At 41.8% G+C, this 71,888-nt stretch overlaps 2 protein-coding genes across 4 annotated transcripts in view; one reads left to right on the top strand and one right to left on the bottom strand.

Moving 5' to 3' along the window:
* The window catches only part of TBPL1 (TATA-box binding protein like 1), a 13,271-nt gene extending 2,954 nt beyond the window's left edge, over window positions 1-10,317 (top strand). For 2 of the 3 annotated variants that reach the window (XM_030489867.1, XM_030489869.1), the window contains exons 2-7: window positions 4,386-4,572; window positions 5,213-5,295; window positions 5,964-6,027; window positions 7,505-7,608; window positions 7,709-7,803; window positions 9,066-10,317. In XM_030489867.1, the coding sequence (XP_030345727.1) occupies window positions 4,438-4,572; window positions 5,213-5,295; window positions 5,964-6,027; window positions 7,505-7,608; window positions 7,709-7,803; window positions 9,066-9,136 (552 nt within the window). In that variant the 5' untranslated portion in view covers window positions 4,386-4,437 and the 3' untranslated portion in view covers window positions 9,137-10,317. Of the gene's footprint in view, window positions 1-3,153; window positions 4,573-5,212; window positions 5,296-5,963; window positions 6,028-7,504; window positions 7,609-7,708; window positions 7,804-9,065 lie in introns of those variants that run through there. The other variant, XM_030489868.1, reaches the window with a different exon arrangement.
* A 5,573-nt stretch (window positions 10,318-15,890) lies between these two features.
* On the bottom strand, window positions 15,891-45,648 carry SLC2A12 (solute carrier family 2 member 12). Its single transcript, XM_030490646.1, has 5 exons — window positions 45,359-45,648; window positions 36,293-37,615; window positions 19,012-19,134; window positions 17,339-17,471; window positions 15,891-16,171 (listed from the first exon to the last, which is right to left on the bottom strand). The coding sequence occupies exons 1-5, from the start codon at window positions 45,489-45,491 to the stop codon at window positions 16,075-16,077; spliced, it is 1,809 nt and encodes a 602-aa protein (XP_030346506.1). The 5' UTR covers window positions 45,492-45,648; the 3' UTR covers window positions 15,891-16,074.
* Between the last annotated feature and the right edge of the window lie 26,240 nt (window positions 45,649-71,888).

Here is a 71,888-nt window from a genome sequence, read left to right as displayed (position 1 = left end):
TTGCAAATCCAGAACCGGGAAGAACCACATGTTTGGTTTCTACTCAGACACCCTGTTCTGCAAGTGTAACTGCATGAATATGGAACAGAAACAGGCTCATGTGTAACACTGTTGCTTGATCTCAAAATGTATTTCTAAAAGCATGGAAGCATTACTTTCCCCATTTTGCAGATAGGAGACAGAAATGCAGGTTTTGGGAAATAACGTAAGGGGTCAGGGCTACACAGCAGGGGAACTGTAGTGTGTATCAGTAGCAGAGAAGATGAGAAAACTGGGAAAGAGGAGGATCAGAATATTGTTTAGGACTCCCGTGTTCCAGTCATGTTCTAGTCATGCTGCTGCACATGTGTATAAATAATAACTTTTTTTTTTTTAAGGTAACATTTTTACACCTTTTTTATAAACACTTTCTTCAGAAGTTATTTTTATATAGTGCATGTATTATTATTTTTAGAAAATGTTTAGCTTGTTTCAGTTCACATGGCTCCTGTGAATTCGGATTGCTTTGAGACTTCAGGCAGCAGGCTGCCTCTTCTTTAGAATCTTTTCTTTGTTGTCAGTACAGTGTGAGACATTAAAATGAATGTTTAAGGCAGAGGTTGTAATAGGTTATGCTCATTCACTGCTTGGACAGAGGTATCCAAGTCTCGAAGCATTTTGGTTTACCTGATATTTCTCAACCGTGCCTTGGAAGAGGTTAACACTGTGTTTGTGTACTAAATGGGAATGGGCGTATTCAAAATTGTTGACACAGATTCAGATTCTGAAAGAACAGGGGCAAGAGCAAATAAGAGTTTTCTCAATACAAATGAGGAAAACCTGGTAATTAATATTTGAATAGTTCAATATTTGAGGGAAAAGTTTAACAAATGAATACTTCTGTTAGATCAAGTACCCTTAAAGTAGAATAAATGCAGTTTTCAGTATTTTTACACTTTGTTCAGATACTGCTTCTGTAACAAATTATATCCCTTTTTAACTGAATGTCACAAAACGTGTCTAGAATATTAGCTACAGCTCAAATTAAATTCCAGATTAAAGAGCTTCTCCATAAAATACCTGTTGTCCTAAACTTTCAGAACATGGCTAATGAAAATGTGAGCACATTACTGTAATGTGTAATTTTTCTCCCATTAAAATCTATGCAAGTAGATTGTATGTCTAACCAAGCTACACCATAATGCTGAAAACATCCTTACTGACAGCTCCACAGCATCTTAATGTTCCTTTCTCCTGTAGATCCCCCTTTAATGATAGGTCTTTTCCTTTTAAATTGTAATTTCCCTCTCTTTCAACCATTTTTTTCCTTTGTTCTGATCGAACATGTGACTTTTCTCCCCCGATCTGTTTAAGACAAGCCATCAGATTTTTATGGGGGCATTATCATACAGTATTATGGTTTGCTTAGAGGTTATCAGCCTTTCAAGGATGTTATGCATGATGATGGTATTCTTTCAGAATGTAGAGGTTGAGGGTGCCGGTAGAAACTTGCTGATAACTGGGAGACGCTGCTGACTGGAGTTATCTTGTTCCTGGGTTCCAGTAAGTGAACTTGGCAAGAGCTAGGATTAGAGCCAGTGTGAATCCAAATGCCTCTCTGAAGATGCCACGGGTTCCAGCTCCTTGCTCTGTGCTGGCCCTGCCTGCGTGCCATTCAAAATCTGCACATGTGCTATCTTTGGATCTGGTGCCATAAATTACTAACCCAATCTGTAGTAGTCCGTCAAAACCAGATGGGATAAGTAATTTCTAACTTTGAGGATTCACATAATTTTTTATTTTCTTTTTTTTTTTTAAAAGAGGGATCTGGGAATACTAATTAGTTACTGTTTGTTCTCTTCTTTGGCTGCCTCCCCCCTCTACCTCACCCCCACACATAGCCTTTGGTTTTTCTGGTTTTCTCTTGCAGTTTCTTCATTTCTTTTCTGTTGTCACCCATCTTGCCTTTTCTTATGTTGGACAAGCTGGCAAGAACAGCATAATTCTTTCAGCTGGGAGCAAGCTGCCCAGTAGAAGCAGCCACCAACACAGCAGTTGACTCAGTATGTTATGCACATCTACCTTGTAGTTTATGACTTCTGTATTGTCAGTGAGTTGTAGTCGAAGATGTACCTTGAGTGAGTTCTTGATTAGAGACTATGGCATGATGTTTAGGAAGTCATAGTCAGATGAAAGTACTGTTAATAATGCTAGTTTTGTATCTTGAATATTTCTAATTTAGAACATAAGGCCAAAACATCTGAAGTGATATAAATGCATTATTACAGTCTGACATTGTTGTGGTTTAAACCCAGGCAGCAACTAAGTACCACGCAGCTGCTCGCTTACAGTTACATATATTGTTCTTGATGCATAGTCTCCTGCTTCATCCACGGCAATAACCATGTAGAGCATTTCATATATCTGACTATTTTTCTTTGATTTTCCTCTTTGCTTTCTGTTGTGTTTCTTTTGGATTGGGGTGAACCGGCCCAGGTTAGAGATGGAGCGGGTCAAAGCTCCTGTGCTGGTCATTAGCAGGATTGTGCCTGTGAATAGCCACTGCACTGTAGCCTGGGCAACACAGAGACGTGGGTTCCTTATACTGTCCTGGGTTCAGCTGTAACAGTTATTTTTCCCTTCCTAGTAGCTGGTGCAGTGCTGTTTTCCAGCTTTAGTCTGAGAACAATGCTGATAACACACCGATGTTTTAGTTGTTGCTAAGTAGCGCTTACCCTGATCAAGGACTTTTCAGTCTCATGCTCTGCCAGTGAGGAGGGGCACAAGAAACTGGGAGGAAGCAGAGACAGGACACCTGACCCAAACTAGCCAAAGGGCTACTCCGTACCACAGCACGTCACGCCCAGTATATAAACTGGGGGAGTCACCTGGAAGGCCCAGATTGCTGCTCAGGTCGGGCTGGGTATCGGTCGGCAGGTGGTGAGCAATTGTATTGTGCATCACTTGTGTTTGTTGTTGCTTTTTTTTCCCCTTCCCTTTTTAGTTTTATATTCTCTCCTCTTGTTATTTCCCTGATTATTATTGTTATAACTAGCATTATTTTTGTGTTGTGCTTTAGTTATTGGATTGTTCTTATCTCAGCCTGTGGGGTTTACATTCTTTTGATTCTCCTCCCCATCGTGCCCAGAGAGAGGGGGGAACAAGGAAGGGAGTGAGTGATTGCATGGTTGAGTTACCGGCTGGGCTTAAACCATGACAACTAAAATTTTAGATTAATAGATCAAGATAATATTGTCTCTGTCTCTTAGACTATGCTTTATTTCAGCTACTTCTCCTGGAGTAAAACTAAAATTTTTACATTTTACAAAGAAAAAATCCTTAATGAGCTACGGTATTTTGATATAAGCCCTTTTCACTATATACGAATGTTCTTGTTCTTTTCCTCTCTCCTTTCCCCAAATACTTCACCTGAGATTTGTTTGAGCTGTCTGCTGTCTTGGCTTTGGTATACGTACAGAAGAGATGTTGGGCAGCCTCAAGGTGGGCTGAGCTGTAGCCCAACTCCCTGTTTTATGATGATTCTCCCTCAGTTGAAGTGCGTGTTAAAAGTGTCACTTTCAACGTGCACTGGCAGACGGGATGCTTCCTGGCTGCCTTAGGGTTGCTGTGTGTGCACTGGGTGGCCATCCTGTGCCTTCACAGTTACTCCTGCTTTTCCTTGGAAACACTCGATTTTACTCAGCACATACAGTACTTTCATTCTGCACAGTTCCTGTGGGCAGTGCAGGAGGGGCTGAGAGGCCACTGTGACTCAACGCATGCTGTTGCTGCTACCAGGATGTTTTGTACAGTTGCCCTTATGCTATTATATTGGGAGAGCTAGGCCAAGAGTGCTGGATGAACATGGGAAAGCTGTGGTAGCAGACTGCCTACAGGCTGCAGTTTGTGTAAGCTGTACTAGCTCAGAGTTACTAAGCAGGCTCATCCGTTCCAGCACAAACGTCAAGCTGTTCAGAATTATCAACTTCAGCAGTCAGAGAAGTGCATTTTCCTGAGGTGTCTATTGACATCCTCAAGTGAGCTGAGGAAACATTATCCACTGGGGCTACGGAAAAAGTTTCAGTAATCTTTACTGCGTCTTAATATAGTTGGTAAAAGTTGTAACATAATTAAGTGGCAAGCTTAAATATATTTTTTATATATATATGTATACGCACTTTATTTCTGTTAAGTCTGGCAACATGGCTTCAACCTCCAAAGTAACCTTCTATTTTCTAGCATACAGCATGCAGACACTCCCCCTCCCCACACACAGTTAATTTAAATGAATCAGTGGAGTCACTTTAGTCACTTCTGCTTGTCTCTTTTAAGGGACAGGTGTATACAATGGCGTTAATAGGCAGTTTTCTATTGGTATGTTTAATTTTATCATTTTCGTTTCTCAGGATGTGATCTTCGTGGTGAGCTGCTGGGAAAACTGAGTTATAAATCACCCCAATGGATGCGGACAGTGATGTTGCACTGGACATTTTAATCACAAATGTAGTGTGTGTTTTTAGAACAAGATGTCATTTAAACTTGAGGAAGATCGCATTAGAGGGAGCAAATGTGATATACAAGCGTGATGTTGGGGTAAGAGATTCAACATAGCTCACTTATCTTTTTTTATGAATGTTCCTTAAGCTAAACATTCTTGTGTCTGATATCTGTGTGGTGGATAGAGAAAAAGCGTAGTTTTATTTCTGTATTTCTGTCCTGATAGGCATTTAGTCTGTCAAACACTAAAAGGAAAGTGGGTAAATATTGTCTCAGAAGGCTGAAACTAGTGAAGTGAATACTTGGTGCAAGGAGTGTGATGAGACCTCTTGCACTTCAGGGTCCCAAAATTGCCTCCCAAAATTTGGTGGCTTTGTCAAGAAGATATATCCTGGTAAGGAGTCAGCAATGTGGGAGTCACTGTAATAAGGAAAAAAAAAAAAGCACAGTGCTCGTGGGTTTTGACTTTTCATTCAGAGGAAAATACTTTCGTTTAATCTGTTTTGTGAATACTGAGTCACTGGCTGAGATATTCCACACTTATTTTGCTCTTCTTGGGGTCAGAGTTGTTTTTAATTACTGAAAGAGGTGAAGGAACAGTTCAAGGCTGTCAAAAATAGAGGAAGTTATTATTAGTGTAACAGTTGATTTGTCTAACAGTTGGTGTGATTTTTTTCCCAGTAGGAATTGAACTACCACTAATTCCAAATTCTTCCACTTTTATTTTTCTTTTTAGAAGGTATTAATGAAGCTTAGAAAACCTAGGATTACGGCCACAATTTGGTCCTCAGGAAAAGTTATTTGCACAGGAGCCACAAGGTGAGTTGATGAAGATTCTTTCTCTAGCTTAAATTCTTGTGTATTTTAAAATATAATGTTGTAAATGAAGATGGCAGCAAGAGGCAGTACTTGCCACTGTTAGGATTCACTCATGCTGGATCTCATCTTGATCCTTGCCAAGTTGCATATCTGGAAGGAAGTTTTCTATGCGAAGTGTCTGCCTCAGACTGAGTTGAAATTTTAAGCAACATCATTTCAGCCTTCTGGGGGAGCAGCAGGCAAAATACGTTGTGAAGAAGATCCTAGAGATTTCATTTGAGAACTCTTCAAGCTATATTTTTAGCCAGGACTTGAAACTTGGGAAAGGATGAGCTTCTTTGAGGGATATCTCTTATTCTTTTATGAAACCCCACCAGAATTTAATCAAATTACACAGTGTTGAGGGAGTGGAAAGAAGCAAAATCAGACTCTCGGTTCAGATAGATCTGAGACTCGCTAAACTCATAACAGCTGAATTACTTTTAAGATATGTCTGCATTGTGGAGTAAGGGTAAGATGCAATAGTAAATTTGTACATGTGATCATGGTTCATGTGCTGCATGATACAGCAGTTCATTTTGTAGTCTGAGTAGTTGTTGTGGTATGTGTGCACACAAATATGTACTCTATTTCTGTTAATGCTAGGTTCTTTTCTTTCTCCTTTATAGTGAAGAAGAAGCTAAATTTGGTGCCAGACGATTAGCTCGTAGTCTACAGAAACTAGGTTTTCAGGTAAATCTAATGAAAAAGGACTTGTATGACTCACGCAATGCTGGAAGTTCATTTTTTAGAAAGAAACAAAAATGAGGGAGCATAATGATTTAGCAGTGAGCATGTTTTCACTCAGATGCCCCTTTTGTGTCGGCATACATTTTCCAGATGCTGGTTAAAGAGAAGCTGGTTTATTTTGTGGATTTGAGTTTTGTTTGGCAGCTCACAGTAGTGCTTCTTCACTGGCTAATGAACAGCAAAATTTGTTTAATAAACGAACCACCCACAGATTTTTCTTGGATAGAATTACAATATCTTGAAAGATTTATTTGGAAGGAGTGACAAAGAGTATAAACCTAACTGTCATTTGAACAAAGTTTTACCTGTTTCTGGTGGAATAGCAGATACATGTCCATCTTGTTAAGGGGAAGTTTGAGCCTCTTTAATTAAAGAGGAGGGAAAAAATAGCGCTTCTGTGCCATGAGGTTTCACAGCAGGGAATAAGCCAAATAAAACATTTAGGACATGAAACCCCCCCTTTTTTTTTTAAGCTGGGTTTGGGTTAACATTACCAGTCAAAACCACCACTTATATTTCGTAGTAAAGGTTGAAAAACAGCAACGAGTGACTAAAAATGACATGTTTTAGTACTCTCAAACTTCCTGGTAGTCAATTGTGGTGTTTACCTACAGTTTCAGTTTGCAGACAGACAAATGGACACAGTGGCTGTCCTTTGGCAGGGAGAGGCTCCCTTTGATTGTAGTGCATGAAGGCGGTGGTGACAGGCTATCCAGGTAACACTGCATCAGACCCAAGCAGAGTTTAGACACACTTACTGTTACGAATGCATGTGTTAGACCCGACCTCTAAAAGTTGGACTGAAACATTAAACCAGTGAGGTGAAGCATGCTTCAAGGATGGATGCACCAAGTTTTATTAAAAAATGAGTTTAAGTGGAATTTATTTTGAATATTAAATTAATAGTTCACCTTTTGTATTGGTAGTATCCTTCTAAAAGGTTTGACTGAGGAACAGTCATTTTAAGTTTAGGCAATCTCAGGACATGAACAAAAGTTTCTTCAGTGATACTGCCAACAGTGACTTCTCAGCAATGCATTTGTTTGTTTGTCTTGTCTGCTGGCTATTTTATTGTCATCTAAAATGGCTGTGGTGAAGAATAACTGAAAGCCAGTAGTTTCAGCAGGGCTTCAGAAAGTAACAGTAGAAAAACAGCTTGCCAAACTGGCTACTGGAGATTTGAAACAGAACAATTTTCACCTTTTACTTATGCTTAGCTGAAGCATAAAGTAAGTGATTTGAGTCCATTAAGTACTGTTTATATTCCTATTAGAAATGCATCAATCACAAGGTTTTAATTTTGAAATCTCATCAAAATATTCTAATTACTAGTCTTGTAACTTTTTATTTTGCAACCCATTCGTCTGCCTCACTTAAAACTGAATTTCTTACGTGTTTTTTTTTCTTCTCTTTCGAAAAGGTAATTTTCACAGATTTTAAAGTTGTGAATGTTTTAGCAGTGTGCAACATGCCCTTTGAGATCAGATTGCCAGAATTTACGAAGAATAACAGACCTCATGCGAGGTACAGTAGGATTTTTAAGAACTGTAGTCTTGGTATACTGCTTAAGCTTTTATTTTTCAGTTCTAGATCTCTCTTTTTTACCTTTTATTTTGTTTTCTAGTTATGAACCAGAACTTCATCCTGCCGTGTGTTACAGAATAAAAACTCTCAGAGCTACTTTACAGATTTTTTCCACAGGCAGTATCACAGTTACAGGTATTTTGATGTCAAAAATAAATATTTACCTTGTTGGGAATATTTAACTTTAGGCCCAGTAGGTTTAGGAGAGGAAGACATTTAAAAGAGTCAAAAAATACATTGAAGGGATTTTGTTTCCCAGCACTAGCATCTGGTTTGGTTTTGAGTGGAGGTGCCAGAGGAGTTGTGGAGAAAGTGTTATTGTTGGTAGGCTGAAAGATTACTTTGAATGTACATAGTGTGGTCTTTGTAAAACCAAAGTGACATAGGATCTGAGAATGCAGGTATTTATTTAAATATTTGATTTTCTTCCTTGTTTTCATAGTGCTGTAAACTCCATTGCATGTAGCATTAACATCCCTTTCATAAATACATGTTTCCAAACTGGAGATTTATGAAAACGTGTAGGATAGCATAGTATAGTCTGAAGTTAGGTAAAAAACCCCTGAGTTCACAGTCAGAAAATATGTGAGAAATTGCTGGTTTTATTTGTCTGCATCACCAAGCTTCTATCCAGGATGAATTTCTTCTGGCATGTTACTGCTCGCTTATTTGCAGTCTTAGTTGTTCATTGCTTAAAATGGTCTAGTACCTTTAGAAAGCATCGCTTCTTCATTCTTCCTTTTCTTTCCCCAAATGCTCATAGATGGTGTTAGCTAACCTTCATATGCTTCATCCTGAGACAGTAACTATTCCCTGGCTTGCAGGTTTTGTCCGAGGTCAGTGGTGGAGCTATTAGCAAAATCCAGGCTAGAAAGCAATAGTCTACAATTTTCAAACATAAAACATTCTTGCTTGAAAAATCCTTGGGTTCAATCCAGTATTATTTAGCAGTAGGTTTTGTTGGTAGGTTTTTAAAAGAAGAGATAAAAGTGGCTAGGCTTTGAGTAATACAGATTCCTAGAGGATTAGCCTAAGTAAAAGTATTTTTTACCTCTGCTACTCAGCTTCTGCCTTCTTCTCTGGGCTGACTGTAAATTGAAAAGCACCCAAGTTGTTATGAAATTAAATGGTAGTATTATTTATTTGTAGCCTAGCCGTTGACCAGTGTAGAACATCTTGCAGATTTCAATTTTCTTGTAAGTAAAAGTGATCAGAGGAACACCTTCTTAAGTTGGGAGAAATGGGGGAGAAATTATTTCTGTCTACAGTATAAAGTTGTGATAGCTAAAAATATTGTTATTTTCAAGATACTGTTGTTGTTTTAACTTCCAATTCCCTGCTTTTTCTCTTCCTACTGCATTTTTTTTATTTATTTATTTTTTTTAAATGTGTCTCAGGGCCAAATGTAAAGGCTGTTGCCAGTGCCGTGGAACAGATTTACCCATTCGTGTTTGAAAGCAGGAAATAAGTTTTATAGTTCACCACTTGATGGTTAGGTTCCCTATCCAAGCACCTTTAAAGACTGCTGCACATTGGACTAAAAGCAAAAAGGAAAACTGGACCAACCATAGCAGAAGAATACAGACTCTTTTACTTGCTCATGGCCACAGTATAAACTCCAGTTCTTTTGGATTTTACTCTTAACAGTGCTGTATTGTAAAAACAGAAGTTTACAAGATATGAAATTGCTGCTTTTAAAAAGACATTCTATTTATTTTTGCAGTAATTTCTGTGTATTCATAAGCAAAGCTGTCACGATGTGCACTACCTTAAAAACATTTTTTTTTTAGTTTGAGCTTGTGTTTTATTTGTGAATAGTCTTTTACATTTTTGTATGCTGAATATTGGGCACCAAAGAAGCTGTAAAAGTTATCTTTTTCACCTGATGAATGTGCACAAATAAAAGTTTGGAAAATATTTCTCTTCATAGCTGTTCTGTTATATTCCTTTCCCTTTTTCTATTACAGTTAAAATTGTATAGTTGCAAATTAATTTGAAACAATGTAAGAATAGTCTTTTGCTGATACCTTCTGTTTCTATTTGTAGTATGTGTAAAACTTTGTGCGTGGGTTAGACTAAAATCTATAGTAGTTACGTATGTTTATCCGAGGATGAAATTTGGTTTGTTCCCAGTTCTCTTAACTACATGCCAGACTTCAAGTATTTTTCTTGCTGTTCCATGAAGAGAAGACATTTCTAAATATAAAGGTCTACAGCAAGTGTTTTCCTATAGATGATGAGGAAATCTTATCAACTAAAGAAGCTACTGTAGAAAAAACAACTGCCCTGTCTACCTACTGGATGTGAAAGGAAGAAAGTTACTATGCGAGCTTCAGTTTTCGGGAAAGTGGTGGAGTGCTTCAGCATGAGAAGATGGTGTGGTCACGCTAATCCAGCCCCAGCCTGTTGCTGAATGATTAACACAGACCTTTTCTACGCTCTTCTTACTGTATAATATTTTCATGACAGAAGCTGCCAACAAGCAATGAAGCTTGATTCTGGCATGTGTTATTCTTGGTATTAATCTTGGACTTGGAAGCCAGTAGATGTTTTTCTCAGTAAGTGCACATTTGAAGCAGAAGAGGTGAATGCTTAAAAGTAACTGCAAGTGCTACTTTTAAAAAGATACAATAAATATGTATAAATGTATGTATGTCTTTTTTCCCTATCTCACTGAAGAGAAATGTAACGCTACTATTGTGTGCTGGAGGTAATGCACAGTCTTAGTGGGTCCTAAAAACAGTAAACCATGAGCTGTTACTGTACCAGAAGTTACAACTGCAAAAGAAAGATGGAAGAACATCATTGAGAAGCAAAGGCCTAGCATAATGCATTTCATCTGTTTGAGGGGATGGTATAGAAGTTGGGGCTGTCCGTAGTGACTTCATGCAGAAATTATGGAAAGGAAAGAAGGGTATGGAAAATGCTCAGGCAAAACCCTCAGAACAAAAAGAAGCACCAATCTGCTGTAAGCCTTAAGTGGTATATTCATAAAAGCCCTTTTAAGCTCAGTGTAAGTAGGAAAGAGAGAACTTATAACCATAAAATGTCTAAGTTGAGTTTGACGGTCACAGAATTCATGGTAAAGAGTGGGGAAAAGGATGCTTGCTGTATGCAAGCTTTCCAGTCTGTATAGAAGATAATGTGGACTTCAGCACTCCTGACACTAATGAGGATTTTGTGGAAAGTCAGAGCAACAGACAAACCACCATTAGGGAACACTAGTGTATTATTATTACAGTTTAAAAAGGAAAAAGCAGAAGGTATTTGAACAATGAACAAAATTGTAATGGGTTTTCCAGGAACAAAATGTAGTCCTAAATGGACAAATGAGGAATTGGCCATTATAACAACAATAGCTGGCTTAGATTAGGCTTGCCTCTTTTGGGTCAAATTACAAAGCACTTGAGTGCTAACCAGTGACATTCTGGAGCTTTTATGTAGCGTATGTGTCTCCTAAATTTATCTGTGGAGAAAGTGCTTTTTTGTTAGCACCATCATGTAGCATGAAATCTGCCTGTTAGAACAAAAATGAAAGGTAATAATAAGCTGCCATGTATTAAAATGGGAACTGTTTCTTTTGAAGTGCTGCTCAGATCCATGCTAGCAGTTTGAGGCCTTTGTAGCAATCCATAAGGGAGTCAAAAAGCACACTACTAAACTGGCAGAGTAGTACTGAGAAAAAGAATAATAGCAAATAAAGGATTCCTTGAAATGTGTGCTTTACCTATCCTAGCTCCAAGGGAGCCTCAAACCATTTGTGGCAAGTTGGCAGCATATGCTTACACTCGGGGATATTGCTTTATTTCCTATTGCTGCTCTAAATCAATAGGTCCCTGCCTCAGTCTGGAATAACTGTTGCTGCTACATGTTTCTACATGCATGTGCATACACACGCACCCCTTCCCCATCTTCATGAGTTACTCTTTGTTTCCTTCAGTGTGTTGTGGTGCCTCCATCTAGGCTGTTGCTGTCGGCTCCTGCAGCCATGGTGTGGACCCCAGACCGGACAGCATGCCCCAGCACGCTGGGCTCTCGCCTCCAGTGTTTGGAGCTGTGCTTTGGATTAGACTTACCTGTCAGTCAATCAGCTCTTCCTCAATGCCCAGGTTTTCTAGTGCACTGCCCATCTCTCCTTGCAATCTCCAGGTGGATTCCATGCAAAGCTCTTCGTGGTGCTGAGCTGTAGCACTAGCAGCACCATAAAAACTTTGTTTCGTATTCCTTAGAGAGAAGGGTTGGTTCTATTTATACAGCCAATTGAGGGCTCCTTTTTGCAGCGGAATGATAACTCTGACTCATTGCTAGCGTGCGAGTTGTCATAGCCACTAGATCTTTTCCTGCGCTTTCTAGCACCGTTTTATCATTCTCTGACTTGCAATTAGCATTACCAGAGAAATTTGCACTTAGGCTGTCAGCTTTATTCAGACTCTTCTCACAGATTTGCAAAGCTCTAACTTCCAACCCAGTCTCTCCCAGTTTAGCATTGCCTGCAAATTTAATAAGCGTATTCTGTTCTGTAATCCAGTCTGCTAATGAAGATACTGAGTAATTTTAGATCTGAGACAAATTTTTTTGTAGAGTGCTTCAGAGACCCAGGGATGTGATTTGCAAGACATGTCCCTTTTTTCCCTTGTATTTTCATAGTTGGTGAGGTTGTGACTGCCATGTCCTCAGATGTGCAGGCTTTGTTATAAAGGACAAGTGTAACTAGGGCTGCATTTATAGGGCTATATAGGACTACAATGAAGACTAGAGCTATAATGATTTTAAAAACCCTTGGCTACAGAATCATCATCTGTTGGAGGTATCTGAAGCTGTTAGGGTCACTGCAGTTAAACCAGTGTTGGAACTACCATAGAATCATAGAATGCCGCCTTCAGAAAGAGAATGTGTTTACTTATTTATTTCTGCACTAAGTCAGTGTGCATGTGGGAAGCTTAGAAGAGCTCGCAATGAACCCCAAACCTGTGAGGTAGGGAGACAATTTCTATGATATTTTCTGAGTTAAATTGATTTCTGTAAGAACACTCACAAAATTTGTTACAGCAGAGGTTGGTTTGGGAAGCTGTAATGCTGAGAAAGATTTTGTAGAGGCCCCTTTCACTAAATGTGGTGTACTAGAAACTGTAAACTGGTATGGGCTTAGATCACATGTGCAGGTCTGCTGTCTAGAGGCAGTTATCAGAAAACGGTACCAACCAGAGCAAATGGGGATGCTGCTGGAAACACAGGTAATCTACTATCTGGTAAAGTCACAGATCAGGAAATTGATTCATTTCCTGCAATACAGTCTTACTAAAAATGCATTATATTATTTGATTTAATCTTAGGCACTTGTCGGTATAAAAATGATGTACATGATCGTTTTACGTGTGTTCAGAACTGAGAGTGGAATTTGTAGGTTTTATAAAAAGAAAATATCACTGTTGATCTAAGGAAAAAGCTTTACAGAACTAGCAGGTCCCACCTGCAGCCCTCTGCTGGTGCTTGAGAAGTTCTTCTACATCTTTTGCTTTTCTTCAACAAGAGCTTGCCAGGCTTCCAGGCTTGACACATACTCATTAGGCACATGGTACCCACCATGTATCCCATAGTTTATTATTCTTTCAATATCAGTAATAGAATGTGTTGTTTTCTCTAGCAGGAAGGCATTAGTGTCTTTCAAAAACTATTCTTTTAGTATGTGCGAGCATACTATGGTTAAAAAAAAAGATAAATTCAGGCTGTGTATGACAATGTGAGCTGCTACCGTAAGTGTGAAGATCAGGATGCTGAACTAAGCATTAACTAACAAACAAACCTCCTACCAAATCTTGTAGGCTTTGGCCACGTTCTGGTTCTTGAATTCCTCACATGTCCAAGTGCAAAAGTTTAAGGTAAATCCAACCTCATGAAACATCTATGCTTAAAGCTTTCAGCTGCCCCTTTCCCTCACACCATCAGAGTCAATCTCTGGCTTCACCTCCCCTTACCATTTCATGTACCCTCCTCATCCACAGCAGACTCCCAGTGCTCCAACTCCAGCTCTCCATCTCTCCCCATTTCACACTGCTATGAAACTTTTATGTGGCTGAGCTCTAATGCATTTTGCATCCTTTTCGTGACTATTTGTAGAAGCTACAGGTACACTCTTATCTTTGCCAATTCCTACTGCTGCAGTGCAGAGTAAACTCTTATTGCTGGCGTCAGGGAAGCACAAGGAGACTCTGCTGTGGGCTCTGTCCCGTGCAGGGGCAGAGGGACCTCTTCTCCTAGCCTCGTGTGGTCACTATCGGAACTGTAGTCCTCAAACAAAATTCTAAGCAGGTCTTCAACTTTCATTGGGAAATTCAAAGTAATAGGAACCAAAGTTTCCCATGTCTGTGGAGAAGGGGGAAGCACCTGAGATCCAGGGTGGAATTTTAGGTTAGGATGGGAATCTGCTGATTCCAAGTAGGGAATGAGAGCAAAGGACCTTCAAGCTTACTGCTTCTGATGAGGCCCTTGGTCTGAGTAACCTACATCTGAGGTACACAGCATCACTGTCTGTGCACATGCCCTGGGTGTACTCAGTCTCTTGTTGCTTATAGACTATGTCAAAAGCGTTCACATGGACCCTTATGAGAAGATTGGACCCTTACGAGAAGATTTTACTTAATCTTTGGTAGGTTGTGTATGCCAAAACCTGCATCTTGCTGAGCATTATACTACCATAAGCACCCCTGAAATCAGCTTGGTCTCATGGCACCTGCGATGATGTTGTGAATATAAGGGAGCCATAAGCTGACCAGCTAGCCAGTGGCCTACCAATTCAGAATTTCACTTGGTTTAGATGACATGGGATCTGCACAGTTGAAAATCCTGTGTTGTGGTAACTACTTACCTGACCTTTGTACTGAAAGTCCAAGAGCGTACAACCCCATCAAGGGGTTTTGATATTAGTTCCTTTAAAGTCTGAATAGACACGTGCCTGTACATTTACAGTGTCATTATCTAAAATTATGACCATGTGAGAATCTGGTCAGAACTGATCTGCCCTTCTCAGAAGTAAAACTTTACCTAGATCAGTAAGCCACTGTTCCTTCAGCGCAAGACACAGTCAGATGGTTTCAGTGCTATGAGACAGCAAATAAAGTGGGATCATGTGCTTAGTTCGGAGCAGTGTCTGCACTTCAGCTGACAGTGTCAGTCTTGCTTCCTCAATTAAATGCTGGAAGAAATGCCGCTGTGTGGCTGTTTAGGCAGGCAGCATACTTTTAAAGCATGGGTTCTTTTCTTCAAAGAACCGTTTATTTATCTGATAATGAATACTCATCTACTGATCATTCTAACAAAATCTGTTATTCTAAGAAAAAGAATACCTACATTTGTTTATGGGAGCCATGTAGATAGCCCTTTATAGAGGTTTGTTGAGTACTTCAGGATACACTTGCTAAGAAATAACGAAGGATTTGACATAATTTATGATTATGGTTTCAGAACTCCCTTTGTGCTGCCCTGTACCACACAATTCTTGCTTTCAGAATCCAAAAGTCAAAGTCTAGTGTGCCCTGTATTGAGAAATAAAATCATTTTGGCATCAACTCTGGTACCTCCAGCTTCCAACCTCCCTGGGACCAGGAAGTCAAAGAAATCCTATCTCCTGTTCTGTAAGGCCATCCTCAATCTAGAGTAATTTATTATGCAAATGTACCCCCATTAAACAATTTGATTGTTTTCTGAGCAGTATTTCCTAGGTCACTGAATCCTGGCCTTCCCAAGAAACTGTATGTAAAGTTCCTCTTATAAGCTGAGCATGCTCTGTGATAAAAATAAGTTCTGATGAACAAGATCCCTTTTCAAGTCTTCTTAAGGCGAAGCCTAAATTAATTCATAAATAGTTCATACCCAGAAGTTCTGCACTAGCACCATCCTTTACCCTCCATATAGATAGTTGTCTATTTTTGCTCCATAGTGTTGTCTTCCCTAACATACTGACATGGTCGTTAACCCTTTTCAGTCCCGTTTTTGCTAGACTAAACAGACCTGTCTTTGATGGGCTCCTCCTGTGAGACTCTTTCCTCCTCCTTAGTACCACAGTTATTCTTTGCACCTCTTCCAGGCTGAACCCCTGTTGACTATGTATGGCTAGAATTGTGCACATTATTCCAATTTCCATTCATCTCCTGTATGTAAGAGGTGAGTAACCTCAGGGAATGTGAGGGGTGGTAGTTTGAAACAGACAGAGCCTAGATTTCTGGTAAAAGTTACAAACTACAACAATCTTTAATGTTGGCTGTAAACTGCCACTGAAAGCTCTACTAAGAAATGAAAGAGATAATATTGTGTGTATAATAAAGATACCATGTGTCCCATCGGAGTGCGAGCATCGCTGAGGGGTTTTTTATCAGTCTTTTGGTGAAGGCTGCTTTGGTTGCCCTGGGCCTAGTAGAGCTGCTCTTTCTCTCTTGTGGCAAGTTCCACTGGCACCAGTTTCTCTCTGCGCTGGCTCATCCAAGACCAGGGAGTCTTCACGTATTTCCTGGAGAAGGTAAAAAACCCACCAAGGTTTGCCATCAAATATAGCTGGCAGATGCTCTCCCTGCATTGCCCCATCAAGCCTGGGTGTGGGGATGAACTGGGGGGTGCTGCTGCCTGGCCTATACAAGCATGCCACACACCAAAGAGGCCTGACTCTCACCCCAAACCATCAGTCTCACAACAATTCTGCCCACTAAACTTTCCCTATCATTTCTTTATCCTTTTAATCATTATGCTGATAACTTGTGAGTCCAAAAAAGCAAGTGGCTGCTGTAGAGCAGCTCTTTGAACAGATCAGGAGAGTGTCACATTTTAAAAAACAGGGCTGCTTACTTTTTATTATCTTTTCTTTATGGCCAAAACCAACTGAAAAGAGTGAGGGAGGCAGCAAATTGATAGCAAAAATTGCCAGTCAATTTACGGACAATGACATCTGCATTTGGAGATTGTAAGGAAATAGCATGTGTATCAGCAAACCATTTAATTCCAAATTGATGTGCTATTTTTATTGAATGTATATAATTCCAAGGGCCACTCTACTTCTAAGGGACGAGAAAAGACTGGTAGGGTCAGGGTAGGTCATATTAAAGGAGTGGGAACATGGCTACCATATCACCAGCACTCTCTTCTTCTCATTGCTATTCTCGTTTTTTTACATGGTGATGTGGGGACACAAAACTCATACTGGAAGAAGCTTTTTTGGGTACGAGCTCATAGAGTCCACAGAGCCACAGAACTCAGTAAATGCACCTAAAAAAAGCCATCTAGAAGAGCTATCAAGACCCACATGGATCCTCGAAGTATTTGAGGTACAGCCTCTCTCCTCTTTTTCTGCATGAAGCTAAGACACACAACTGTAGATGTGAGATCACAGTTGCCCTTCTCTCTAGGAATGCCAGTAAGCAAAAGTGCTGGGCAGCCAGGCTTGGCTGCAGGAGTTCCTCACAGGAGTGCTAGATAGAAACCACCATCCCTTAAGGGCCAGTCCTTCAGCAGCAACTAAATATTTGCTTGTCTGCCGAGATCACCACGTGCAAGCTCAAGCCTTGAGAAAACCTGCTTTTTCCGGAAAAAAACCCATGCAGTTTCCATTTTTTATTGGCATGTGGCATTGAAAGGCTTTGTCCCTCTGGCACCTGGAGGATGCAGTCACAGGGTTAGTACTTACTGTTCAGCTAGTTCCATGGATATTTGCTCCAAAGAGCATCCTTTCGTCTCTGGTATAAACACAGCAACAAAAGCCAGGGATGCTAGGCTCATAATTGTGTAAATGAAGCACACCCAGGACAAGCCAATGAGCTCTACAAAGAAGGAAAATGTGGGGTTTTTTTAGTTTTCAAATATTGCAATTTGTTTCTGTTGCTGTATTTTATAGGATACAGGCCCTAATGCACAGAAGAATTTAGAAAGAAGCTAGGCTCTTATCCTTAGCTCACTTATTTGTGCCTGGCTGTAATTTGAAAAAGAAGAGCGGTTTTTGCTTTCTCTAATTCTTCTTATGAAAGAAAATTGATGAGGCCATATTAACAGGAACCTATTAATTTGTTTTGCTTGCAGTCACTCTGGAACACTTAATTGCTTGTAGTTACACTTTCATAGATCCAGATTAGAGACAGTTAAGCCAATAGAGTTACTGCAGCTTTACGTTAATTGCAACTGAGGCCAGAATAACAGCCAGGTGGCCATTAACGAGCCATGCTCCATGACAGGAGGGGGCTTTCAGGTGAAACAGTTGATGCCGAGGACCTGAGGTCTGCACTATCTGCCTTGGGGGACATTTCCTCAGGAATAGCTCCAGTCTGGTCCAAGGACTGAGCAAGTGTTGGCAGCTGGAATGTATTCACTGTGCATTTTCCAGTTTGGTTTTGTCCAAAAGCTTGTGTAGTTCAGGAGTACAGTTCTGTGCTGCAAACCATAATGCAGTGAGGGGGGGTAACTGCATTATTTGCTTCTGGAGAGGACACTTGGTCTAACTAAAATGCTAAACGATGAGTTTGACCTGGCATATTTTTTCTATTGTTAATCAAGATAGTACTCAGGGGTTTTTTTTACACATTTTAGTCACGGATCATACTTGTTTTCAAATCCATCTCAAAATACATCTAACAGGATGAAAACCAGCTCGACTTCTTGTGGGTTGATTGCCTGCGAGTAATGTAGAGTTAAAGGAAACCTGGAATTTCTGTTCCCTTATGTATTTTGATTTTCAGCATGTATTTTCTTCAAAATAAGACTGAAACCTAAAATTTACAAAACTTCTTATGAAATAAAATAAAAAAAGTATATTTTCCAATCAATTCATTTCAACATCAACATTTAACCCTTTCGCCTGTTTATCATCACTTTATAAGTTACTATATGGTAGTCTACTTCCTCACATTAAAATATGAAAACTTTTTACCTTATAAAGACACCTTTTTCAAAAGGAAATTTTCTCAAAGCCAGGACATTAGTGTGAAAAGGAATGATTTCAATGGGATTGTCTTTAAACATATTTGATCAGAAAAGCTGTGGTTTGATTTAGATCAGAACTTCCATTGACTTCAGAAGATGCAGGAATAAATCACGTATTTTCAACCTACCAAGGCAATGGTGTTTTTAAGAGCTGGGGTTTGCAGCCTGTGGAGTGAATATGCAAGGTACTCTGACGGCTAGCACCATGAGGCTTAGAAGGGTGTGGTAGAAACAGTGACATTACACTAGCAAACAACACGTAAAATGGAATATGAATTTGCTTCCTGGGGCACCACAACTGCAATTTTAGCAATATCGTTTCTATAGGAAAGATTCATTTTGCCCACTAGGAGAATATCAACTCGGAAGGACACAGAGAAATCTTACCAGTTACAGTCAAAAATGTCAAGGAGATGAGGAGATTTATACCCCAGTTCATGCTAGATGTCAAAGCCATGGCCCGTCCTCTGATGCCACCAGGGAAGATTTCACTCAGGACCAGCCAGGCCACTGAAATAGAAGGAACAAAACATCAAACAAACAAACAAACAAACAAAGATGTTGTCTTCAAAGGGATGGCTTTCCTTGCTGTAAATTTAGGTAGTCCATTCACTATGAGGGTGGTGAGGTGCTGGCACAGGTTGCTCAGAGAAGTTGTGGCTGCCCCATCCCTGACAGTGTTCAAGGCCAAGTTGGATGAAGTTTTGAGCAACCTGGTCTAGTGGAAGGTGTCCCTGCCCATGACAGGGGAGTTGGAACTAGATGATCTTTAAGGTCCCTTCTGACGCATGATTCTATGATTCAGGTGAGGCCACCTGAAAGAACAAGGTGATTTTCAGGGGTGAGCAGCGGGTGGCACCGGGGCAGCACCAGCACACAGAGAACCAGTGAAGTGAACTCTGACTGCACAGCCGTGTAGGAAAGGGAACTGTCACTAAATAATTCTCAAGTGACATAATGCTAATGGAAGTGGGGCAGCAAACCAAAGTAATCTTCAGCCTCAGAACAGCACTGTGTGTTTATGCCACCTTATAAATCAACCTGCCACACTGAAGCAGGTTTGCTATTCCAGCTCTCCGCTCCGTATAAATGACATTCCTGTGATATAAATTGAGAGAGGGCCTGATTTTTGGCTCCTTCATATCACACCACACCATAGCACAGGTGATCTAAATGCTGGTGTTACTAGCCCACAAAACCAAATTCAGACATGAAGAGCTGGCTGTGTAACCACTTAGATAGCAAGAGAAAAAACGACACCACGTTTCCGTACTATTCCTGTTTATTAGGAAAGAAAAGAAAATAAAACAAAATAAAACAAAACAAAAACCAGAAAGAAACCTCCATTGTCCTTTTGTTCATAAGCAAGATGCATTCGCAAGAGGATGCTATGTGGAGAGGTTGTTAGATAACCAGCAAAAGAGCAGAAAGGTACGCATGGATGAGCTGCGTCTTCAGACACTTGGACATCATAAATTGCTCCTCTGTGATATTGTAAATGACAGATGGGATTTTCCTCAGGACACTTGAGCTGGGCAGTCTTAAATCTTCATTTTAAACATAGGCGCCTCATCTGCGTCACACTGCCCTATCCCTTAGGATTCTTGTAGGATTCCTGCGTGACAATACTGGTAAAGGCAGAAAAGAAAAATGTGCTGTGTAAAGAGACTAGAAAGTACCAAATGAGAGGGGAAAAAAGACCCCTGAGCCATGAGTCAACAGAACAGATTGGAGCAATCTCTAGGTTTTTTTGTACCACAGATTTGAATTCAATAATGTTTTCTGGAGCTGACCCAGATTTTACTTTTTTTAAAGAAGAAAAATATAAAGAGCTTCACTCCCACAGTGGGAGTGACCTGGCAGAGTAGCTATTTTATTCCAGGGTATCAAGACCACGTTGTGTAATGGCCTAAAGCCGTTATGCATAGTCAAGTGGCACACAGTCATAACACAGCTGCCATGTCTAACAGCAGCCATAGAGAGTGGTTTTTCTTCTTTTTTTTTAATGAACTGGATCACAGCAAAGTTTAATACCGCTGCTGACAAGACAAACATTGCTCTAAAGTAATGCCCTGGGCATGTTTTGTGCGGTGTCTACACATGATGGGGGAGCAAAGAAGAGAACTCGCTTCTCTAGCCAGTTGTTTTCCCTGCCAGGCTGGTTAGCCCTGTGCCTGAGCAAAACCAGGCCTGGCAATGCATGGGGATCTCAGGATGGTATTTTGTCCCTTCTCAGCATCAGGACTATTGAAACCAGTATCATTAGTCACAAGATGTCACGACACCGAGTGCTAGCTGAAATGCAAAGCAGCAAGAAAGCAAGATGCAAAGGAGCCCTTCTGAGCAGTGTGTGCACAGCCTGTGGAGTTTGTCTCCATGGGATGGCCTGGCAGCCAGCAGCCGAGCTCGGCTGGAAAAATGATTATACACTGAGACTGGCAAAGGTGATATTCACAGTCACGTTAGACAGGATTTAAATAAAGTTTGAAAGAATTCAAACCCACTTTCTGTAGGGCATAAACCATCCTCCAGGAATACACCTTTTCAGTGGGGACTTTGGTCTGCATTTACTTCTTCTAGAATCTTCTTGCATTCAAGCAACTTGCAGTGGCTGCTCAGAGAGGCAGCGAGCGAGGAGGACCAAAGTCCCGTGAGCTGGAATGGCAGCCCCAGCAGGATGGGTGAGACTTGACCTAGATGGGCTCCATCAGCATCACGGGCACTGGGGGACAGCTCGTGCCACAGCTGAAATGTGTGGTGCTGCATCAGCTCCAGTAGCACACACTTTTTTCAAGTACAGATTGGCTCTTTCAGACTAACTACAATTTGTCTGGGGGCTTGAAACATATTGTTTTTCTGTTAAGAAACCAAAATACTTGAGGAACTGCATCAGATGCAATAGTGGTTAGCTGCTCTTCTTTCAATCAGTTATTTAGTTCAGACAGATCCCACTGACACATCAGATCTATTCTTCATTCTGCTAATGGTAGCTACTTCCTCTGGCACGGCCCTGACCTTTGCTTAGCTGGCAAGAAGTGGATAGGCTTATTCCCCGCAGGGAAAGAGCAGTTGTAAAATTCTGGCACTTATTACAGTCTGTTTATCCCTTTCCCCAAGCTTGAAGCAGCAATAATGATCGATTCTTTGCTTTTAGCACCTCTCTGGGATTGTTTCTACTATTTGTACCTTTGCCAAAAAGCAGCAGCTGCTGTAGGTACAGCGGGGTTGTGGCTTTCTCTTGGGGAGCCAGTAACTAGGTTTGGGCTCCAATTCATAATGATTGCTGCTATCTTGTGCACTGTGTGCACGCAGTGCTGCAGAAATTTAACCTGTACACTCCCAAAGTCCCTGCAAAGTCAACTATATGCTCTGCCTTCACCAGCCTAAGCAGTGGCATTTTACAGGGGAAATCATCCTATCTTGAAAAGGGCGTCCCACACACATCTCCATCTGATGTGTAAGTTAATGTGATTGCTGTGATTGATAGCAACCACATTGCACACACTCAGTAGTTTTCATTGTCTGTTCTGGGCACCCATAGCTAGTGTTAGTGGACTGATGGGAAAAGAGCTAGTGCTCTCCAGGTGAGATGTGGATAAGGGATGAGGCTATAGGTGCAGCAACAGTCTCTGTGCTAGATTCAACAACTGCAGGATTTGTTCATGCAGCGGCTGCAGGTAACAACTCACCTTTGCTGACCTGCAGTGCCTTGTATGCTGACAGCAATTAAGAAAAATTGTGCAGTTGAATGGTCTTTTACTATGGTATAATCTAAAGAATACCCACTGCAAATGAAGAGGAAAATACCGCACTGGCTCAGAACTGTTTCATTAAATGTCACAGAAACTCAATGACCCGACATTCCTTGCTCAAGTGGGAAGAGCAGAGGATTCAGGTACACAAACAACCTCTTGACCGGATGGTGACATTCACTTCTAAACAAAGTCACGGGGGCTGTAGGGGCAGAAAACAGAATAATAGTGGAAGACTTCAGCTGCTTCTATTAGGGCTGAATAAATTGCATAATGGAGCACAGTGCTAGGACTACATTTTAGATAGCATAGCTGATGGTTCCTTCTAGGAATTTGCCTGCTATTCAATAAAAGAAAAAAAGGCAAATCTTGCTTCAGTGATGAGCATGGGTAGTTCAAGATGTAACTGTCATAAAGATGCTCTGTTATATTGGTTATAACATTTCAAATTCGATATTCTTGTAATAATGGAAGAGCCAAGAGCCTACCACATTTTGTTTCGAAAAGAGGACAGTATTAGAATAGGCCTGCTTTCTATAAAGAAATTAAAGAGAACATCAGGGTAAATACATCAAGGTGTTACGGAGAATGTTTAGAGGCTTAAAATACATATACAACCAAATAAAAAAAAAATAAATAGCTCAGCATGGGTAAGAAACTGAATGAAGAAAGCTGTTTGTTAGAAATGTGCCTTCTGCAAAGGTGTACGCTGTGTCCAAACAAAGAAAACACAGTAGAATTGCTAAAAAGTTACTTGCAATACCATCCTCAGACAGCCAAGTACTTTGAGAGTCTGCTGGCTACAAGGATGAGAGGCCAGGGACGGAGGAGGTGACACTTGCCAGCACTGAAGAAAACATTCTTTGGGAATACAGGACACGGTCATCCTGGTAGAATTCTGTACCAAGCTGCTGGCTGGAAATGGGATAAGGCTAAGTGATCTCAGGTGGAAGAAGGAAAGGAGGGTATGTACAGTGTCTTGAGGAAGAGTTGTCTAGGGTTTATTGCTGGGGAAAGTGGTGTCTCTCTGAAAGAGTTAAGGAACACGGGGATTCAAACGAATGAACCGCTGTGCTTTTCAGTTTCAAAGAGCTTTGGTAAAGCGCCAGGGTTAGAAGAGAAGGTATTCATATTGATCAGTAGCTTTTTATAATAGGAAACAAAGGACAAGGCCAGTCTTCACAGTGGAAGGAGATTACTAGATCTGCTTAGTACATTTCCAGGTCTTTCAAGTAAGGGAGGTGAATGCACATGAAAAAGTACTGATGGTACAAAAATATTCAAGGTAATAAAAACAAAGAAAGATCACAAAAAGTTGTAAAACAGTCTCAAAATATTGAGTACCTTGGAAAAAAAAAAAAAACCAAAAAAACAAAAAACAGAAAAAACCCCAAAAGACCCATAAAATTCATTATCAATACATCTGAAGTAAGGAGAAAACCAGCCAGCAGTACCCACACCACATGCCAGCACTGCTCAGGGCAGAAGTGCTAGAGCCTCCATGGGCAGTCCAGGGACAGCATCAGCTCCTGTGAGACAGAGGTAATGGATGCAGACAGAGGCTTGGCAGTTATTAGGAAGGGAACACTGAATGTGGCACTGAGCACGCTGTGCCTCTGTATTTGTCACATTCATGCAGATTTGGCCAAATCAGATGAGGTAGATGATGTAATGGGCTCTGAAAAGAGCAATTAAGCAGAAAAGTACTCTTCAGCTTAGATAACATACAGCAGAGGGAAGCAGAGTGGAAGTGGAGATGAAGAGAAGAGAAGTTTTTGTAGCATTTTTAAAGACAGAGACAAAGAGAATTCAAGTGAAGTTACCAGGGACAGCAGTTAGGCGAGGCTTTAGGGAGGACATGCTTTTTCAGACAAAGCATATTTCAACTATGGAACTCGCTTTGACAGGATGCTTCATATTGAAAAATATCAGTGGGTTAAAGTGATTAAATGCTGGGTGTTAAAGCATCATTTCTCTGTATGTGTGGAAAAAGATCCATCAGGAATTATTGCTCACAATAGTAAAAATAAATCCCCAACATTTTTCTTGAAGTTCCCTAAGTTACACATAGGCAGAAGGACACGCTGTGCATGCTGCATGAGCCTTTTCTTATGTATTTTCCCCCAGCATCTGCTGCTGGCTATTGTTGGAGGCAGGGTAAGGGATTGATTGACTGTCCCTTTTGTTTGAGCCAACATGGCCAACTTAATGAGCTTTGTATTTGGGCCATAAACAAAGAGATGCCTCAACCCCTCACACGATTTTTTTCTTACGTCCTTGCTTTACAGCTACGCAGTAAATAAAAAATAATTTCAAGAAATTAATTTACTTACATCAGAGAAACAGAAATATCTGATAATATCTGAGCAATACTGTGAGCTTGAGGGTACTGAAGTTTGAGTGAGGTACATGAATGAAGAACGTCCTTGTTTTGACCTTATTCTTGTCAGGAGGCAGAAGCAAATCAGAAGCTGCTCAGCAGCTCTTGTTAATGAAATATTAGATTCCCTTGGTATTTATTTGCTGCTTAGCATTTTTTCCTTTCCTCTACCTGTATTGTGTGATAGCAAGTTCTTTATGGTGAGATTTATAAAATGGCCGTTGCAATACTTGAAAGAATTCAAGTTTCTGAGGTATAAACTCTGGAAAAAGATTAAGTGGACTTATAGCTTAGGAGGAAAGTAGGCAGAAGTATGTAAGACTTTGAAAGGGAGGATTGGGTTGTTAGGAACATGAGGTCCAAGGGAAGATAAGGAAGGGATTATCCCACCAGTAATGCAGGCAGACCTTCTAGGAACATGTAACAAATGATCAGTGTTGGGGAAGGATGCAAGCAAGCCACTGCGAAGCTGCCATGAGAGGGTGGAAGTCAATGGCTAATGACTGCCTTTGCCAAGACCAGGGTTTTTTCCACGCTTATGAAACCCCACAGGTTTTTCATTTGTTTGGTTTTTGCCTCTGCTGGGTATTAACACAAATAGCCATATGGCCAACTACTTCTCACAGCTTCAGCCCTGGTTCTCCTTGACTTCAAAGGGGCATGGCACAAGCCTTCATGATGTGCATGGTGATGAGGTGTGTATCCATGAGGCCATGCAGAACAGGGGCAGAGCTGGGATTTAAGGCAGCGGGTACCTGCTGCTGTAATGCACCAGCACTGTCCCAGCACTTCTCTCAGCATCCACACAAGGCAACCCCTGCAGAGGTTTTTGCAGCAGAGCCGGTGAAGGAAATCTGGGGGGCTGGCAAAAGCAAGGGATGCTTAGACTGGAAAGAAGAGAGGGTGAGAGGGAGTCTGTGCTTTTCCAAAGCAGGTAAAAGAGATATGACACACAGAAAGCGGATTGAAACTCTGTCCTTACTTTTGTGCAAGAGGCCAAAGCAGACAATCGTGACTGGCATTAAAAATCAGTGACTGCTTAATGAGATCCATTTGTCTCTCTGGCTCTGCCCCATAATGTGAGACTAAAGTGGCAAATACGGAGCAAATGAGTGGTTATATTTTTTTGGAATGCGTATAAACTGCCAGCAGAGTGCCAGCCTTCAAAGGGTCAAGACAAACCCTGTGTGTGCACATTTAAAGGAGTGGAATTGCTCTATTGCTGGGAGATAGGGGAGTCAGGAGAAGATTCACCTAATCTCACACCTCTGGCTGCATCCTAATTTCTGTGGGCGAAGGCAATAGGTACCACAATCTATGGCTTCTCAGCTGCAGGCTTCTCTCTGAGCAGCTTTGTGACTACTAGTTCCAAGATACCTGATACCTCTAATGATCCAAAAGGAACTTGTGTGGCAAATCTGACACTATTTTTCTTTTCTTCTGGCACACTACATTTCTGTTTCTAATGGCTAATCTTTTCGGCTGACTCCTTGAAGTAACATACGTTAGGACAAGTGAGATTTAATCCTTGAGTCTCTGAGGCTGTATCAGAGTGCATAAAAATCACCATACAGTGTTTGCACTATTTGCATCACTATCTAATAGACAGGCTGAACCCTCACGTTTGCCTTTTTAAGGAACCTTGAGGTGGATCACGGAAATCACACTTCCTCCAGTTTACATTAGAGCAGCAGGAGAGCTTGGGGGAAAGAGACTGTGAGAACAATGCATCACCTCCTTCCCTTGTTTTCTGGGCCACTTGGCAAGGAGGGCAGTGAGATGTACTTCACATCTGCTTTCCCCAGCCACCCTTCCTCCCATAACCTTTTCACCACTGTGAGCCTGCGTTTTAACATTTTTGGGGTTTTTTTACTATTAGATTTTTCATTTCCATGAAAAAAAAATGCAATGCCTGGTATGGGTTTCCCTGATTCATGCAAGCTATTCAATATATTCTTATCTGTTTTCAGCGATCTTCAGTTACCATCCATTTTCAGCTTGAAAGAATGGTCACAAAGAAGAAGAACTTTCTTAGATACACTGATTCCTATCTAAAGGATTACTGGGCAGAAAGCGACACATGTATAAGGATCTATGAATGGCATAATTGTCTTAGTTAATGTGTTTTGTGGCCTATCTGCCCCAATAACACTACTCAGTAGCAAATATATCAGTAGGATACATTACAGCTTTACTTTAGGAAGGTGTGTAATAGTTTCTTGTCAGGTCCCCTAATAGAAGTTGATTCAAATTGATGTTTGAGATGACAATTCTGTTTCTAACTGAATTTCACAGCCATTCTCTCTCTTTCTTTCATTCTTTGTTACGTAGACACTCAAACTGTCCCATCAGGACAGAACAACTTGCAGGGCAAACAGAAAGGAAAAAAGAGAGAGGGGGAAAAAAAAATTGAAACAAGCTTTCAAGGAAGAATGTGCTTATTATAATAAATCACATACTGCCATAAAAAAAAAAAAGGCATTTTAATTAAAACCTGAAATGTGTTTTCCTGTTTGTAGGTGTTGATTTGTTCAGAATATTGAATCCAGGATAATCCTTTGAGGCATTTGCAGAGGAATGACTGCAGAAGCCAGAGGCTCTGATTCACTGGGAAGTTGTGCCTGAATTCATTCAGAGTATAGCATATTTCATTTATAAAATGTATGGAGAGGAGAAATCACCCAGACAGGTGGGGTAAATGAACCTGTTTTTCCAGTATCCAAGGGCTAATGTTGGTCCATGTAGAGGGACACAACAGAAAAGAGCTGTTGGGACACAGGAATTGGGGCAATTTAAGCCTTTGCTCATGCAAAATAGAGATTTCATAGAATAATAGAACAGTTTGGGTTGGAGTGGACCGTAAGGATCATCTAGTTCCAATCCCTTTCTAGACCAGGTTGCTCAAAGCCCCATCCAGCCTGGCCTTGAGCACCTCCAGGGATGGGGATTTGTGTGTATGCTTTACAAAACTCCAAATGGAAAGGATAAACTATTACAATAGTGATTTATTTAATGAGAGGCCTGCAGTGACCCATTTTTTAAGTCCCTCAGTTGTCATTGCTGGTCCTGGTTTGCTTTGGCTGCTGCTGGAGGAAGGCAGCCAGACGGAAGGTGTGAAGGCTCTGGGTCCGCCCGCCACAAGGTATCTTTTAGTTCTCCTTCTTTCTAAAGAGTTTCTGCACTTAGGGTTGATTTTCAAAGGCAACAGAAGCTGGTTGCCCCCCTGTGTTCCCTTCCCCTTTGAGAAAATCTTTGTGGCTTTCCTCCCAGGGCTCAATGTGACACACAAACTTGGATGCCATGGGGAGAAACCGTCTCCTGACTTCATGCACTGACTTACCATTGGCCCATGCTCTCTGCACTTCGGCTGCCAGTCTACCCCCTCCTCAGCAGTGCCAGTAAGTTACCTGATTGCACATTTTAACCTTTCTGGCATAATTATTTTCTCACCATTTACGATACATGTTACAGTTTGATGACCTTTACGAGTGAAATAATATACTGTCTTTGCATTTGAAGCCCTACGGATAATTCCAGTTTTTGCACAAAGCTCGCCCAAGATCAGCTTGCCTCTGAAAAACTCCCAGCCCTCTCTCCCAAAGGAAACTGTGTTTTATGAAGCTTGACGTATGCCCTACAAACTTTTTGACAGATTTCAGCATCACGATGATCTTCATTCCCAGAACATGGTCAAGGAAACAAAAGTAAAATCTTTCATTGTCTGTGATATGGTTATCAAAGGCCACTATCATTTACTGAATGCTTAAATGCAACACGACCTACAAAGTAAGAAGGGCAAATTTGGCTAATGATAAGCAGCCTTGATTATCATATGAAAGTTAGTACAAGATGGTATGCTAGACTCACTTGACAGTGCACCTCTTTACAAAAGATAATGTCCATGTAGAACAAAACAGGCTTGTCGTTAGGCTCAATTACTAGTTAGAATCACAGCAATATTAATTCTCTAGATTTTTTTATGAAGTGGGTCTGGAGGTAAAATGATTCATTTTGGACAGCAGCTACTAACTAACCCAGGTCAAACTTCAAAACTATGCCTAATTTCAAGTGCAGGAGCCATTGCTCTTAAGCAGTGCCTTTGTGTCAATAAGTTTATCAACATACAATTATTAGTAGAGATATATTTATACAATCCAGAGTGCCAAGATCAGAATATTGACTCAAATCACTTTTTAAATGGAGCATAGTATGCCAAAACACAGGTAGTCCCTCACCTTTTTTGGGTAGTTCTTAGGGGTACAGATTTTGTGCTCAGCAACAGCAAATTGAACCACCATCATTGTGGAGGCACACGAATACTGGCTGGGGCATGCTATTGCACTCCCTCTTTTCACAGTACCAAGGGCTCCACCTTTCAGAAGGCAAAACCCTTGGCCTGATCCACTAAGACTTGCCCTCATTCACATACTGAAAACTAAAGTTATGAACAGGAACACAGATGTCAGTGAAAATGATGTCCCAGATTTCAGGTGTGCACCTCACTATGTAGTTTAAGTAAGTTCAGTCTCAGGGTTGAGCAATGCTATTCTGCTCTTTGCATAATGAAGTCCTAAAACAATTAAGGAGAAGCTCCCACTGACATGGTTATATCTCATTACTGCAAAAGCCTTTTTTTTTCCCTTATTATGACCTTTTTCACACTTAAAGAAGCCTCACAAACTTGTATGTTCTATCAAGATAGATAAGATTAAACTATTTGGTTGGTATTTTAGAGAACATTTTCTACAATTCGAAATCCTGTAGTTCAGCATCCAACTATCCAAAAATATCTTAAATTACTTTGTATTTCACTACTACTAATCAGCCTGTAAAAAGGCAAACCAATTCCTGGGTTAGCTGATGTGTTAACAAGGGGCTTCAGATAAACCTTGTCTGGGGCGAGAAAATAGGGAGCAGTGGGCAATTCAGAGTCCTTGCTTTATTTTTCATTTTGGCATGCCTTGTCTTTCTACTGCAGCTTGGTAGTACAGACACAGAGTGAAATAAAGGCCACACAAGGCACCATTTGAATAGCACAGGAACAATGAACTAGATAAATACTAGGAGTGTCATATTCAAACCACATAGATGCATGCATTAAAAGATGATTCAGTACAAAAGAACAGTGCTAAGGAATCTTGGATTAAAATAAAGAGTCTAAGATAATTCTTTAATTAACTAAAATAGGACTTTGTGTGCTGATCCTTAGCGAAACATGAACATTTCCAAGGTTTATTATTCTGGTTCGGATCCAACAAAGGATTTAAGCACTTGCTTATTTTTGAGCACTTGATTTAATCCCCACTACTATCTCCTTTTCTCAGCGCAAACCACAAAACAACATAAAATTGATGCTGCTCATTTCTGTGAAATTTAAGGCCAGGCTGCAGCTGCTCTACAAAATGTAGAAGCTCAAAAATAAAACATTGCAAACAAGTGTCATGCAAGGCAATATTGAGCATGAATGCCTGTTAACAGCAAATTCATGCACACTATAAATTAATACAATAACCACTTTGTAAAAGCCTACAATGCTGCTCTAATGTCAAAGATACTGATATCAATTCTAGACACCCCTATTTTTCACCTGTGTTTTCCAAGCTAGTGCAAGGTCATAGAGCTTACAATGTTCCAAAACACAGGAACAAACAACTAAATACATGGGGGAGCAGGCAGAATTTCCACAGTGACAGTTTGCTTTCCCACAAGATTTTCCAGTTTCTGGCAGAGCATTTGGTGGCCAAGAGCAAGAGCATTTTGGAGCAGAGAAAAAGCAGTCCTATGCAATATGGATCATAAGGGCGGTAAGAGATATGACCACTGTGATCGAGCCTCTGGGCTGTTCACTATCATGTGTGAAACCAGCTCTTCTGCATTTAGTGACTGAGGTGAAAGAAACATAAAAAGTTCTGCATTTAACTGTGCTAATGACTCATGCTTTAACTCAGGTAGACAGTTAATTGAAGAATCACAGCAGCAAAATCAAGGGAGCTAAATATCTCCAGTGAAATTCTCTGGGCTTTAGGGGAATGTTCCAGCCCTGGGTTTTGGCTTGCTTAACCCAATAAAACACATAAAGAAACATTGCCACAGGCACTATAAAATGTCATAAGGACAGTGATGGATTGAAAGAGGGACTTACTTCCTTCCTCGCCCCCATGGATTTCACTTTTCTTGTGAACCCTTGAGCTTTTTTCCATCTTCCTTGATCCTTCTTTCCTGATCCTTCTTCCATCTTTCCCAATGTCCCCGGCATGGGTTTCAAGCCGCATTTAATGCTTCAACAACTCACAATCAGACGTAAAGAAAACAAGGGCGGGGGGTGAATAGAATAGAATAGAACAGAACAGAGCAGAGCAGGATGGAATGGAGCAGAGCAGAACAGAACAGAGCAGAACAGAGCAGAACAGAACAAAACAGAACAGAGCAGAGCAGAACAGAACAGAACAAGAACAGGAGTAGGAATAGTTAAATTGGAAAGGACATACAATGATCACCTAGTCCAAATGCCTAACTACTTCAGGGCTGATCAAAAGTTAAAGCATGTTATATATGGAATGCTATCACACAGTCTAGTTTAGGTTCCTGGTCACCCTAAACTCCCTCAATAGCAAGTGAGGAAAAGAGGGCTGCGCCAAAGCAGAGGTCAGAGAACAGGGGTCTGAAAACCCTCCCTTAGGTAGGGAGAATATTTTCCTTTGTCAATTATCTGAGGAATCTGGCTCCTACATCAGCTAAATTTCCAAACATGTTGAAACATCTGTTCCATTTTAGGAATAAATTAGCTCAGTTTTAAGCATCCATTCAAGCCAATACACTCAATATGGCAAATCTGCCCAGGTTTAAACTAGAAACGGATGTCTCTTATCCCAAACTAGTCTTTCATCAGTAAAAATATGCTCCTAAGATTTTCCACTAGGGTTAGTGCGTTCACTGGCTTCTGCGCACAGGTTTTGTTCCTCACAGGGCCATTGAGGCCTACAGAGAGTTCCCACAGCAGCAAGATGGTGCATCACAGCAGGGCTTGCTATAGATCATAGTCACTGCCCCTTCTTGGAGCAGCCTAGGCTGGGGGGCATGAAGCCGCAATCCCAGATCCCCCATGTGAGAGGAATTTCATCAGTGTGAAACTAGTAACCCAAGGGCAGCTTGGTGGCCTGTCACCCTTCCCTGCACTAGGATCGTATGGGAGTTCAAACCTGGGACCCAAGTATCTGGGTTAAAGCTGAATGGAAAGCAGAGATAAAAAAGTCTTTAGCAACAGGTAACTTAGAAGCCACTCCCTTCCCACGAAATGCCATGATGTCAGCAGAGCTGATGTAATTTGCACTAGCAGATTATCCCAAAGTTTATTGACCAACTGCCTAACTGCCTTTGCAGTTATACAGAAACGTCTTTAGAGGACTGACAGAGGAGGAAGAGATCTTTTGTGCAAGGTACCAGTGCCATACTTGCAGTCCAAATGCACACATTTGACATCCCCCTCTCAATGTGTTCTCCACTCCACAGCAAAAAAACCCTGTGATGTTCATGGATCCCCTTGAACTGCACTCCTACAATAAGTGTAAAGAGGTATTGCCCAACTCCTATTTTGCTCGCTTGCTTTTTATTTACTAGAACAAATTCAGACTGGGAAAACAGATGCAACAGATGTTCTGTTGTGTCCAGACTGAGTTTTCGTTACTTGCTTCTCAGCCTAGGACTATTGGAGCTCCTCTGATTTTTATTCAATGAAGAGGATTGCCTCCAAACCACACCGTATCCCTTTGCTAACGTGTATGGCTCTACTGTCTCTCTTTTGGCTACTTACTGGTGAGATCACCCAGCGAGACCTCCTTACTCAGGGGATATATAGGAACACATGGAGGGAAGTTGTCCCTATTTAGTGTGTGATCCTAAATGGTGCCAAAGGAGATGATCAGGGCAGAGAAGCAGATCTTTGGTAACAGGTGCCATCTGACACCTGAATATGAATTTTATTTGTCAGGTTTGTGAGGAAAGCAGCAGGGCTCTGGGCTGGACCCACTCAGGTTTCAGAAAGGCTAGAGCTGCCCTACAGGTATTAACCATGAGAACTCTCTCGCACATGCTCTATCCGCCCCCCAAAGTCCCACATTTACAGCCTTATTTTGGAAAATAATCCTGATAAGGAGTTTGTCTTTCCTGGTTCCTGCATCTCAATATGTTGTACCACACAACAGTAATGAGTGAAGGAGGTGAACCCTCTTTATAAGAAAGGACAACTATTTTTTTCCCCTCAAGTGGTTTGCAAAAAGCATCTGGCAAATAAGATGCTCCACAACTATTTCAGTTAACTTTGTGTCATTTAGTAAGTGGTCATGCATGGTTATGGCCCTGACTGGAATTTCTCTGAGTGTTCTTTGTGCTAAATTAATTTCCAGGATCACACTGAACTTTTAGAGCCCCTCTAGCACTCTTCACCCTTCACATGGCAGCCAGAGAGAGGTTTCTCTTTGGCTCTGCAGGCATCTTTCTCTGGTGAGAACGGTTGATCCTCATATGGATATACAAACAAAAGTAACTCAAGGCAAAGATGGGTGTCAAATAAGTCTCCTTCGCTAATAACTGCCTTGAAATGCCTCTACAAACACCCCTGGAGAGACAGCATGTGCTGTTCTGCGACGTGATGCAACACTGATCTGTTGCACCTACAAAACGTCCTCATAATTGTGTGAAATTGAGTGTGAACAAACAGTTGAATCTCAGTTTACCAAACATAATTAATCTGGAACAGAGCAGCAGAAATACTCGTTCTATCTTGCCTAAGGGCTGATGATATAAATGCAGAGCACCCCAGAATCAAAAAAGTGACTAAGCAGATGCTTGCTAGTCTGTGAATTCTTTTATGATGCAAAAATGGCTTTCATCTCTTACTGTCTATTTTTGAGTGCTCATCACTCAAAATGAAGAGTGATGAGCACTCAATTGAGTGCTGCCTGGATGCTATGATAAATAGCAATAAATATAGTTAGCATATGTTTAGTTCATTAAAAAAATCCATCTACATTACTTAATTTGGAGACAAAAGAGAAGTAATGGAAAAATGCAACATTCATAAATGTCTGCTATGCAGGTCTGGACTGTAACCAGCTCTTTCACCAGAATCCCCAAAAACGAAGGGTGGTGGGGGAAGGATCATCATTAAATAAAAGATGATAGAACTCAGGTTGCATGATCTGAAGTTGCATGGAGAGTGTACCATTTGTACCAAGAGCGCACCATTTTCCTAGCAGCAATACATAAGCTTTCATTATCCCCACAGAATAAGATTTAGCACGGGCTCAAAATAAAGTGGGTGATTTTTTTCCAGAAGTAGCCCTATGGAGTGGAGGGAAGAGATCAAGATTGTCTTTGCTCTTTGTCCAAAAGAGGCTGATTTAATCTGTGAGTTACAAGCAGACACATCCCCAGCAGTGCCTTGTCTCAGCCAGCAGGATGGGCAGACATCACACGGAGTGTGAGATTTTCCTGTTGAAAATACAGTTGTGAGGGGGTTACAGTGCTTCTGTCCCCTGGTGTCCAGGCATTGCCTGGCAACAGCAGCCAGCGAGTGCAGCCTCGATGCCTCCCTCCCTCTGCAGAGTAGACAATGTCTAACGGTTTGGTCCAGACCACAGACCAGATTTAGAGATTAAGAGCATAAACATGTTAAAACTGTTTATATAAGCAGAGGTGCTCAGGCTTTTTTTCTTGACACTAAGAAAGGCACACTGAGCTAGGTTTTTAACATACATTCAAGGATTTCAGCTCCAAGAAGCGGATGTTGAAGGCTGCGTATGAGACACGAATCATAACCTTGCATCCCAACCCAGCTTATTTCACCACAATAGATCCTCTGCAGATTCAAATAATCTCTTGATTCTCTGACTCCTGCGTTTTCTAAACATTGTCAATATTTATTAACTTTTAAAGGCATGGAAATGTCTTGAAAATACCTTTCTTGAAATACCTGTATCTCTCCTGCACCAGGCCTTCCTTTCTATGCAAATGCATTTGTCTGCTTAAATTGCCTCACTGTGGCTTTATCATACATGATTTCAACCTGGCGGAGCTGAGCCTGTGCCTGTTCTTTCATATTTGCTGTTTGAGAGCATTCGTGCTCATGGTTAGAAAAGAGATCAGAAAAAAAGCACTGTCCTCAAAGACTTCTCGGATTATCCTGGCAAACATACGTCAGTCTCTGTACCCCTCAAGGAAGTAGTCGTTATCCTTAACTTCACATTAGGCCAACTCAAATGACTGGGAACCCATTCACAGCCAGGTCAACAGGAAAGCAGCTTTCAACAGGAGACCAAGCCTAAATGTGTGCCCCTGCCTTGAGGGTCATTAAATCTGTGTTTGAAATACACAAGTAAAAGCTCAAGTAACATTTTCTTTTCAGGGCTGCACCCCTGGTTTTGAACCTATGTCATTGAAAGTAGAATCCACCCCCAGGATGATCTGCAAGGGAGGGAATAATTCTTCAATAACACAGTCAAGCTCGCTGCCCTGGCAATGAATGCTTATCTCAAGCTGCTCACTCAGTGAGTAATGTTTAAAATAAATAAATACTGCAGGGGAGTTGCTGTTAGTGCAATTGTTAGGTTGTATTCTTGTGTCAAGCTTTTTATCATAATAGTACAGCAGGAGTACACTGTGTTTGCAAGGCAAGTTTGAGCCAGGGCACAAAAGTACAAAGGCTGTTAATGAATAATGAACTCCAAGCATGGGGGTTTTGCAGCGTGGCTTAAAAAATCAACCCCTTCAAAGATCAATAATATGCTAGTGCTATTGGAACAAAACAGAACAAAACAAAATGGAGAGATTTAATTGCTAGTCTTTGGGAATGGCAGTCATGTTGTCTGGAGAGAGTGGGAACTGTGCAAATGTGGTGGCAGCCACAGCAGTACCTCGGTTATACAGTGATGTGCCTTTGTGTTCTTCCACTTGTGCTGTTCAGCACCAGTAGTGGCGATAATACTACAATTTGCTCATGAACCATGATACCTCGAATGTCTTTTCTATATTTGGAGACTATTATATAGTCAAGGGGCCAGATCCTCAGCAGGACTCAGGCGTGCTGTCATTTCATGGATATGATGGTGTCATACCATATATATGTTGGTGTCATACCATATATATGTTGGGTTTATGAGTTAGCCGCAGCAAATGCCTGCATCTTAACCTTCCTAATGTAAGGACACAATAGACTAGGAAAAGGAAAGATATCCAGGGGCCCCATAATTGTGCTATACAAAGCTCAGAGCAGTTTTTGAGTTGAATTACTTCATTGAATTGAATAACTTCATTGAATTGAAGGGAGATTAGGCCATTGGCCTTACTGGGCAGGATGTCTTCCTGAAAAGTACACCCCAGGCCCGCCAGGACCATCTCTGACAAAACCAGTGCATATTAGCAGGAAACGTTGCTTTACTTAACTTGGGAATTGCCTGATGCCAAGGCAAGCATGTAATCCCAGCACTTAACCCACCTGTAAGTAAATCATTACAAAGAGTTAGAAAAATGAAACACTTACTTGGTCCAAGACCTATGGAAAATGCAGCAACATAAACAAGGAGGCTGACCAGCGAGAGCCATTTCAGGACAATGGGAACTTCCCCACTTTCCATGTGAGACCCTGTTGTGCTTTTGCCTCCTGCAAGGGTAGTCCTGTTCAGTTCTTCTGCCTTGGCAACATCTGGGCTTCTCTGCGCATCAAATAGCAGTCTTTCCGGCAAACCCACACTGGAAAAGAGGTCCTTGAGACTCCCATTGGTGACACCAGTGGGGTTTCCTGGTCTCTGGCGAAATAAATCCTCTGGAGACTGGCTTCTGCAAATGCTGGTGAAATTCACATGTATGTTACGGTTCACTAAGCCCATTGTGACCAAAGATACAGCCATAACAGAAGAGCCAATACACAGAAAAGTTTTACTTCCAACTTGATCCACAAAAACTATGGCTGGGACTGTGCTGACCACTTTAACTACTCCAACTCCAGTAGAAGCCAAGCTGGCAGCTTCATTGCTCTGGAATCCAACTGACTTCAAAACAGTTGATGCATAAAATAAAATGTTGGGCTGCCCAGTTGTTTGCACAAAAAAGACTAGGGTGAGTCCTACCAACATTCGAGCCCTCATGTTGTTTTTCGAACGAAACAGGTCCAAGAAACTATACTGATCTTCATCTTTCAGGGAAGACTTGATCACAGTAAGTTCTTTAGTAGCATCCGATGTTTCCCGTAGCCTCTCCAGTACTTTTCTCGCAGCTTCTTCATTGTTTTTCATTACAAGAAACCGAGGACTTGGAGGAAGGAAATACATGGCAATAGCCTGCAAAGCACCTAATGGAATCACAAGGCCAAACATATACTTCCAGCCGTGAGATACACTGGCAAATGCATAATTTGAAATATAGGCAAAGAGAATGCCCATCACAATCATGAGTTCATTTAATGATACGAGGAGGCCTCTTCTATGCTTTGGGGCGATCTCAGCAATATACACACACGTTGCAATTGATGATAATGATATGGAAACACCTATGGCAATCCGTCCCACAATAAGTAGCCCATATGATTCATAGGGCAGTATAATCAGGCTCCCCAACACAAGTAAAGAAGATGCAATAATAATAGCAAGTCTCCTTCCAAATCGGTCTATCAGGAATCCACCAGTAAGGGATGCAAACAAGGCCCCAAAAAGCAGGGAACTCACAATGATTTCCTGTTCTTTGCAAGAGAGTGCTAATATGCTGCTCATTTGAAGAAGAGCTCCAGAGATAACGCCCATCTCATAACCCATCAGAAGTCCACTCACAGCAGCAACGGCAGAAGATAGAAAAGTAAATGTTCCACAGCCTGAAATTGGAGAAAAAACCATGACAAATCGAAAGCGTGACTTCTGCAACGTTCTGACAACTAGTAATATTTATATCTGGACTGCTATACCAGTCCAAAAAATCTTTTAATAACTTTAGGTGAAGCAGTTAGGTGCATATAAATCCAGCAGCAGTGGTGACATAAAACAATATTTTGGAAAAAAAAATTAAAAAATTTAATTCATATAAAACCCTCTTTAATTTTAATGGTTTTGGGTTTCTTGTCTTCCTGATCAGAAGTTAATAAGATTTTGACCTGGCCCTAAATAATTAAAACTTCTGTCTCAGAATAATATTGCAAAAAGCAACACTGACAGTACAACTTTTTCTTAAGAAAACAGTTTTTGCCTTGAGAAGTTCTCAGTGTTTTTCCTGTACTGAATTGAGAAAGTCTTGTCCACCTAACTAGTGTACCATGGGTAAGGAAAACAATCATTTCCAAGTCAAATTGCTTCAACCTTCACTTGAATAACTAACAAGTTATGCTTTTCCTACCACTTACCAATTCTTTTGATTCACCTGAGGATGCCATGAAGGCTGCTGATACCAGTGTTTTTACTTTGCCAAGTGGAAAATTATCCATTGAGCACCAGGCTGATTCAGATATCTGGGATATTCTAGGGAAACCAATCTTTGAGGTACAAATTCAGGAACTTTCTGGGCGTTGTTCAACACTAGTCTCAGATTCTTCAGAATATCAGGATCAAACATTTTGCATAGTTTATGATGGCCACAATATCAGGAATAAAAAACAGATGGTGAAAACATAAACCAAATTGAGATTATATGCCTTTGAATGTCCACTTTAAAACAAACTAATTTTATACAACTATGATTCATTGTTTATTGTTACAAGATAGATTTGACTGATCGTGTTCTAGTAAGTGTGAGGCCTTTTACACCCTAAACCTTGAGGAATACATCGTTTTTTTATTGTGGGTCTTATTCTTTCTCTCAGCATGACTTTCCTCTCATCATGATGTTGGCTGCCACACAAGTAGGAAAAGAGTAAATTGACTTCTGATTTTCTGGTTAGTTGAGCAGATAGGACGTGTCTGAGGAGAGGTAGCTTTTGCAGCATAACTGAGTCAGTATTTCAGTTAATTCTCCTGCAACAAGCTGGAAAGTCGTGTATGGTCTAATTGAAAATGATACATATACTTTGTTTATTTTTAGCTTATTTTTCTAAGACATTAAGGCTCTTTGATCGCACTGACTGCCTGGAGTTCCTTGCCAATAACTTTTGAGCACATTGGCAAGGATTAGTCCCATTTGACAGAGGGTATTACATTTCTAAAGCAAATCATGAAAAGAGAGGAGAAAGGCAGCCCTAGCAGTACGCGTGCACTACCAAAATAAACAGTGCCAAAGCCCAGGCCCAGACCCTGGCATGTGGCCACATATCTTACTAAATTGCTGTCATGGTCCCTGGCATGTTTGTGCCCCAAGCCAACTCTCACTCTTCTAACAATTCCAGGAGGCAGTTTGGCTCAAAGTGTGAGCCCACCATCACACCCTACAGCCACTCCACTGGAGGCTGAGTCATTTTGGAGGGTATCAGAGCATAACTGTGTGAATATAAGCCGTGCCTCCAGGGTCAGGGCATACTAGTAAGGCCATTAAGTCCATTAAGAGAAGTATCACCTATTAGCTCTCTACCTGGCTCTCCCTTCCTGCCCTTTGAGGCAGGCAGAAGCCAAGTGGCAACTGCAGGGAGCTATGGAGTGCAGTAAGCTCCACTCAGCCCACTCTGCCTCTGAGCTTGGGTGGGTGACAAACCAGAGATAGACAGGACACAGTAAAAACCCACATGGTTTTGTTAAGATGGGTCGTTGTAAGAGCATGGGGAAAATGGAAGTATTTTGAGAAGTCTTTCATAAGGTGGGAGTGGATGGTAGATTTATTGCAATGGAGGTAGGACAGCTTGAAGAAAATTTCAGGAACAAACTTGCAAAACACTCCAGTGGTGGAACAATCTTTTTTTATATATATTGTTGTTGTCCATGTCTGTATTATGTCTACAGCTTTTTCTTCCTTCATATCTGCAGTATCCAAGGTCATTGCACTTACTTTCAGCAGAGATTAGTAAATGGGTTAGGTTAGGGGAAGATCCTGCTGTACTTGCTGTACTTCCTTCATACACTGAACAGCACTTCAGTGGAAGTACTACTGACTCCAGTTAAGCTGTTTTGTGCTTCATGTGCTTCATCTTCCATTGCATGCATGCAATATATGTTTTATCATCGCAAAATCTAATTTCTCCCTCCCCTTTATACTTTTGACTTGCCTGCTTGCTATATGTTAGCAGATCTGGAAAATATAGCCTTCAATGAATCCTGGCTAGAAATCAGGGCTGGTAATGACAGAGTTGTGCTGAATTAATGAGCTTGGGTACCAGAAGCTACTCTGTTAATTCGATCACACTGCTCTGCTCAAACTACTGCTCAGTGCTGACATTTGTGTTTTCTTGGATATCTCTGTATTTTACATCATTGAGCCATGTAGATTTAACCTCAGATTTTGCCTTGATTTATATATTAAAAGCCAAAAAAGACCATTGTATTCATCCAGTCTGACACTCATGAACAGCACAACATAACCCTTCAGACTCATTTAAATGACATTTTATTTGAACTGGGCCATTTAAGATATTCAACTTCGATTTAAAAATTGCTAGTGGTTGAAAGAAAATTATTTTAAGTCAGTATTTGTCCCAATGGTTAATTTCTTTCACTGTAAATTATCTGTAAATTATTTCTGGACTTAATTTCTGCAACTTGATCTTCCAGCCATCATATAACATTCTCCGTTTGCCTATGCTTAGATGTGTTCACCAAGCACAAAATTATAGCCTGTCGTCTAGTCATCCCAGAGACCTCTCATTGATAAGCTACTTAGCCTGTGAGGCTTTACAAGTTTACCAGTCCTGTAAGTATTCAAAGCCTTGTTCTCTGAATTCTATCCAGATTATCAATTTCTTCAATAAATTGTGAGCTGAACCAAGTGCTCCTGCAGTGGTTGCACAGTGCCAGATAGGAATTTGACATAATTTTCCTGCCTTTGGTGGGCATTTCCCCCTCTACTCATCCAAGGACTGTCACAGCCACGTACAGGAGCTCATATTCTGCTGGTTATCCTACAGGACACCATATTCTTTTCTGACAGGTTCTTCCCAAGGCACTGCCTTTCCTTTAAACATGACCTGCCTTCTTGCATCCTAGGAATGCAAATCATTTTACATTTATCTGTATTAAAACACCTAGTATGGTTTCAATTTACCTAACTGTGAGAGATCTACAGCATCTCTACATTTCTTCTGTAACCACTCATGAAAAATAGGCATGTCTAGATATCTGAAGTAGGTCAGATGCCTATTTCTCTCCATTGCCTATAAAAGGAATCTGTGTGCCTTGCTCAAATGCAGAAGCCTAAAGTTAGCAGAGAGGAACCCCAGACAGTACATTCACTTGCAGTCAGCAGGCCAAACCATCCGAATTGCATGTAGTCAGTGGCATATCCCATTTATTAATCACCCACAAGTAATATATTACTATTTTCTTCCAAGCAACTGAGAAAAAAAAGTTAGGCAACAGAGGGGCAAAAACTGAGTTTAAGGCTCACCAGCAGAAACATAGCAGCATGGGCAGTGTCTCCTACTGATACTTTGAGGTCTGTGTCCTGCACAGCTTTTAATTCTTCAAATGTGCAACTGCCAGTTTTGTATGTTTCCCGTTTTTGATTCAAAATGAGAGTGCCAAATCAAACACCTTGATGGAGTCCACCACTAGCACTGTTCTTTATAATCTAGACTGTGCTTTCCTCAGCCTGTGGTCCTTAGAGCAACCAAGGTGATTATTTATTTTTAATCCGGGAGGATGTACAAGCTAGGTATGGAGCTTGGACACTTAGGAAGTTGCTAGGGAAGCACTCGAGCCCATATATTTCTTGCTCCTCCAAGTACGACAGCTTGACTAATGTCTTAATGTTTCTTTGGTTTGTTTTTACTGGATCAACTGGCATCCTTGTTCATGTGTTCAGTGGCAGATGCCTACAACTATGTAGAAATAGCAGAGGGCTGTAACTAAAGCAGACCCTTAAATGAAAAGCAGATTCTGATCTGTTGCAAAGGGAGACATGTCTTTCTGCATTAGCAGCAGCAAACTCAGCAGTTAACTCAGCGTCTCCTGTCCCTCACTGGCTCTGTTCTGCTGAGAAACATCCTTATATCACTATGAGGTTTAGTTGTAATTGGTATGCCTAAGACTTGCCTGCTCAGAGCAGTCTGCTGAGTTAAACCCTGAAATCTCTGCTTGGTTTGCCTTCACAGTCTTCCTCTGGACAAAATTCTCTCTGACTTCAGTATATGTTTTGCTTTAACATTTCCAGATAAAGCATGTTGCAGTAGTTGCGCTCACAATCCTTTTAAGTGTCACTTTTAATTATATTGCTGGCAGTTCTTAGGCATTCTTTTTTTTTTCCCTTTTTTTTTTTTTTCAAAAGAAAGTTCTTAAAGTGTATGTTCCTCTTATTTTTATGAGATGCCTGAAAAATACATGGCACTGTGCATCCCAGGGGAATAAAATATTTTAATGATAGCTTCCAGAGAAATTTCTTTCTGCCTGCAAAAAGCACCACAGCTAATGAATGTGTGGGTAGTATGTGACGAGTGATTGGAAAGCCTATTCTTGAATTTCCCCATGTAAACAAAATGGTTTCTCACAACTGTTACTCAGGTCAAAAGCAGCATTACTTGGCAAACAAACTTATCTTTAAGAACATTGCTGGAAGTGTTCATACTTGGTTCCTGAATAGGAGACCAAGCACAGTTGTAGTATAGCACAGTGTACTGCTGATGAGACTGGACAGGGTCAAGTAGTGAGTGTGTGAGTACTTCCCGTACTACTTTTGGGAAGTTAATTTGGAAAAAACAGAGTCTTTCCAAGGGCAAAATATTTGGCCTGTGCCTATATTTTATGGCCATAAATATGTGCCAGGGAAGATCTGCAAGCAGGCTGGGCTGGGAAGCACTGCTCTTCTCCCACTTCATGTGTAGGAGAGCTATGGGAAAAGTGCCTGGGAGCCCTTTGCAGCTCACCTTGACAGTACCACACTCCACATTAAGCCAGACACTGAGATTTCATTTATGTGCTTTTTCTTCCCTTTCTCCCAAGAGAACATGCAGTGTGTGTGCAGAAAACTAGTGGGATGGAGTGGGGTGTTGAGAGGAGAGATTACTTTTCTACGTGACCTGTGCAAATACATCTGTTTTGATAAGAGGGGATTTGACAGTCCCTTCCAACATGGTGGTTTTTTCTGTTGATTTTGATTTAATCTGAGGTGAGAAATGTCTCAATTTGGGAGGGAAGGAATGTATTTTCCTGGAAGGTCAAATATACATTCTTTAAATCCTTGGGGATACTTTGATCTATTTAGGCATTTGGAAGGTGAAATCAAGCTCTGCCAACCCTTGGTTAATAAGCACAGGTTAGAAAGTCACAGCGAGTTGAGTACATTGCATAGATATGAATCCACAGCATGGAATCTCCCTTCTTCAATAGAACAAGGTACCTACTTTTATCCATGATAAATCTTAAAACTGCAGCATCTCTATCTGAAGATTTTAAGCTGTCTTTAACAATATATTTCTTCTCCATGTAAATGCTGTCTGACATACAAAAAGTTTGCCCTTAAAGGGAAATAGTGTTTACAATTCCACAAGTTGTCTTTAGAGGAGCATTTTGCTAAAGTGTATAGCATGTAGATCACATAGCTTTGTAGGATAAATACTTAATGGCATGTGTTGGGAATTGAAGCATGATTGAATTATGGTTTTGCTTCTTGTAAAAGATGATTATCCCATTTACATGCCATCATGATCTTTGCTACACTGTCACTGTAACAGTCACTTTCTCTGCCTCATCTCGTTCCCTGTTGATCTATTCTAATGCCTGAGGTGTCTTTAGATCCAATAGCTACTAAGTAGGTGCATTTCTTCTTTTAGCTGGGATACATCTGATCTAACTGCCCATCTAGAATTCTGGCATAGGATCTGAACCAGTTAGTTACCCAACAAGACCCTACAGGATGAAACAAATGGTAGTTTTGGGACAAAGTTATGTTGCAAGCAGAGCTGGAAAATCTCAGAATATATTAAATTTACCCAAAAATAGAGTTAGGGCCTTGTGGGATCCATGACTATCTGACCAATGTGACTCCTCCCACCCAAGTGCGAAAGGCAAAACCAAAACAAATATTTTGTAAACTCAACTAAAAAAGGAGGCAGAAGGAAGGTAATGTATTGCACATTTTCATACATCTAAATTGCTGTGGTGGTGGGAAGCATTTATACTTTGTACAGCATAAGCCCAATGGAAGTATTGTGTAATATTTGAATTTCATGAAAAAAGATCCCCTGGCACTGATGGAAAGATGGAATGCAGATCCTGAACAGACCCACCCTCGCCATCTCTCCATCTCTCTTTGTACTCTGCCATTTATTTTCATTATGTCAACAGGCAGCCTGGCCCTTCATTACATTGAACGGGATTTGGGTTTTGTTTTGTTATTTTCCAGTAAGAATCAACAAGTTCTTTTAATTCCTAGCTAGGTAATTATAAAATCCTCAGATCCCTGCTTTAATTTCTGAGGGCAAGGCCAAGTGTGTAATTTGCATGTACTCTTCTAGCCACAGCCCTTGTTCTGCAGTAACTTTGCTGTCTATTTATTGCAACGGCTGTGCTTCCCTTTGATAACACTACTCTGTACCCACCTGCTTTGCTCTCCCATACCCTCAGGTAATGTTAAATATGTCTGCACACCGAATGGCCTTCTGTTCTTGATTGACCTCTGCATCCGGGTATCAGCAGATATTGCTGGACTGATCACTATTACACTCCAACAAAGCATTTCTGCCTGTGGTATTCGTGGGTTAGATAGTTCATTCATTTTTAAGTGAACAAAACCTTCTTGGGACATAGTAATTTCTGGCTTACAACTGTACTTTCCTGTTTGGGTACAGCTGTCTTGTGGGTGAGAAATATCATGTCTGTGGGTTTTGCCTTTGATCTTACCATCAGTGGAAGTGACTCCAGGTGCAAAACCATGCTGTAACTTAGACAAACTGGCTGGGCAGGACAGCAAAAGCGAAGAGCTACGAAATTCAGCTTCAGTACTCAAAAGAAGAAGAAATTCTGCTCTTGATTTTTTGGGGTGTGAGCACAGAAACCCAGTTTCTTCCTGAAATGGCGGGGGAGAAAAGATAAGAGGGAGTCCCTGTGCCCCGACCCTGCACTTTCCCCCTGTGTGAGCAGGTGCAGTGCTTGCCTGGCCTCCCTCCGCTTCCATGAAAACGGCTGGATTGCTCCCGAGCATGAAAGGACCAGAGCACCGCTGTTATCTTGGATGCCAGAGGGTTTTCCGATTTTTCAGGTGGCTGATCTATGTAAAGGGAAGGGCTTTACACAACAGACAACACATGCACAGGCAGTAGGATGGAGGCCTTTTGGGAAAAGTATGGCATAAAGCTTCATTCAAATTTCAAGCTGGCATTTCTCTTCCTTACTCGCATTTTCCCCTCTCTCTGTTAGAAATCCAGAGTCCTGTGCCCCGGGATGTCCCTTGGCTTCGTGGTGCTGCTTTCCACAGCCCCAAGCATTAGCTCCGCGGGCACGCTGCTGCTGCTGCTGCCAAACTAAGAGCTGGCGCTCAGCTCCGGCCACTTTACCTGCTGCAGCCGGGAGCTCATGGAGGGGACGGTGGCTGCTGCGGTGGCTGCCCCGGCTGCTCTCCTCATCCTCCACTGCTCTCATCATCTGGCTCTGCTGGCTGAGGTCCTCCGTGCTCTGCCCGGGTACCATTGCCACCCCCTCTGCACCTTGGGGCAGGAGCACTTCACAGGGCAGCGGTCCTTCCCTGGATGGAGGAGAAAGCGCAGGTTGTTTTCCTCATGGCAACAAGTTACTGAAGCTGGCTGAAACCAAACCACAAAGTGGTTTGTGAACAACTTTGTTGCTATTTCAGACGGCTTTGCCCTTTGCAGTGACACAGGCTGTTGCTATTCTTGGGAGCCTATTGCAGGCGAGGGGAGGGCCGTTTGTCGGAAGTATTGCTTTTGCCTTTTAACAAATAGTTGGAGGCATCAGACGTCCACACACAACTCGATGCACATTCCTTAGCCATTAGCTTAAAGGGTCTCTCTCTCTCTCTCTCTTTTCCTCCTCTCTGTGGTTTCATGCACACAGGTTTCTAACAGAGAAGGCACACTAAGGGGAGGTTTTGAAGTTTTTGCTGTGTCAGCTAAAGTTAGGGCACTGAGCAGCAGCATTGCTTAGTTCTTGTAAACTGTGAGCAAGTTGTGGTGAGAAATAGCAGAGAGGGAAGAAAAGCCATGGCAGCCCTCTGCAGTCTGCGACGGCGTTCACAGCATAGGTGCACATGCTATTTTACAAGCAAATGAAAGGAAAGCCACCCTCTCCTCCGCGAAGATTATTTGTGGAATAACTGAGACTGTCTCAGTTATATTGAGTTAAAGGCTTGATTCTGAGAGCTGCTAGGAGCCACTCCACCCCTGCTAGCTTTCGTGGAAGCAGTGGGCAGAGGCTGCACCACAGCAAAATCTATAGTGGGTGCGGGAGAGCTGCCTACAGGGGCTGCCTGCCCCATCCTGGTCCTGGTCCTGGTCCTGGTCCTGGTCCTGGTGTGGGCCCCCCAAGTGCTCTCAGCAGACCCGCTAGCCTCATTGAGGCCAGTTGTCCAACCTATCCCTGGTGGGAATCGCTGTTGTATAATTTGGCAGTGCTGAAGGCTTCTTGTTTGTGCTTTTCTTCTCTTTCACTGCTTGCTGTTTTGTCTTGGTTGTTTTTGTTTCAATACACTAATGCCTGCAGATAGCATGGGAGGGATGGCAGAGATGGTAAGTTGGTAGCTTTTGCAAACTTTCCAGGAAGGACAATTCCTAAACATGTTTTTCTTAAGTAGAATAGGCATGATACACCCTTTTTCAGTGTTTGCTTAACAAGAAGATTTGACAAAGACACTGTATGTGCCCTGTCTGACAGCTGCCTCACTGTCAGCTTCAGAAGCTAGAGCACCAGGGATGCCACGGGGGCACCAGTTACAGCGGGGAGTTTGGTTTTGGCAGTGCCTTCAGTGTGGAGTTAAATGAATCAGCCTAGCTCTGTTCTCGTATTTAACATATTTTCCATGTAAAATGTCCACCTGTCAGGATGCTGTCAGGGCTGTTAACAATTTTTTGTCACATCCTCGTGGGGTATGTGCAAAAAACTATGTAAACTTTTAAAGACATTATTCAGATATTTTGGGGGGGGGGGGGGGGGGGGGAAAAAGAGAGGCTGTTTAGGCTGGGGAAGGAGCTGAAATCTTTCCAAAGATTAAACTCAGCTGTGATAAGATTCCTCTGTTATAATGCGGTGTGTAACTGACCTCCTCTAACAGTGCACACCTCATATAACCCACAGCTCTGCACGAGTTCCTGCTGTCTGAAACTGGGCTAACTCCACAGCTACACCTCACGAATGTCTTTCTATGTAATGCCCCTGGAGAAGCCAGAGAACTGCTGAGATGCCACAGCAGCTTGCTGGGGAGCAAAGCCCGTGTGGCACTGAGGTTCACTCCTCCTGCTTGGGGAGGTCTGACCCAGAGCCAGTGACCCCACTGCCTGCTGAGGAGCCAAAAAGCGCTCAGCTCAGTCTGCAGTTCAGTGGCATGTTCAGCTTCATGGAGAATTCATGAGAGGCTGTCTGGGCTCCTAGCGAGGTCTGGCAGAAAAGGGGAGGATGTTTGTAAGCGGGAATGCCCGGGGGTGGTGAGGCATCCTAAACAGCCTGAACTGATGAGAGAATTCCCCATTCTATGCTCTCTTTGCACCGGGGTTATGCAGATATTCTCAGCTGTTAAGTTTGCACATGTAGACTTATAGAAGGTTCCTCATAGAAAATCTGTCCCATGCGTAGGTAATCAGACATGTAAGAACTGACTACTTAATTTTACCATCAGCTTTTACCATCCCACTGACAGGAGGGTGCTTCGCTGAAATAGGGACTGTTGCGTGAAGTTATCGAGGCAAGCTTGCAGTACAACATTGGTGAGACTGGAAGTATCCATCAGCCCTTCTTGCATTTGTGAGGAACTTCTGCAGCCTTTCTTTGTCCCCTCATTCCCCCAGTTCCACCCAAAAGCAATTCTGAAAATCTCTACAAAGACAGCCTGGGCAGGTGTCTCCAGTCCCATCACACTTGTAGAGCATCCTTCACATGTGAGCTGAATCAGACTCATCAGCTAGAGCATATTAATGATTTTGATGGAAGTAAGAGATGTAATGCAACTGCATCCCTTTCTGTTAAAAAAACCCCTAAACTACATGTAGTCCTCCAGATAAATATACTGATTATGTATAGCTGCTGGCAGCTATGTTCTTTGGGAGGACTTAAAGCTTATTGGGAAATGTATCTTCCTTCAAAAAGAAGCATAGTATCCCCAGGAGTAAGTAATAAAAAGAAAAGGCTGCTTTTCATCAATTTCCCAAATCTTCCGATGAACAGATTTGAAGTAATGAATTCTAAGTTAATACAATGAATTTCATTCTTTTTTAATAGAAATAAAAAGATACTTTAGACAGAGGTATTTCTTTTAACTGTGTTTAAAACTGGAGTTCAGTGCTACCTACATTACCCTCAGAAGCCAGCGCCTAGACCGATTTACCTACTTGTTTACTCAGAAATCCATCAGACTAATCTTCTCCTGAAAATAAAGGCCAAATAACCCATTTTCCCTCCCTAATTCTGCCTTTATTTCATGGTGTCTATGCCAGCAATGTCTTAACTTTGCCCCCTGTGGTAACCTCAGGACATACCTAGCTTTCACGTATGGTAAAGCAGCCAGTACACAGCACAAACCATAATGGCAAGATGAAAAATGAAGGAAGACATTGTTACTCTGCGGACTTGTGTTTGGCCTGCCCAGAGGGCAGTGCACCCTTGCCATGCTGAGCTGTGGGTGCTGCAGAGGAGCTGGGGAGCTTCCTGGCCTTCAACCTGCTCCCGAAGTTACACCCCGTGCCAAAAACACTGTATCACGGTGATAAGGTCTCAGGGAAAAATGTTCCCAGTAAGTGGAAACGTGAAATGTCTTATCCTGAGGTCTGCTGCTTGGCATGGCATTGGTATGAGGGATGTTTTGCGGTGTTATCAGTAGCCAGCTGATAGTGAAAAGCCACAGCTCAGCAGGTGTGAGAACCTGTTTTCAGCTGAAAAGCTGAGGCATTGATGTTATTGGTGTTAACTGGTGTTAACTGGTATCCCAGAAAGAGAAGGAACTGGAAAAAAGCCGGTTCCAGCCAATGAAAGCAAACAGAGGGAGGGAAAGCAAACACCCTGTGCTGGTTCTGCAGCCAAGGCAATTGTAAAGGGATCTCATGAAATGCAGCGACTGTGAAACCCTTGCTGGCGGCCACAGGGTCGTGGTCTCACAACCCTGTACCCCCTCGGTTTCCCAGCAGAAATAAACAGGCGAGCAAACAAGCAAAACTCTAGTGTGACAGCCATCAGCAAGATAAGGGGGAAGAAAATGGAGTGTTCTTTGCTACTTTTCAATTCTCTGTTCTTTTCCTGTTACTGCCTTGCCTGTGTATGTTGTTAAAACAACCACTTGGTTCGTGCCATGTGCCCAAAGCGAGAGGTGTCGGAGCAGGGGCAGAGGGGCTGCCAGAGGGTGTGCAAGGTGGGAAAGGATCACACCCACTCTGCCTCTCTCACTGCGGCCTGGGAAGGGAGTCCTGCTGAACCCGCAGGGTGGGGAGAAATATTCCAGAAAGCAAGAAATCCCAAACGCCAGCATAGGCAAACAACTTAATGACACTGCAAAGAGTGTGAGCTCAGACTCCACAACCGTGCCACCCGAAGCTGAGCAGCAGGTCACACAATTCAGTAGAAAGAAGAGTGGAACGCCTAATGCAGGAGAGAGTCAGGAGTCAAGTCAGTGGTATTAGGGTAACAGTCACGAGATTCCTCTGTTGGTTTTGTTGATGTCCAGTTGACAAGAAATCATCTTTTCTGATATTTTCTCAGGTCCTTGCTTTCAGAATGGACCAAACACTTTAAAGGCACAATTAGGCTAGAAAAAGAAGGTAAGATACTCACACTGAATTGCTGAATTAGCTGTCTGGAAAATCTGTGAGGCTGAGGTGGACATTTCTTCTAAAATCTCTGGTCATGATTGTTATTTGTCTGTGTTTCCAGCGATCTAATAACTTAAATTTGGAACTGTGGAGAGACAGGGAAGTTGGCATTAAGCCAACAAATAGGAATAAATTAAGAGCTGAAGGACTTTCTAAGTAAGTTTTCTTAGGCCATTTTTATCAGCATTGGAGTAAAGGATATCTTGTTTCCCTGTACATTTTATGACTCTCACAAAGAAGATAGTGGAACTCTCCCAGTTTATTTATTCTAAAATATGAAAATAAAGATTTTCAGCAAAACTTCAGAGAGGATTTTCTTGCCATATCAACTGAAGCTATGTTGCTTGCATCTGTGATCACTGAGCTTTGCTCTGAGAACTAATAGTTCACTGTTTGCAGAAAAGGTTCATAAGATAGGCAGCGTGGGACAATGTAAAGGACGCTGGAAGGACGAGAGAAGAAAAGAGACATGGAAACTAAAGAAAAAAGAACCAACCAAAAAAAAAAAAGGAGCAAAAATCCCAAAGAAAATGTAACACTCCAGAAAAAAGTACCCATCTAAAAAAGCACAAGTAGCCTTTCCCATTAGTGTTGATGCATTGACACTCACACATAAGGCAGAAAATGTGCCAAAATTCCAGTCACAGAGCAATGAAAAACAGATAAAAAAGATAGAGACCTATCTCAGGAAAGTGAAATGATCCACCCTTGAGAATCTGTGAATAAAGAGAAGATAATTGTTATTACCGTTGTGGAGCAAGTGAATTGTAATTTAGAAGTCAGCCTTGCAAAGGTGCTTTATATAAATGTAAGATGAATTTCATAAAAGCAATATTCCAGCTATTCTATTTGTGTCATTTTGCAAATGAACAAATGGATAATACTAAGTAAGTAAATAAATGATATAGTCTGATGACATATAGAAAATTCATGACAGAGCTAGGAACACAAGTTTCTCCTTTCTGAACTCTGTAACTTCTTATTAAGTCATTCTCTTTCTGTTTTGTTCTTACTCTTTAAAAGGCACTGATTTATAGCAATGTATTTTTATCCAGCTTTAAAGAAGTCTTTTCTAAAAAGTTCTTGACCTCTTTTGATAGAACAAATAATAGATACAATCCAGCGCTCATCACACTTCACAACTCCCTCCAGGGTCTGAAAAACACCTGCTGACTCACTGCACAACTATTTATTCCTGCTGCTCTTCTGCTAGCACCTTCTTTAAAAGTTCTTTTTAAAAGCATAATGTTGCCAGAGTGGCAACTTTAAGAGTTATGTTTTGGCAAACACTTAAAATCAAACTGAAGGTAAGAACTGGAGGTTGGAAAGTACAAAACAAAAAAAATTTAGCTGAGAAAAAGCCCGATAAAAACTCAGTTTTATTTCAGGTTTCTACTGTCATGGCAGTGTGGCCTTTTCATCAAATAAAAGGAGAGGTCTTCTAGCTTCTGGATAAGCTGAAGGGCCACTTGTAATAGTCACTGAATAATGTGTCTGTGGTTTGCCATCATACACTGTTCTTCCCCGTTTGCTTCGGTTATTTCACATGCACCTTTCTATAACAAATCATAGAAACAGCAGCCCCATACATTTGAAAGTTATCCATTTGAAATAAAATGGGGAGGCAGTGATAAATGAAAGCCAGAAAGTTTAGTAAAAATGCCTGTATAAATTTTATCTTGTGGGAAATGCAAACCAGTTTCTCTATTCAAACTGAAATTTTTATGGGCTTGATTTCTTTCTCACCTGCTTTTGATATAACTTTCTGGAAACAGTGGAGAAAACCTAGAATGAACCTGTAAGAGGTGTATCATAGCTGCATTATTAGTATCCAGAACACTACTTTGTGTGATCAGAGTCACTTTAACCAACTACTTCATTGGCAGAGGCTGAACTTAAGCCTGAACTTAAGCCTGAACTTGAAAGAAGCATCTCAGAAAGGTCGAAAGGGAGGAACAGGGAGCACATGGCCCTAATTTCTCACTTTGCTTCCACCATAAGTGTGTTGTCACCTATGTGGTGCAGTGCCTGCCAGTGCGCAGTCCCAGGGCAAGGGCTGAGCCTGGAGCAGCCAGTTAGTAGTCACCCACTGCCTGAAGCCAGGGGCGTTTTAGGAATTTCCAAACCAAGTGTCAAAAATGGAAGCCCTTTAGATCACTTCACAGTGGAAAAGGGCTTTTGCTCTTTCCTCATGTGATGAATTGTTGAAAATGTGTAAGCCGAAATTCCCTTTGCCTATTCCAGTTAAGGAAAAGGATATACATTGCTAAGAAAAATGTGTGCTGCTGAAATTCATTTTTCTTAATTGTCGCTGGGAAACACTTTCTCCTGCATGGAATATGTCAGTGACACAGGAAATGCAGTCGTTTTCATGGTTTTAATTATTTCCACTGAGAAAGTGTTTTGTTTTCTCCTGAAAATCTTGTTGCAAAAATAAACAATTAAATGTCATTAATGCTGTGCTTCGACTTCTTGCTGGTTTTTGACCACAGCTGGCAATCTGAAAGCAGTTTTACATGTCCCATTAATTCTAAATGTCTGGCTAAAGCTTTCTAATGCTCATCAAAATTTTCAAATCGTAAGCAGGAAATGAAACCAGTCTCTAATTCACAGGTCATTTCATGTTCACTAAGTGGGCACGAAGAAATCAGCAGTGTACAATCTTACCATGCAATGAAAGCTTTTAGTCATCCATTATCCAGAAAAATTGTCACCTGGGTTCATTAACAGGTATCAAAGGTGGTCTTCAACGGACAGTATTCTTTCAGAGCTGTCCAGGGGAAATCCACACCATCATTCCCCTTCATGGCACTGAGACACTGAGATGCTGAATGCTCAGCAGGTAGAGTGATGGGTCTGATATCACCCAGGACAACACAGGAGAGGCTGCTTGGAAGAAATTGAGGGTTTCCATGCCAGAATCTTTCCCTGCCTCTTTATACACCAAAATTTCCTTTTGAAATACAGGTAGGAGGAATACTATAGTGTCAGTGCTTTTACAGGGAGGTGCCAGCAAGGTTTCCTTTCCCCACTGCACCAGCCCACAAGGCAGGGTGGCACTTTGCTCTTCAGTTGTTTGCATTTTCTCTTCTAAAAGCCCAAGGCACCTATCACCTCTGACAGAGCTGATTTAGTGATTTCCAGGGGAAAAGCAAACCCTTTCCTGTTTAGTTTGCCAGCATGATTTTTATAAAGGACTTCCCCAAGCTGCTGAGGACTGCAGTTTGGGGGCTGGCGCTGGCTCCCTCCCCTCCATTGGCACAGGCAGACACAGTCTTGAGGGAAGGCAGCTGCAGCCCATCACCAAGATCCCTGCCACCCCAGCATGCCTTCTTGGCTGACTTACTTCTGTGAAACAAGAACCCTTAGCTTCAGGACTTGGACCCTTCTGAAGATTACAGAAGTCCTGGTGCACTCATTTGGCTTCTCCACGGTGTGCACTGCCAGCCTATGAGCAACTTCATTCAGAAAACACCCTTCTCTCTCCCTTCTCATTCAGATTCAGACTCCACGCTTCTTGGTTTGGCTTAAACCTCTCTGTTTCAGACTAATCACTGAAGCATTAATTGTTTAAATTTACGCTGATGAAATAGGCATTGGCAAAGGCCAAAAGATTGACAGCAGTACAGCATGTGCTGTGTGGGAGACACATGGTGCCCTGAAGAGCCACCACACTGCTCCTGAGAAGGAATGCCCCCAAGGAAGGGATATCTGACATTGGGTTCATAGCAAACAGGGGCACACAGTGCTTTAGCTTTCCATTACAGCTTTTAGCTTCAGCAAGTCTTGTCAAGGAAGCGTGGACAAAGCAGTTTTGTAGTTAGTTGTTACAAAGTTTAGCTCTTGGTAAGGACTTTCCTACTGTGGACATAGTCACTAGAAAGTTTTTTGCACATGTGGAGTCAATAGGCAGGAGTTACTGATGTGGCTGAGGTTTATTTTCATACCACAAAAAGTAATCAGAAACTCCAGAGCAGCACTAGGGTGGCTGCTTTGTTGCAGCTACTTTTATGAGACTAAGGAAGCTTGCTAGTCTCTTCCTGGCTTCTTTGGGAAAGTGAAAGACTCATTTTCCTTCTCCAGTCTCATTACAGAGAGTTCATACCAATCTCACTGACTTTCAGGGAATCTGGTGAGTTTTGCCATTGCCTTCAACTTCTCCCCTTCCAAATGGGAACTCTGAACATTTCCTCATGCTCCACCTTCTTTAAATTTCACCTTTTCCTAGGTAGTGACCAATATGCACTCCACCACCCAAAGAAAAGTCTCGTCTTCCCTGTCTGTGACTCTCCTGAACCTGCACCTTGGCTTTTTGCAGTGGGTGTCTGCCCTCTCCTAATGGAAAACTCTGAAATTCAGTTGTACTCAGTGAACATGCCTTCACATATACACTTACGCTTTCTCACTCCTGGCTCTCTGACCATGTCTTCTCTTCTCCCTCAGCCCACCTAAGGGTGCGGAGCAGTTACAGGAGGGAAACTCAGTCTTTCTGTTCCCTGCTGCAGAAAGCCCCAGTTTGCTGTAACACATCTGACTTTGACACGGCTCTCCCTGTGGTTTAGAGTGTTTTGTGACTAACAACACGTTTAGACATATATATCCATATTTGTCTTTGTTGGGTTTGGCTCCCCTGCCAATTCTAAAAGTAAATACACTTGGGCCAGCTCTTGAACTCTTGGACACGTGCCACTGAAATCAGAGGCAATATGTTAAAGTGCCTAATTCCTGCAATCCTGTCTACACAACCCACCCTCTCAGTTCTAAAAACTTGAAAGCCCGAGTTAGTTGATCTTCATTCACAGAAACTCAGGAATGAGAATATGAATGTAAATAACACAGCATTTTTTTTTTTAAAAAGCTGTGTTTTCTAAACTAGCCTTTTGATTTTGATTTTCTGAAAGGCATATGAAGTGTTTAACATTTCATTTTCAGCTTGAACATACATGATGTTAAAATTGAGGAGGAGAAGCAATTTTATGGCTAGAAGAGATTTAATCCTGAAAGATTATGACCATGGGATAGTGGGAACAGTCCAGCACCTGCACCATTGACGTGGATGGGGCAGCGGTGGGCACATAACCCAGGGACAGTGCTCAGATGTTCAGCGCCTTTGCAACACCCCTCTAAAAGTCAGGTCTGCAATTTGCCAGTGAGAAGAGAGTACCTGAGCATAGCCTGAAACCGCTTCATTCACCTGAAATCCTTCCTGCCAAGCAACACCCATGCCAGTGGCAAGCTAGAGAAGTGAGGGCTTGGGGACACAGCTGCAATAATATTGCCCTGTGCTGGTCTTCATCTGTCTGTTTGGAGGCATTGGGAGCTCAGGGCAAAGGCAGAGACCTCTTCTTGATCAAAATCTCAGCCTCTTCTTTGTCAGACCCTGCTTCCTCCCACATAACAGTTTGCATGGAAAAAGTGGGATTTGGAGGGAGCCATTTGGAGAAAAAGTAGAGGAGCTACACTGCATTGCATTACTCTGCATGGTAACTGCAGCTGCCTGGGTGCAATGCATGAGATTGCACCCAGCGCACAGGCTGCAATCACAGCAGAACAGTGGCAATTTACTCTCAGACTTGGCATGGCTGCTTTCGGATACTTCCTGCATCATTCCATCCCTCCAGCTTTGTTTCCTGGAGGATCAAATTGAGGTTTGATTGCTCTAGGTTGCTGTGAGTTCAGAGATGAGAGACCTCTGGGCAGCCTGCTGGGCCAGGGACCACCCGGGCCAGGGACCAGGATGTGGCTCCTGCCTGGGCTGCACCGCTTTGGGAAAGAGGAAGGTGGGAGCAGCTCATGACCGTCTCAGCAACAGCTTGTGTTGTGCCTCCCTGCTTCAGCCCCCTTAACTGAGCATGGAAAGGAAACAAACAGCTTCTCTGGTTTAAGCTGAGTTTCCTGATGACAAGACAGATCTGTCTTGATGACTCTACATATGTGTGTTCTTCATGTTTGAATACTGCATAGGTTTATTTCATGCACAAGGTCACATAGAAACACTATGGCAAAAGGCAGATATGTGGCAGCTAGGAAACCCCAGAAATAGAGAGTATTCATGCTTCTGTAACTCAGCTCTTCAGTGCATATGCACAATACATTGTTTAAGAGCTCTATTGCATAGTTTCTTTTGCACACCCTCACCTTGTTCAGTACACAGTGCAGATAATGTTTAGTTAATAACCATTTGGATGTTTGTGTTACATCAGAACTCAGACTGCAAAATCACAGCCAGTGCTGCTGCCCTTATAACCTACAGTGCTAGTCAGTATTTTGCTTTTGTTCGGTTTGTTCCAGCCTATGTTCCTAACCTTGGAAACGGAGATAATCCATCATGGATGTATGGTTAACAGTTTCCCAATAAAATGTTAAATGCTACTTGTCCTGGTTTTGGCTGTGATAGAGTTAATTTTCTTCCTAGTAACTGGTGCAGTGCTGAGTTTTGGCTTTGGTCTGAGAATAATGCTGATAACTCCCCGATGTTTTAGCTGTTGCTAAGTAGTGTCAAGGACTTTTCAGTTTCCCATGACCTGCCAGTGAGGAGGGGCACAAGAAGCCAGGACAGGTGACCCTAACTAGCCAAAGGCATATTCTATACCATAGAATGTCATGCTCAGTATATAAACCTGGGGTAGTTGGCTGAGAGGAGCCCATCACTGCTTGGGGATGGGTTGAGCAACAGTCAGATGGTGGTGAGCAAGTGTACTGGGTATCACTTGTTTTTTATCTCAGAGTGGTGGTGGTTATTCCTTTCTCTCTCTCTCCTTTTATTATTATTATTCTTTCTATTCTTATTATATTTTACTTGTATTTCAATCAGTAAACTGTTCTTATCTCAATCCATAGTTTGGGGTTTTTTTTCATTTTCTCCTTTTCTCCTACCCATCTCACTCGGGGGGGAGTGAGCAAGCAGCTGTGTAGTACTAAGTTGTTGGCTGGGCTTAAGCCACAACAGTACTGTAATATATAAAAAATTCCTAATATATAAATAATTATTAATCTACCTTTATATATATAAATAATTATTATATATTTAAATATATAAATTATCTAGCTTTACAACAAGACAACAGAATGACCATTATCTCTGCTTTAGGCATTGAGGAATTGAGGTACCGTTTTAAGTCCAAAGACGTCCCTTAGGTTTGGATGCCCAATTTGAGAAACCTAAGATCTGCCTTTATAATTTAGCATTAAAGGAAGTCTTAATACATATAAAGACAGCTACCATTGACTTTGTTCACACCTGCAAGTCTTGAACACAGCTGAAAATCAAGCTTCAGGATCTCAGATCGTGCAAAGAGAGAAAAGAAGTCTGACAGCATCCTCTGTAGGCCATCTAGCCCATCTTTCTGCCCTAAGAAAAGGTCAGCTATCTCATGTTTCCATGGGTATTCCTATCGCTAAATTGCTCTTGTCTAACCTGTTCTTAAAAATCCCTAAAACCAGAGATTTCACTGTCTTCTGAGGCAGCTCTCTTCCAGTGCCTAACTCTCCCAGTGCTTGTTGTTAGATTGCTGTTTAGACTAAACCCGCTGTACAACCAGTAGTCCATCTTTCCTTGCTTTGTCCACAGGGGACATGAAGAACTGCGTATTCCTCAGCTCTCTGAAGAGGTTGGACATCTGCTACTGGCCTCCAGAGTCCTAACTGGCTTGTACCTCTCTTTGGGGAATGCTGCCCTTAATGACATATGAAACACCAGCAGTGGCTGCAGAGTTGCTGAGTAAAGAAGAAAAGTTTCCTCATGCTTCTTATGTGTTACTTCTTCTGCACATACGTCTCAGATGTGATCCCCACATTTCTTCACAACAGCATCAGTGTTATTGCTCATGAATAACCTGGGGTACACTAGAACCCCAGTTCCTTTCCTGCAGAACTACTAGCCAGCCCACCAGGTCCCATTTAATAAATCTGTAATAAATTACTCTTACGTAAATGTAGGCCTTTGTGACCTTACTAACTGAATTATTTCCCACATTTTTTCAACTCACTACACTAATTTGTTAGTCTTCTTCCCTCTCACGTGCCTGCAGCTCCCCTCCCATGTGGGTGTTGTTTGTGGTCTCCCACGCAAACTTAATACACACACCACATAATGACATGAGTGATGGAGCAGAAAGTGCAGAAGAGAAGCACACCCAGGACAGACCACTGTGGAAGCGACAGCAGATTTTCTTCCAACTTGACAATTATTTGTTAAATACTCGTAATTAATAAAAGTAGATTTCCTACTGTGATTATTTTCCAAACAAGGCATCTACGAATGAACAAACTACCATCGAAAGTCTGGTGTAAATGATTTCCCCAGAATCAGGTACCAACTCTGTGTCACGGGCTGGGGTTGGAGCTCAACTTTCATCCACCTCTACCATGGGGCACATTTTTGGGCACTGTTCAGTTCAGAGTTGCCTGGGGTGGCTGGATGGGGGCAGGTCTAAGGAGAAAGCAGGGTAAATGCAGCCTCTTGGGCACCAGGAGCTGGAAGGACATGCTCACTGAAGATTGTACCTTTAGAAACTTCAGCTTTTAAGCTCTAGCATGCCTGTACATGTCCCAACTCCTGATTTAACCAAACCTAGAAAGGTTTCTGCAGGAAGAGGAAAGCATACATTCCTGGCACAAAGGTTGCTAAGTTTTAAGCAATTGGTACAGGCAGAATGGGCGAGTAATTACAGCAGTAATGCTTTTGAAAGTAAATATGTTTTTGAGCACTGACGAAAGAACATTTTTCACCTAGCATTGTTTCTGAAAAGAATAGTGTTTGCACCGAGTTTTGCTGCACGCAGATCTTAAATGCCATGGATGTGCTGGTTACAATGGCTGTGGCTGGAGTGAGGTTTTCAAAGGCAGGGCAAAGGGAGGTCAGGGACTGGACAAGTTGGGGGTTGTACCAGGCTGCTATTCCATCCAGAAACATGAAAAGGACCTAGGCAGGCAACCAGAGAGCCCAGGACAGGATGCTCAACCAGAAGGAAAGATAGCAGGAGTTGGTCAGAACTAGAAGTGCCTCAAAAAAGCAAGGTGTGGTTGTACAGTTTTAGCCAAGTATCACATTTTTATAGCCATGGGCAACTACTCAGATTGCCTCATACATTTACAATGGAAGTGAAAAGGCAATCCCTAACTGTTCTGTTAAGTATATTAACTGGGTTGGTGTTTATTTAGTCACCAGGAGCCCTGCCTGTGGCCAGCTACAGCATGGGTGCTTGCAGCAGCTATTGACATTCACCTCAGGACAGCTCTTTTACTTTTTTTCCCCTTTATTTCAACCAAAGCTGTTGAGGTTAGTAAGACGACAAGTACCCGGAAACAAGTGGGCAACTTTATGAATACCTAGGGCCACTTACTGGGTGTCCATTGGAGGTCTTACCTTGGAGAGACCGTAGTTCCCTCACGTTCTGCACCCTCTGGTGACAGAGAAGAACATCAGCAGACCCGCAGTGGGATTGAGTGGAATTCAGAGGAGGCATGGAGGGAATTATCCATTATGGGCTCTTCCCCTTTGCTTGGACTCCACGGTTAGATGCACTACGCCTATGTCACGTACCTCCTTTACCTTAACAATGACATCATAATCGTCATCATTACATAAATCCATCAGAATTATGAACTCAATTGAATTTACGATGTGGGTTTCTTGAGCATAGACAAGCAAAACAAGCTCCTGTTTTATGGGGTTCAGATTAATACAGTTTGGGGAAAAAAGTCCACTGTTTTTAATATTTGGATTTTTTTGGGGGGTGGGGGGAGCCATTTTAAAAGACTAAGAGATGTCTGGTTTTATTCCACTAGAGGTCACCAGCACAACATTTTTGCAAAGACAACTACAGGAAAGAGCAGGATTTCAGTTCAAGAAGTTCACTTGGGATTTAACTATGCGATTAATTTGGCCAGCCAATCATTCTGGAATAACTGTTTGTACCAAAGTACTTTGGAGAAAATTCTCACACAGATTTCTGCTTAGGGAGCAGATCATTTTTCTGGGGGAAAAAAAAAATATCTTTAATTCTGTACTGCAGAGTTCATACCATAAAGGATAGCTTAGAAAAGTTACATCATACAAAAATAAGTACACCAAGCAGTTATTTTGAAGTGGTCAGGCCACAATTAAAAAGTGGAATATTCACTAATAAGACAGCAAATTAAAATAAGGATTTAAAATTAGATTCTCTGCCCCTTCTTTCCTGTGTCTAGCTCAGTAAATGAAGACCAGAGAGGATGTTTTGCGGCCAGATACATTAACCCTGACTTGTGACTGACCCCGTGGCTACTCCAAAGTCCTTAACACTTGGCAATATGCTGCCAGATACCCCTGCCTAAATCTGCTGCCTTCTCAGTGCAACAGCGTAAGGATCTAGTCTGTGGTCATAACCACAACTTAGCTCATTAGGGACAGAATCAGCCAGGAACTGCTTTTCCTTCAGTGCTGTGCCCTCAGTTACCCCGCCTCTTCCATGGTTCTTAGAGGCTGCGCTCAGCAAGAGGTTGTCACATCTCAATTGCGAGTGGTATCACAGCTGGCTAATATCAAATTTGTCGTGATATGCTATGCAACGTATAGATAATCAGAGCCATGGCTGGCAGCAGCAGTTGTTAAATTGGCCCGATGCCTCTCATGCATCTGGTGACCCGAGTATCCCAAAGAGAGCTCTGAAACTGCCCTTGTGCTGCAGCAGTTTGAGGCTTCTCAGTTTCTCTCTCGTTTCTCCACAGCAATGTTGCAGCCCACTTTTCTCCCCCCAGAGCTGCACAGTGTAGTTATCTTCATGCTGTTGCAGCAGTGTCAGGTTGAAGCCTTACTTAACCTGTTATCCCAGGGTCTGAACATGGCCTTGCTTTGCCATCTCATTCTTTAAAAGGTTCAGGTCATATAGCACAGCCACAGGCTACGTTCTATAGGTTCAGTTGCTGGAAGGTTGTATTTTTCCATGAATAATGCAATTGCAGGCCTCAGTGTGCTTTTCCAGAGGGGAGTAGGGCCATCACACATCCTGCTGCTCCAGGAGATAAGGGCACACAATAGCCCAGAACTGTGGTGCGCAGCCCCTAGCACACCACCCGGAACTTCACCTTTGCTGACCGACCAGGTCAGGAGTCAGGCAACGGGAAACAGAAAAAGCCTCTTCCCAGAAAGAGTCTTTTCCCAGAAAGTCATGCATTGCTCATGAATCAATGGCAAATGCTGCTGCCAAACACTGTGCAGCTCCCTAAGCGATGGCTTACATAAACCATTTAATGAGTTTGTATGCACCTTTGCAGGTATTTTCCTCTTCCATGTTCTGCCCCCAACTCTTTGCAAAGCCTTTCCCCAGTCATCTCCTTATTTTCCATCTACTTTTGAGTCTACCCACCTTCCTAACCTCACCCCCTGTTATGGGCATCACCTTGGCTGTGCTCCACCAAAGGAGGTCAGGAGACAAGAAGCATCCATGAAACTCAGACCCTGTCAGCTATGCAGCAGTTCAGCTTCTGCCTGTGAGAGAGCAGGAGGTGTCAGGTAGTCAGCAACTCATGATAGGGCACCAAATGCATTGGCTATATTGTCGCTGGGCAATCTGAATGTCTGCCAAAATGCAACAAATGTCACTCCTTGCAATGCCCAGCCACGAAGGGAGCATGGCAGAGAACTAGAAAAGGTGGCTGCAAAACTTCCAAATGTTTCTGACAGCAAATAGTGGTTTAGAGGTATCAGAGATAGCAAAAATAGCAAAAACCCCACCTGCTTATGGGCCACTCGTATTTGGGATGGCTGGAGCAGGAACTGAAGCAGACTCTTACCGGTGTTCAACTACACACCATGAATTTGGAAGGAGCAGCTAAGCTGCTGTATATGTGAACAATTTTATTCCTCACAGCATTTGACAAGCATCAGTTGCCTTTAATCCATGGCAACTAGTGCCTCTCAGCAGCATTATCACTGCAATGAAGTCTGTGTAGTTTAGGAAGAGCACAATGCTCCTCCAGTTCTCCTCTCAGTCCTTGCCAATATCACTTTTGCCCTTTCATGTTGAGGGTCAAAACCCAACATGCATAGCTTAACTAAGGCTCTGAGATGGAATAAAATTGGCCTTTCACTAAATCATGGATGTTCACCCCCTTAGTAATTGCCTTTGCTCTCCTTTAGTTCACTGTCTTATAAATCACAGGTAGCATGGAGAGAATGAACAGGGATTGATCATTCATCATACTCTTAATACAATAATTCTAGGTCATCAAGGAGAAGAGAGATTTGGGAAAAGAGATAGTCTGTGGCCATATTCAAGTGCCAGTGCTGTCCTCCCACAGCAGGAACTGATAGGCAAGACATGACCTGTGGTGTATGACCGGACACTCTCGTCTTGCATATCAGGAAAGGTAGAAAGTCTGTTGTCACCATAAGGTGTGATGAAAGGACAGGGAAATGCACTTAGTTGAAACTTAATCTGGTGAGCTTGAATACAAATGATAGTGAAGAACATCATGTGTGTGGTTTCTGCACAGGCTTGCTGCTGAAGCACCGTATGTCCCCTGTGGGTCTGCTGAGCCTAGACTGAAAGCCTGGCTGTCATGTCTTGCTTGCTGTTGCTGTCAGAGTTAACTAGGATAAGCATCACTCAAACTAACAATGTTCCTGCTGAAGAACTGAGTGCAGATTGTCAAACCCAGCTAAGAAGTACAATACACATTTAAAGAGTCAAGCTGCCTGCTAGCATTCTGCATAGGGCTGGGGATGTTCACATTGGCTCCTTTGGGAGAGCAGCCAGCAGGTACCTTAAATCTAGTTCCAGGATGCCTGTGCATTCATGCAGGCACACACTGGTTGCAGGGTGTATGTCCTCCCAGGGGGAGATTGGAACTACAGTTTAGAAAACAGGATTTCTTATTCCTGAGATGCAATACTATGCCTCCTCCTAAATTGGCAGCATGGCAAAGTGGCATGTTTGTCATGTGGTTTTAGATTAATCTAAGTGGGAAAAGATTCTTATATCACTTACCTGGAAGGTAGAAAACCTATCCTATTGTGCTCTCAATGCTGTAGAGGTAAAAAGGCTGAAGACAGAAGTAGTATACGTAGAGTAAGAAAATATCACTGTATACCTCTGCTAATTTCAAGATGCACCTGCTATCAGTGTTTGAGTTTGTGTGTCTGAAAATTCTCTTTTGTTATGTTCAAAGTGTAAATTCACTTGTCATTCAAGTCATTAAGGAGATGTCATTAATTAGCCGACTTTGGTAAAATCAGTACAGAATATTTAAAACAAGTGGAATTAAAATGCTTTGCTAATGAAGAATTTATAGCATGAAAGATCTATAACCCTAGCTCTGGAATATATTGGCAAGCTGACACTATATTCAAAGGCCAGAAAGGGTGTAGGTTTTGTATTTGATGTAACCAGCTAGCTTCTCTATCGACTCTTCATTTTAGTAACGGTGCTTTTCCAGCTGCCTTTTCAGAATGCAGACTTCAATAATAATAATTTTAAAAAAGGCACATTTATAGAGATCTTAGCTTCCTGTAAATCCCACATCTGAACTCAGAAGCTTCTTAACACCCTTTGCATATCCTGATGTTTTACTCAGTGTAATTTTGACCTTACGCAGCAAGTAATTGAGATTAGCACCCTACCTTATTTAGGGCTGTTGCAAAAGACTCCCAATTTATGGTGAACATAAGAGGAGAATTTAAACCTGTAAAGACAGACAGTCTAAATTTAGGAAGGGTAATGGAAAGCATTCTGCTTAAGGCTAAAAAGGAAAATGGAAAGCATCATGCGAACTGATTACTGTCAGGTTATTCAGTTCTTTATCAGGACTTGCTTATTTAATAGTAATAACCATGATGGACAAATTTTGCTCTCAGTTTTGAGTATGAAAACACATGTGACTCTTTGGTCTTACTGTAATTTCTGTTGACATAAATAACAGCAGATTCCCTCCCCCCCCTTTAATTATTATTATTTTAAATGTTACACTTTTTGAAAACTGGCCAGTTTAAAAAGGGCTGAAACAAAGTTTGCGGTCTTTCAAATGGGAATAAATTCCTGTTTGGATTTAAAGCCTCCAGAACTTAATTATTCTGCAACAGGTAGGATAAAAACTTTCCAGGAAATAAAAAGTGGACGATAGATTCAGGAAAATGCTGAGATGTGCGAGTCTTTACCTTTTAGGTCTGATAGCATATTGTTAGAGAGGTCTACAATTTAAAAAAATTTGGGTCAGACTGTTGGGGCTTGCTATGCCATGATCAGTGCAGAACCCGGCTCAAAAGACTCAGGAAGAAAGCTGTCGAAGGTGCACTTCAGTGCCATATATAGGAAACTAAGATACAATCTATGGTGGGAAAAGAGAAGATGTGAGATTTCCTGGTCACAGAGAAAATACCCTTGTCTGAATCTGACAGGGACACAGATGGGGTGTGGCAAAGGGCTGACAAATAGAGGGGTTTACAGGCAACTGGGGTGACAGGTTTTCAGCCATCATCTTTGTAAAAGATGCAATTACAATTTGCCACTGCAATTACAATTTGCCACTCAGAGATGGATAAAAAGAGAGGTATAATAGATCCTATTTTTAATATGTGGTTACATAGGCAGCTGCTGGATTTTAAACTATAAGCAATGTGTGTTTTATCTCCACGTGTAATGGGTTTGGGTACTGCATGCGCCTGTACCTGCCTGGCTAAAAGAGTATACCCAAGCGTCATCCATCAGCGATGAGCACCATGCCAGGAATACAAGAGCACTGAAAATTGAGTTCTTGATTCTCATCTAGGGAAGGGTATTGATCTCTGTTTTTAAACGGCCTCTCAAAAAGGCAATTCTGGAACCAAAGCAGCATTTTTATTTTTTTACTTGAAGGGGACTTACAGGGTGACATGACATTACAAAGGTGTATCGGCTGCAACAAATGAAAGAGCTTAGCTGAAATGGAAGCACTGAATAGAGACCACATAGTTGGCTACACGTTGGAAAAATAGCCACTACTTGGTTCATGTGCACTCTTAAGATGCCAGAGGATAGATGCAAGTAAATGGTTTGCAATTCCTCGCAATTCATAGATATTTGCAATTTGGCTCGTTTGGAATTGCCATATAAAACTCTCCCCAGGAGAAAAAGGTAAGGATATATTACCAAAAATTATTTTAACTGTAAAAGCCTGCTTGTAATTTTAAAGCAGTTGTGGGACTCCCTTTTTTTTAATTGCACAGCAAAGCTCAGACTAATTTCAGCAGAATCAACCTTGCTGTGGCTAAATCAAACTGACAGAAAGTGAGGTGAGAATCAAGCTCACTCTATTTTTATTTACTTCACAGTTATCTTTCAAAACTAATTTTAGCAAATTATGTTTATGAAATTTATCAAGTTAAAATGCATGAACTGCATTCAGACACTTTTCAGTTGTTTCCTGCTGTGGCAGGATTTCCAGAGTGACTGGAGACCTGCTACATAATGGGAAGATACAAAACCCAGATGCATGAACATACTTAAGAGAAAATTATCTGGGTTCAGTTTATGCTTACCTGGAAGATGACACTGCTTCTCTCAGAGCCTTTATGTGAAGGCTATAGTCAAAACACAGGAGGCTGTAAAAACATTGTACAGTTGACAAACATTGCAAGTACATGCTGGAGCTTTGTTGCTGTGGTCCTTAGCCACAGGCAAATCAACAACAACAATCACGTTACCCACAGCTAACAACCCACCTGCATCCTTGAGTCAGCACCTATATCCTCCAATTTCAATCACATGGCTCAAAGGGATTGATTATCCATAGCCCAGCTGAGAGACCATCAGTGGTTCTGGCATTTGTATGACAGTGCTGAGCCAAATTAAATTCTCACTTTTGTCAAAATGGTGGCGTTTTGCTACCCCTCACAGCTTCCCATCTCCATCTCAGTGCTGGACCTTTATTCTGTGCCAGCCCCAGGGCAGGACGGAAAGGAAAGTTATGAGACCCTCTTGTTTTGGTTAAATGAACTACTGGTTTGGCTCAGTGGTCTGTGAAAACACGTCAGCACTGTTGGCCTAACCTAGCTGTGGAGTAAAACGTCTTAAGTAGGTTTACCACGCAAGCTTTACTTTGCAGCCTCTGGGAGGGACAAAAAACACCTCAGCAGATGGGCAGTGACTCATTAAGGCAAGGAAACTCACAAGCTCTGTTACCAGTCTTTCTTACCAGGCTAATCCAATGAAGTTGACAGGGAAACAGACATTGTGTATCTGGCCTGTTGGCTGCAATGGTAGTTGTATAACTGGAGTGAAGTGAAGGAAAAAGGTAAACCACATCACTTCTTCACTGTGAGGGTGGAGAGGCGCTGGCACAGGTTGCCCAGAGAAGTTGTGGCTGTGCCATCCCTGGCAGTGTTCAAGGCCAGGTTGGATGGGGCCTTGAGCAACCTGGTCTAGTGGAAGGTGTCCCTGGCCCATGTCAGGGGGGTTGGAACTAAATGATCTTTAAAGTCCCTTCCAACCCAAACCATTCTATGATTCTATGAAAAACGCTCATCTAAATGCATCAGCAAGAGCTGTAGTACACACAGTGGTAGAGCAGGTACTCACTTGGGTTAACTTTTACTCGTCTAAATAGTCCCACTGAAGCCAAAGGGAGAACTGGAGTGAATAAATTGTGCATGTTACATGTTGGAAGGCTCTGTAATCTGTCGCAAAGTGATTAACCACAGTATTTTAACATGAACAGTTGGTGAATTATTTTTTACCCAGATGGTAACAGGCCCTCATCAAATGTCTGGTTTGATTCATTCTAACTAAATGGCACCGCTAAGATGCTCCCATGTTGTACGAAGAAATGGTTTGCATTATAACATTGTAGGTTTACATTATTTAGTATAACTCTCTGTAGATTTTGGCACTGTTTCACACAAGAACTTCTCTTCTGGAAATTACTTTCTAATGGAGTATCCCAGGATCTTATCTATTTGCAGCTCTTTGCCATTACCTATCATAATATTTTACATGATGGCAACATGCCAAGAGATGCAATGTCATGTTAACGATTGTTAATATATCATGTGTATTTCAGGGCAGATAGCCAAAGTGATAGGTGCTTTAGAAATAATGAGACAAAACCTTTTTCTTTTTTTTCTCTTTTCACATTTCTTGTTCTCCAGCACATTTTATAGCTGCTTGCTCTTCTTCTCTCCTTATTTTCGGTTGCTGAAATACTTCTTTTTAGTGACCACAAAATAAGAAGCAGTATATCACTAGGCAGCTGTAAACTGTAATTTAAAAATTCCATGCTTTGGAAGTGTGTTAATCATCACATCTGTTAAGCCTTCTACTGGCTTGCAGTGATGTTTTAAACAAACAGTTTTTCTTTGCTAAATGCTTTTAATTGCTTGCAGGGCTCATCAGCATCTGCAAAGGTAAAATGCTTCAATTAACTAGTGAGCTGCATGATTTCCAGTTAGTTCTACTTCTTTTGATATCAATCCCATGTGCCTATAATGTGATCTGCTAAATACACATTGACATTGAGCAAAATATGCACATGCTGAATGATCATGTAGGGAGAGGTAGTGGTGAATCTGTTTTAACTGGCTGCATTTACCAGTCAGTGAAAACTCTCTTTATCAGCAATGGAAAGAAAGAATTCCCTCCAGAAGGCCCACCTTCTCTGCTCAAGACAAGTGAGATCAATTGCTCTCCCTGTTTCTCTCTGCAAACTGTCAAGTCACTGTAAGGGAGACTAGGTGGCTGGCTCGGGTCTGGCCCATACTGATGAAGCAATAGGATTTAATTAACTTAGCCATGGACTGCTAACTGAAGTGTGGCTCAACATATCTCAGTGACATGATATCCCATATTCAGGGTTGAACAATACAGTACTTGGATAATCTCTTATTAAGCAGGAATGGTTCTTACAAGGTTTAGTCCAAGGCTGCAAATTCATAATTCAAAACACATCACTAAATTATAACTTTATAACAAACTTGATGGCTGGAATTGCAATTACCCACACCATCAACCTCTGTTTCTTGAGTTTAAGGGTGGCATCTAGCCCAGGCTATGACATGATCCCAACCCTGAAGCCGAGAGATCCTGGAGTGCAGAGAAACTTCAGACCTAAGTCTGGAAACATGAGTCATATCTGAAACCCTCTTTACTATTGGTTACTAAAGCATGTCCCATTTCTTGTTGCGTGGTCACCACTGAAAGAAGTATATGGGTTATTTTGTCCCTTCAGAAAAGCTAGGTCCCTGTATACCCACATGTCTATTTCTTCTTTCAGTGTACCTCAGCACAGTCAGTCATTAACTGCAGTTGCCTGGTATCTTCTGTTCAAATCCATACAAAGGCTATTTTTAGCATATATAACCGAATTGACACAGCAAAGTTCTCAGCAGGAAAGTTCTCTTTATGGCATATACTTTGTACCTGGGGAGACATGAGCTGCACAGCTGTCTTCAGAGTAGTGTGTGTATTTACCTTAACTAAGGAGTTGATTTCCCTAGAGAAAGCAAAAATGGTATCTCACTACAGTATATTTCTGAAGCCATATAGGAGTCTGTACTAGATCTCTACTCCACTCTCCAGTATACTATAATGAAGATGATTACCTCTTCACGGAAGTAAAGATAGATTTCTATAGATTTCAAAAGTAAAGTTAGATTATAACATAGTATATAGTGTGTATAGCTTACAGTGTGTATGGTATGGTATGATATGGTATGGTATGGTATAGTATACCTCAATACCAAACCACTAGCTAACAGTCACAAGTATAGACTCTAAAGTGCAGATGAAAGTTTATTTACAAGTACCAAGAAGGGTAAAGCCTAAGAAGGCTTTGGCCTTATCCTATAAGCCACTTATTTGCATGCTTCATATATTACATTCATAAAAGATGTCCTGAACTGTGGGCTACCTTCTGCTCATCAATGTGCAAGGGGCCATTCACAGAGTACCAAGTTCCTCACATCCTCCCACATGGTGAGGAGAGATGATTCAGTGAACAGATCCTTACTGAATAAACAGGCCAAGGCTGTGGCCCATTTCCTAAATAGCTCAGTCTTCCCAGATAATGAACTATTGAAGAAGCCCATGGGCATAGAACAATGTTGTTCTTGCCCTGGTGCTTGCTGGAGGATGAGGAGGGAGGCAGCACAGAGTGCAGCAATTTGCGATCTGTGCATCAAAAAAATCATCTGGAGAAAGCTCTTGTGTCAGCTGGGTGCAGCTCAGAGGCAGGTGGATCCAGAGAGGGATGCTGCAGAGGAGACTGCATCTGTCAGAACGAAGGGTTTGTCTGCACTGATGAACGCCTGCAGAGCTTCAGGGAAAAACCCCTCTGTCACCAGGAGGTGATACTTGTGTGGAAAAGGGACTGGGGCTGTGATCTTAAACCAGTTGCTAATCAGGGTGCAGAAGGGTACCACTTCCCAGTTGCAAGCGCCCCAGAGCCCTCGTGTTTCTGTGTGTTCACGGCCACCGCAGGGCTTTCCTCCGACCGAAGCGGAGCACTGCGCGGCGGTGACCACTGGGTGTCACCCTCGGCCCAGGACGAGGTCCAGGGGCCGGCCGGCCTTCTGCCGCAAGCTGCTTCCCACTGCAGAGCTCCCACAGCCGGGAACGGGCAGCGCTGGTGAAACAGCTCGGAGGGGTTTCTCACACGGGACAGTGCTTCCATCTCTGAGCTTTCATTTAGAGCCTTACCTCGCACTAAAGCAATCTGATGGCCAAATTGTCTCTGATTCAAAACATAAATGCAGCACATATCTGTATTAACAGTTTAAAGTTTCCTTTTCAAATAGCAAAACTTTATATTTTTTTTAACCCTCATTTTTTGGAAAGTAGTTCTGGAAGCATTTTTGCAGGAACTTTCCACAGAAAGTTCCAGTCAGCATAGAAAATGTTATCCTGATCTTCATATGTTGGTCTTGAGAGCAGAAACTGTAAATGTGGGGAGTGTCAGAAGCTATCTTTACCGTAAGCCATCTTACTACCTCTGCCGGGTTAACTATAGCCACATGGTTATAACATCACATAAATATCTGTACAGCTGATATCACAATTAAATAAGAGAGTAATGTTGAGGAATATTTTGCTTCACTTCTTAGAAGAGTACAGATGGGCCAGGATTCATCTCACCCACCTTTAGGTAAGATGCCCAGTTAGGACCACCACCCAAAGCTCTTTTCTGAGCAGTGCTCCTCATTTTTTTCAACTATCTGTAGAAATGTTTCACTGGAGGTGCAAGGCTGTATGAGAATCTTGGTTTTCTTCATTAATTTCTACAGGATATTTGTGAGAAGTGTACAGAAGATAGGCGTAGACTACTTCTGGAAAACCTTTCAGGGAAGAAACAGGCATCTCCTGCTTTACTTGCTTAAGATCCAGAAATAAGCATCTGTTGAGTATAGAGGGAGAGCAAGAAAAATACTGTCATTAAGAAGCTTTGCCTCATAAAGCTTATGAAACAGTAGATGGCTTATGGTACACAGAGATAAGTCATACAGACTAAACCACGTGAAATTTCTCAATTTATGTATTTGCATGTTTATGTGTGTATACACTTCATCTAAGGAGCGTATGTATGAGAGCCCAGGCACGCTCACTATACAAAATACAATATAATGAGTACTTTAGGTTCATTGGGTCGACTGTTCTGCTATTTAAACCTAGCGAAGCTGGTGGCAGTTACAACACTGCCACCAGCAGGAAATTTGGATTACTTCCATTTTATAAACGGGTGAAATTAAACCACAGATTCAGCTCAGGCAAAATAACACATAGCACCTATGCCAGCTGGCATTTCAGGAGTCCTAGCCCTTTGTTTCTCAGTCCAGAGACTTTCCTCTAAAGAGAATATAGACCTTACAGACAGGGAATTCTGTAAAACAAACAGAACGATAACCACCCCCAAACAGCTGACTGCATAGATCCCTCCCTTCAGGCATGACTGTAATACATCAAATTCAGGGAGATGAAAAACATGGAAAATTTTTTCACCTTTTCTACACTTAAAACACGACGTGTTGAATATTCATTGCGAGCAGCTGCAGGCTTTGGCACAAAGCAGCAGCCGCATAATGGGACTACGCATGGTAGAACAGTTAAAATTACAATCGGACATTGTTTTTCAAAAGTAACCCATTAAAATAATACCCTACATCTTTGCCAAGATGAAAGGCACCCAAGGTACACCTGAGTCACGGAAGTTCCATACTTCATTATTAATGACTCCAATGGCGTTTTTTTTTTCCTTGAAAATGATATAGTATTTAATGTTTTGCTACCCTAGGGCTGCAGTTCTCTGCTGGCGTATCTGCACATAGCACCTTGCTAATGCCTGGGAAATGTGAGGCAAAGATAGTGCATATCGCAAAACTCCGTTGCTTAGCAAGTGCAGTTTCATTTTCTATAGGAGCAAATCAGCACTATATTTTAACGTCTCTAGCCTACAAGTCATCAGCACAAAAGATGTTTCAGGCACATTATAGCACTTGGAAGACTTTGCAAGGCTTGTCAGTACACTATTCAAAGAGTTATTGAAGACACGGATTTGGGATTGTTGGAGTTCGAGAGGGAGGTGGCTGCATCTTTTTCATATACTAGCATGATCTGAAAGGAAAGAGGTTTCTTGGCTGCTATAAATTAGCATTTTCAGCTCTGAGTGTGGTCCCCCAGACACAGTTTATAGCTGAAGCTGTACAGGTTTTTTTGTTCCTACATCCAGTGGATGATAAAAGATGGAAAGTTACAGCATACTTTTATCTTGGAAATATAATGAACAGAAATACTACCCCATGAGAGCTTTGCTTACACTGCTGTTATCTCAGTGGCCCGACCAACAGTTGACTCTGTCCAGCTTTTTCTCAGCAACTGCTCATTTTGATTCTCTGAATTGCTAAGACCACCAACTGCAGTAACTAGTGGATAAGGGGAGCGGTAAATAAGGTGCAAATGCCTGGTTCCTCATAGAAGGAAGCCATCCATCACCATGCAGAAGAAATTGAATTGGATCACCCCAGAAGAAGTGGTTATCTTAATTCTTGGCTGAAAGGCCCTCTTGCAGGCCACCCAGTTGTCCTCAGTAATAAGAACCTGTATTTAGCAGCTGAGTT

Source organism: Strigops habroptila, chromosome 6 (assembly GCF_004027225.2).
Source record: "Strigops habroptila isolate Jane chromosome 6, bStrHab1.2.pri, whole genome shotgun sequence".
Classification (NCBI taxonomy): domain Eukaryota; kingdom Metazoa; phylum Chordata; class Aves; order Psittaciformes; family Psittacidae; genus Strigops; species Strigops habroptila.
The sequence above is the reverse complement of the archived record's forward strand: the minus strand, read 5'-3'. Positions and strand labels throughout refer to the sequence as shown.

Bases quoted from the DNA above. Each gene is read 5' to 3' on its own strand.
- SLC2A12 (XM_030490646.1), bottom strand. From the start codon at position 45,491: ATGGTACCCGGGCAGAGCACGGAGGACCTCAGCCAGCAGAGCCAGATG. The intron at 37,616-45,358 runs GTAAAGTGGCCG...CTCCAATTTCAG, and splicing joins TGAGCTCCCGGCTGCAGCAG to GCTGTGGAACATTTACTTTT. The intron at 17,472-19,011 runs GTAAGATTTCTC...CCTTCTTTGTAG, and splicing joins GACATTTTTGACTGTAACTG to AGCTCATTGGCTTGTCCTGG.